Below are 72089 nucleotides of genomic sequence, written 5' to 3'. Positions count from 1 at the left end.
TGTTCAGATGGATCGATTATGTGGGTGACATTTAAAGAAAACAAGGCTCTTTGAAAAATGTCCATCTAAAATAGCCAGTAAAAGGGATCACAACTGAAACAGTGACTTTTCCATGGGAAGTAGCAGACAGCCCTGAGTTTGAATCCCGGTTTCCTCACTTACTCTGTGAACCTATGCTGGGTCCCAGGCTCATGGGAAGTCCCAGCTCTCTCAGTAGCTCATTTGCTTTTCTCCCCAGTGCCACCTTTGGAGGGAAAACTGAGTAAAGCCCTAAACACTGGGAATTCCAGCTTTTTTTTTTTTTTAATTGTGACAGGGTCTCACTTTGTCACCCAGGCTTGAGTGCAGTGATATGATCATAGTTCACTGCAGCCTTAAACTCCTGAGTTCAAGTGGTCCTCCTACCTCAGCCTCCTGAGTATCTGGCACTGCAGGCACATACCACTGTGCCTGGCTAGTTTTTAAAAAATTTTTGTAGAGATGTCATCTCACTATATTGCCCAGGCTGGTTTCAAACTCCTGGCCTCAAGTGATCCTCCCACCTCAGCCTCCCAAAGTGCTGGGATTACAGGTGTGAGCCACCATACCCAGCCTAGAGCCCACATTTAATAACTACTTATCTTAGAAGCACTACAACTAAATACTTTTGTGGCTTACATCTGCTAAGAAGCTCATTTTTTTTTCTCAATTATGCACAGCAAATAATGTATCTTAAGCCCATGCATTTTTACAACCTAAATTCAAATACATCCAATATGATGTAATTGAATTTCCTAGAATGGTTTTCAAGGAAACAAAACGAGGGCAAGATAACTTGGCACAAGAAAGTGTCCAGGCTGGTGTGGCTCAGTGTAAATTCCACTTGGATGTGAATTGCCAAATGCTATGGATTGTATTACATCTCACCCCCAAAAACGATATATTGAAGTCCTAACCCCCAGTACTTCAGAATGTGACATTATTTAGAAATGGGGTCATTTCAGATGTAACTAGTTAAGATGAGAGCATACTGGAGTTGGGTGGAGCCCTAGCCCAGTATGACTGGGGTCCTTATAGGAAGACAGCCATGTGAAGACACAGACACACAGAAAGAACACTATGTGATGATGAAGACAAAGTCTGGAGTTACGCAGCTGCAAAACAAGAAGCACCAAAGATGGACAGCAAACTACCAACATGTAGGAAGAGGCAAGGAAGGACTCCCTTACTGGTTTCAGAGTGAGCAGGGCTCTGCCAACACCTTGATTTTGGACATCTAGCCTCAGAAATATGAGATAATAAACTCTGTTGTTTTCAGCTACCCAGTTTGTAGTGCTCTGTTACAGAAGCCCCAGGAAACTGATATACCCAGGAAGGCAGAAGTGAATCAGAAGGTGATACAAACATGGCGTGACTGACGAGTAGGAGGGCCTGAATAGCACCTTGGCAGACACTACCCAGCCATTTGCTGCAAGTGTTTTTGCTGCTGAAGAATTAACTCCAGAACAACACTGCAATGGTACCTACACATTATCTGTGTTCTGGATATGTGTATAACTATGTATAAATGATTAGACCTCTAAAAAAATGTTCATTCATAATGTAAGTTCATGGATTCTCAATGCAGTCTTTGGTATAGGTACTATTATTATCCCTATTTTACCAGTGAGAAAACTGAGACACTGAGAAATTAAGTAAATTTGCATGGCTAGTAAGTAGCAGAGCCAGGAGTCAAGCTCCAGAATTCACATTCCTAATCACAGCTGTTTTTCAACATTAGCTAAAAGGGCAGCTTTGAAAGGGGAGAAGAAATCACCCAAGTTGCTTGTCTGTGGAGTTGGGCAGGGGCAGTCCATCTTGCTCCTCCTAGTAGTGGGAGGCAAAGACAGCACACTCAAGGAAGACATTGCCTTGTACATGTTTCCAATGACATGGACTCTATCAGTTCTCCACCAGCTGTGAGAGATTCAGATTAAACAGGAAATAGAAATAAACACAGTTCCCAGTGATAACCACCATTGGGTTTTTGAAAAATTTGCTCTATTGAGAAAATAAAAAGATAACTCAGACTTTCTTTTTAGCATAGTTGATTGAACTTTATTTTTTATCATTAATAGTCAAATGTATAACATGGAACTCGGTTTATTCACTTACTGTTTATAGTACTGCTATAGATTGAGTTCCACACACATAGGAATTCAGGTGAATTCTATATGTGTAATCCCTATAAAAATGTATGGCACATTTATAATTGTACATAATGTATTATTGTGACAAACAAAACTTCTATTTTTGACTTAATGTCTATGAGAACTGAATCCTTCGCTTATACATTTACATGTCTGGTGATGAGAAGACTCTTTCACAGAGTAGCTTCTAACTTTGTACATTTCAAGCCCTTTTTCTCCTCTGCTCCCCATATCTTCTGAAAGTAGGACACTTTCATATTGTGATACAACCTCTAGCCCTGTTTTATCATGTCATAGAAGAGATAAGTTGGCACAGAGGGTGGTAGAAGCATTCCTGAAGGCCATTCCTACAATAGCATGACTATGAATGAAAGGGATTGCAAACCACATAAGTATATTCCACTAAACCTAAACTAAATGTATTTCCAACTTAATTTCCCTTTAGGCCAATATTTCTCAGCCCATTTTTCATTACTTCCTCTCTCCAAGGAATATTCTTAGACTTTTTTTCCTCTAATTGGTCCCCATGAAATTTTATGTAGCACAGATATATTGTCTATTTGTTTATGTAATATATATATCTGTGCTTTATACATAAAAAGAATAATATTTTTTGCCACTGTTGGGAGCAGTACCATCCCCACTGAGAAAACATGTCTTAGCCAAATGCCCCCCAAATATTGATGCCTCTCCAAGGCCACTTAGCCCACAGGGAAATGTGATGGAGGGTAAGTTGGAAGGGAGAGATACATATGACCATGAGAACACATTGATAAGTGTCCTCTCAGTACCTTGGAAGGGATGAGTTTAAGGGAGGAGCCCTGAGCTTAACCTTTTTCTTACTGATAAATCCACCTCCGCCAACATGGCATAGTAAGGAAATCACAAGGAAAAGTCGGAACATGCTCTCCCATCAGAAAACCAGGCAAATGTCCTAATATCATTCTTAGCCCTCAGTAACAGGACTTTTGCTCATTCCAGATCTGAAAAAGCAAAGAAATAGACTAATAAAAGTTCCCAGAAAAGATTGTGAGAAACTATAGACAAACTAGTCTCTCCTATATATCAAAAGTGTGTGACTTCTCAGGCATAGTGACAATTGATTTTTTTTTTTTTTTTTTGAGACAGAGTCTCGCTTTGTTGCCTGGGCTAAAGTGAGTGCCGTGGCATCAGCCTAGCTCACAGCAACCTCAAACTCCTGGACTTAAGCAATCCTACTGCCTCAGCCTCCTGAGTAGCTGGGACTACAGGCACGCGCCACCATGCCCGGCTAATTTTTTCTATATATTTTTAGTTGGCCAGATAATTTCTTTCTATTTTTAGTAGAGACGGGGTCTCACTCTTGCTCAGGCTGGTCTCGAACTCCTGACCTTGAGCGATCCACCCGCCTCGGCCTCCCAGAGTGCTAGGATTACAGGCGTGAGCCATCGCGCCCGGCCAACAATTGATTTTATAATATAATTGTGCATTTTTTAAAGACAAAGTTTTGCTAATGTGTTAGTTGCATTTAAAGTGAAAACATTTAAAATAATTGAAATACTTTTATAGCTGTTAATATATTATCCTAATTGTTAGTTTTTAAAAACAATCTTAAATGAATTTAAAAATGTTTTAAGTTTTGACAGGTAATAAGAAGGTAATCAAAATATAACCAGTATATGTAAATATTGGATATTTGATATAATGGTACAGTACTACAAATAGAATTTACTGGTTTTCACATATCTTCATGCTTTGAAGGGAATGTGAATTTGAAGGATGTATACATTTGACATGACTGTGTTTATAAAACGTGGTGTTTTCAGATCAATAAGGTCTTATGTAACTAGTTATTTAATCTCTCCTGGGTGGGGAAGTGTGGGTTGATACAGCTGTTGTTTGCTAATTGTGGGTCCTGAGAATATTGACTGCAAAGTAAAGGATCATTGAACATGTTTTTACAGACTTAAAATAGAAAGACAGGTTTTACTTCTTTTTCCCCATGTAGGAGAGAGTGGAACATTTCAAAATTGAGAAACTTGAAAAGAATTCCAAGATAAAAGAAAGTGAGACTTGAAGTTTCTAAGTAGTTCTGGGTGTCTTTTAGTCACAGTCCCCAAGTCATTTCTCATAAAGTGCTTTTATCTTTGGTACATTGTGCCCCTGCTTATATAAGAAGAAACCTTATTTACAATATTTATGAATGCAAGGGCTTAATTTAGAAAATTGGCAATAATTATCAAATAGCATTCAGTACTGAATATGCTCATAATGAACACAGCACCACGTGCTGTTGTCATTAAGATGCGAAAGTGTCTATCAGAGTAACTGAGCTTTCCTAAGCCACAGTTTCCTCTTCTGTGAAGGGTTACATATGGTATTTTTTCAAAAAGGTTGTTTTATGGATTAAAGGAAATAATATATGTTTCAAGAGTTAGAACTTGTCATGTGCTTTGCAGGTATGAATAATTGTTGGCATTATATTGTTATGAGAATGTCTTACCAAAGCTCTTCTGATTACTGTGTGGTGGTCTGTTTGCCATCATCCTTATTTTTTAAATATAGGGATTCTCAGAATTTGTTTTACAGTACACAGTTGTCTACTAAGTGTATTATGATTATATTCTATTTGAAATTTACCATTTACTTGTCTGTATCCACTACTAGACTATAAGCTAGAATTACAGCTTGTCTATCTTGTTCATTCATACTCTACCCCAATGTCTAGCATATGTGACTTAGCAACCAGTAGGTGCTCAATTATGTGTTGAATGAAGGCAAGAATAAGTGGATGATGATGCCTTGACAGGTAGTTATATACGTTGATTTCCTTAGGTAAAATGTTTTTCCCATGTGGTTTTAAAACCTGCCTCAATTGTGACCTGAGGCCTCCATGACTCATTCAGCCTCCCATCCAAAAACACCAGGATTGCTAATTACCGTAAAAAGGCAATGTCTTCAGAAAAAAAAAAGTTGTCTATCTACAGTAACTAAACACCCACCTACCAACTAATTTCATGTTGGCCCACCTACCATCTAATTTCGTGTTGACCCATGAACCACCAAAGAGCAGGAATTTTCCATTCCCATCTAAGAAGATTGCCATTTAACAAGTGGCATAAATCACTCTGGAAGGTGTTTGGATGAGAGAGAAGAAAGTGATACGCTGTACACTCATTAAGGCTTTCTTGAGCTCCTCATGATGTGAACCACGTTGTGCTAGGTTCCTTGGGGGTTATAAAGGAAATGGAAACCCCCTGCCCTAGCCCTCCAAGAACTTGCTACCACTTCGAGGAGATAAGTCCGTACTAGAGAAGAGAGGGTTGACTCAAAAGTGGCTCAGGAAAGACAGGGTTTCTCCCAGAGGAAAACCAAAAACCTATGTTGATTAAAAAAAAAAATTTAGTCGTAGAATTTAATTAACTCTTAATTTTATTTGTATATATAGACAGAACATAAAAAGATTGGGGTGGTTTCAGAAGAAAGAGCCTAGTAAAATTCTCATACTCTGCTTTCTACACATTTTTGCTGCTGAAAGAGCATTTGTCCCACAGTCCTTCCTTTTTTCTGTGGATGGATCAGTTAAATGTAATGCTGGCTTCAGGAAGCTGATGAAAGACTTCATTCTGGTCAGAACTTGAGGTATAGGAAATGGACCCAGGTCCTCTCGTGTTCTCTAGTCCTTTGTTCTCCCCATTATGTTACCTCCGTCCTGTCCGAGCAGGACAGGGTGAGGCAGGTGGGAGCAGCAGAGAGCAGCATGGCCAGGCTAGAACAGGTGGAAAAGGAGGACTGAGAGCATCTGAACACTGGAAGGTTAAAGGCCTGAATCAAGGTAGATTCTGGGAACAGTGAGACAGTGATGGGGACAGTAAGGATAGGTAAAGATAGAGTGATAAGTGGTTCAAATTCAAGGCAGGTTAAAAACAAGGTGTTGACAATAGTACTGTACTACAGCAATTGGATTGGAGCTAGACTTGAGCATTTCCTTGAGCTGGCCATCTTTTCATAAAGGAAACATTGAGGTGAAGCAGAAGCTTGGGCCCTCCTGCACAGCCTGGACTGGCCCAAGCTGAACAGGACCCAGCCCTGTTGGGATTTGCATTGCCTCTGTATCGGTTAGGGCTACATTCTTCCTTTTGTCACTTTGTGGTTATAGGATGGTCACTGCAGCTTTGGACATCACATCCATGTTCATTCAAGAAGAAGGGCAGGAAGAAAGAAGTTAGTGTCAACAAATTTTCTCTAATGTCTGTTGCCAGAATGGTATCCCTTGGTCATGCCTGGGTATTCTAACAAGGATGACTGGGAAATAAACTATTTAGCTTTTGCATCCTCTCAAATAGAGACAGTCAGTAGGGAATTGAAATTGGGTTTGAGGGAGCCAAGATACAATGTCTGTCACCAGCTCTGACTTGCTCCCTTCCCACCCCACCCCTATTACCATTCTTTTAAAAAGCAGAGAACCCTCAAGGATGTTTCTAGTGGACATAGTCATCAAACTCATTCAAGTCTTCATCTTGCACCCAACCAATCTGCTCAGGTGCCCAGGGAGCCTGTTTCTTTGGTTTTATCACCACTCATTCTTATAGCAGATATGTTTTCCCTCAGCTTACCTCTGATTTCAACTGCAGCCATTAATCTTCCACCTCAGGCACCCATCATAAACCTCCCCACTTTTCTGTCCAGAAGTTTTCATTAAAGCCAAAAGAATTCATTGGCCCACGTATATGAGCAGCCCAGAAGTGCAGGAAGGTTTATTTTCCTGGAGCTAACCCTCCTCCAATGGTACATGGGAGTCCGTTGATAAGTGCTCCAATCTTCTGCACTTGAACAATCTGTTTGTTTGTTTTTTTTTTTTTAAAAGAGTCTCACTCTGTTGCCCAGGCTAGAGTGTCGTGGCATCAGCCTAGCTCACAGCAACCTCAAACTCCTGGGCTCAAGCAATCCTACTGCCTCAGCCTCCCAAGTAGCTGGGACTACATGCATGTGCCACCATGCCTGGATAATTTTTTCTATATATTTTTAGTTGTCCAGCTAATTTATTTCTATTTTTTTTTAGTAGAGACAGGGTCTCACTCTTGCTCAGGCTGGTCTCGAACTCCTGAGTTCAAACGATCCTCCCATCTCAGCCTCCCAGACTGCTAGGATTACAGGCGTGAGCCACCACACCCAGCCTGCACTTGAACAATCTTGAGGTGCATTCTGGATACTCCCTTAGAAGGTGGTCCCCATTGGGATTGGGTCCCAGTTGCCCACAATGGAAACCATCCCAATAAATCCCTCTTTCCTTGCTTTTCCTTCTGTAACTCTACCTTCTCCCTTACCCCTGCTCCCTGGGACTACCATATAAATTTATAGAGAACTGCTACCTATGTCTTTGTCTCAGGCTCTGCTTTGGGGGGAACCCAAATTAAAGCAAATCACTCTTCATTGAAACTCTCCAGGATCCTTCTCTTCACATACTCCCTTTTGAAGGCAAAATGGGCTTGATTTGTCTATAAAAACTAAAAATCTAGTTGTGAGAACTGTAATCCAACTGTTATTTTGATAGGAGAAACAAATATATCAGAGGCTGTTCTTCACCCAGAATCCCTTACTGGACCCAGATACTGAGTGATACTTGTAAATGTGTATGTGTCCAGGAGAATTAGCAACATTATGGAAACATTTGCAAAGTAGCTAGTGCACCAAGTACCAGGTACAGCAGTATAAACTTAGGATCCATAATTGAATAGACACAGTTTCTGCTTTCCAATTGCTCGTAGAGTGGAATTGGAGCACAGGGAAGGTCAGGTCAACAGTGATCTTTGCAGTATGTGCTGTAAGAATCCACAGATCTTGGTGACTGATGAAGTGAGGAATGGGAACAAAAAAGATACAGGAATCTGAGATGACTGCAAGCTTTTCATCCTGGTATCTAGATAGATGGAATGTCATTAACCAAGACAAAAAATGCAAGGGCAATAACAGATCTGAAAAGAAAGACAATGTGTTGGGTTTAATATGTCTATAAAGTTGTCCAGATGGAGATATCTAGTAGACAGAAATATGGGTCTAGAGATAAGGAGAGAAATCAGGACTGAAATGTAGATTTGGAAGTCATTGGTGCATAAAGTTAAAATTATGGGAATAAATTAAATTAACAGGAAAAGAAAAGAGGAGAAAAGTAAGTGAAGGATAAACCAAAGGAAACAGCAGGACTAATAAAAGGAATAAGAAACAGGAAGCAGCAATGAGTCTGAGGAGGACTGACCAGAGAGGTGGAAGAAGAATCAGATGGGAGTGTTTCTTAAGTCTTAAAAGCCAAGAGAGGAGCTTACAGAGAAGGTGCACTTAGTGCCTGATGCTATGGAGAGGTCAGGTGGGATGGATAAAAACAAAGGCTTGCAGCATTAATGACTTCAGAGATCCTAATTTCGGTAGAGGAGTAGACAAAGGACGTCTGGTACATTGTTTTACTCCCCTCAACCTACGTCTCCTTAGCAGCTCTCAAAGTAGGGCATCGACCTTCTAGAGCTTCTATCGTATCAGCTTCTTCTGACAACCAGAAGCAGATTCTTCACTTTCCCTTTTTATTTTTCCCTTCTCCTCCCTAAACATATTGAGATTTATTTTCTTCCTATGTGAAATATATTATTGTTCTTTCCATTTCTGTTTGCCATATAGGAGATGCTGCTATTCCTTGGCTTATTTGTACAGCAAGTTCTGGTAAAAAGTAACTCCCTGCTCTTATCTGAACATAAGCTCTCTGAGCCGGTAGATAGCTTCTAATCCATATTAAAGAAACTTTGCAAATAGCACTCCCGTTGGACCTTTGCTTCACCCACAAGGCCATGGTGGTACATGCCAGATGATCTCATAAAAATTTTTTTGATTGAAAAGACAAAAGGAACTAGTTGCAAAACCATATTTTCAATTACTTGTTTTGCATCATTTCAGGCAGTAAAATCAGTGATACTTATTTTACTTTTATAGTAGTAAATCATACAAAGAGGCTAGTCCTGCCTGTTGAAAATGAATTGAAAAAAAATTTTTACAAAATTATTATGGGAATCACATAAGATCAGAAGCAAATTGTGATGTGAAGCATGATATAGGTCATAGTAAGCAGGTTACTCCTAAGCAAATACTGAGAGGAATTGGAAAACTGCTTTTTGTGGCATGATAATAGCTGGTTATGTGCATGTAGGCCTTAAGATTCAGAGAACTGTGGAACTTAGTTTGAGGGTTTCGTAAGTAGATTGTAAGTTTAGTCTAGATATGTTGAATTTAAGATTCTAATCTACCTAAAAAACATATGGATGGAAAAGTTGGCCAAGAGTTTGTAAATGGGAAAGGGAAGGCTGAAGAGAGATTGAAGCTGGAAGAGATTTGAGAGGCCATACATGAAATTATGGGATTGGTTAAGATTAGCAATGTAGAGTACACAGTGAGATAAAATAAGGTTTGCAGAGACTGCCTGGTACCTACCCAATATCAATGTCCCCATCTTCCTTAGTAACAGAATACTAACTTTAGCTAAGCACACGACCTCCTGAAATAAAAGACCGCATTTCTCAGCCTACCATGCAGCTCTTGGCCACACAACTAAGTTCTGGCCAATTATTTATAAGCAGAAGTGTTGTATGGGACTTCTGAAAAAGAGCAAGCCCTCTTTCTCCATCTCTCCTTCCTGTGGATTGGAATGCAAGATAATGGCTGACTCTAGCAGTCACGTTGGCCCTGGGGTAGCCTTGAGGAGGCCACATTTGGTGGATCAAACAGTAGAAGGAAATGGATTCCGTTGACTTTGTGGGCTGTTGTATACCAGCTGTGGGCATTCCGTGACCAGATTTCTTTTACTGGAGAGAATAAATTCTTTTTTTGTGTAAGCCACTGTAGTTGGCTCTTTGTTACTTTTAGCTGAACATAATCTAATTAATACAAACGCAGGGTGAAAAAAGGAAGAGGTGCTAAAGAAAAAGACAAAGAAGGCATAATCACAAAGGTAAGAGGAGGACTAGGACAGTGTGTATCAGGGAACCAATGGGGAGAAAAAAAGGAAGAAGGATCGACTTAAGAGAGAATAATTATATTTCTTTCTAAGCACATTACACTTTTGATAAGGAAAACAAGTCTATTTATTAATCTGAATGGATTATCTATCATTTATTTGATATTGCAAAAAACCTAGAGCTTATAATTTTCTATTATTCTAAAAGATTTTGTAATACATCTCTTAATTCTCTTTCAACTGAGGCTAATCTGAGCCACAAAACTTCATAACTTGTATTTCATGTTTAAGTTGGACAATAATGACTATATAATAGAATAGATAGTAGCAAAGATGCTACTAGTACAAAAATGATGTAAATGTAAAAAAATGGAATTCATAAGTCTCTAAGGAAATTAATGGTAGTGATTTCTCGTAGATTCTGAGTTAAATGATCATATTTGATTTTTTTGTCTGTTGAGTTTTCAGTGTCTTTGTTTTAAGACAGGAAATTTATATCCATCTTATTGACAGTATTCATCTCTTAAAATGAGAATACCAACTAGAACAGAATTTTATTAAAATAGAGTTTTCTCTTTCTTCTTTCTTTCTTCAGGGTCTTGGCATTATCTTAAATCTGACTTCCCATATAGTTGTAAGGTGTGTGTGAGAAACACCCAACACTTATATCCTCATTTATGCCCACTAGACATCTTTTTCACTAACTCTTAAGAATGAGAAAGGAAAATTCTTTCTCAGAAGCTCCCAGAAAATTCTCTAAATAGTTCAGTCAGCCCAAACTAGGTCATGTGCTCACTGCTGCACCAATCGCCCTGTCTGGGAGAATGGGGTCTACTAATTGGCTTCAGCCTGGGCCTCCTCTAGAACTGAGGTTTGGGGTCATTTCTACCCAAAACATGACTGGAAATTTAGGGAGCTTTTAGGAAGTAGTAAGTAAACTTAAGGGGAAAAAGGAGAATTTATTATCAGGATACGGAGGTAGCTATAGATCCTAAAGATAGGAATGTTCTGGGCTGCAGGAAGGAATGGAGCCGAGTGAGTGAGTCCGTTGGCAATCCTTGGTATACTTTTCCACTGATTCTTATTTCTCCTTCTTGTTAAGCCTCTACTTTTCTTTCTTGTTAGAAAGAAAATGTGTAGGCCACATGATAGGCAGAAACAGCTTCTCATGGGTTTCAAGTTCACGTGTTAAAATTGCAGACACAGAGAATTTAACACTTGCTTTGGCTCCAGATTCCACATTAAATGGGAAGGACCCCTGATCAGCCTAGCTATAGTCAGCTGCCCACCCTCTATGCAATCAACTCTTCCCAGGGATGGGACATTATAAACAAACTCAGCTTCTAGAATTCTCCTCCTGTGTATCAGGGAGGAGTTGGAGAGACCACAAAGTGCTAGGCAGCCTTCACGCAATGTGTCTACCACAGGCAGTAACTGCACATTGCCGCAATCTGTCAGCAACAAGAGAAAGAAAAAGAATTTACAAATCAGGTACGAAAATCAAAGGAGTACAGCAGAGCATCAGGACAAACCATTCCATGTGCTCCAATGATCCATATTCATGACAATAATTGTGGGTCATTTGATGTTACGCTAGCTTCACACTATTGTAGCTAAATTGAAATTTTACTCTTGCAAAATAATGTATGGCCATTATTATACTAGTTTGTATAACCTCAGCTACCCTAATTCTGTCTTCTGTCATTTCCTTAACATCTATACATTGTTGTTATTTATTGTTAAGATTTCCTTCATTGTGCATATCTACAGTTATTTCTGATACCAGTTCTGAATCACTGAGCTCATTTCTTAACATGAATTCTTTCAACAAACATTTCAGTATCACTAAATAGTATACTTGCCTTATCCAATGATGTATGCAGTTTTATTTACATAATTTTAACTGCTCTAATGGAGGCAGATATTATTTATCCTAGTTCCCAGATGTGAGTTGCCATTAAACTGGTTATAGATTTTTTTTGTTCCCAAGTTTTTGTGGCAAAACTAAATATATCTACCGAATGATTTCTCTCCACCGAAGTCAGATTGACTTGAGAAGTAATGTCATGGTTGTGCTGAAGCCTCAGCACACAGTCCTAGAATGAAGAAATAGAGATTTATTATCAGAGAGACTAAATAAATTATACTCATCTATCAGTGGCAGGAATGCTGTGAAGCTGGCCCCAGAACTGCCTCCATGGAGCTTGCCCTGCTTTTCCTTAATTTGCTCTAGATTTACAGACCCTTTGGGAGAGGGGGAGCATCCTAGTTAAGAACACAGTCCCTAGAGTCAGGAGGGCATGGCAGCAATTAGGAACATGGGCTGAACTGGAATCCTACCTTTTCCACTGGGGAAGCTTGAGAACATTACTTACCTTCCCTGGCTCAGTTTCCTTCTTTATGCAAGAATAATAATACCTACCTCATAGAGTTTTTCTGCAAATCTGAGTTAATAGCTTAGTAAAGTGCCCGTATTCAGTACACCCCCTTCCGTCATTTCCCCTTCCCTCCTTGTCCTTTCCTAACCTGTTTGCCTTGCTCTGCTCTTGATCACCTCGCAGTTTGATCCGTTTGTCAGTCTTACTGAATCTTTGTATACCAGTGTAAGATACCTAGAAAATCTCACCATACTGAATATCAAATTCATTTTTGTTTTCTTTTTCAAATATTTCCTGATGCCCTTCTGGAAACCCCCTACGTTGGTGAAATCCTAAGTCTTCAGGTCCCCTTCTAAGGAATAAAAACCAAATTCCTTAGTGGTGATTAGTGCTTTCTTCTGATGTAAAGATGAGATTGCAACCCCATGTCTTATCTCTTTTTTCTATAAACGTCCTAGTAACCCTCTGGTACTGATTAAGGTTTAATAGTCACAGTTTGCATTAATGACTGAGCAATGGCCATGTGTGTCATAATATGAATATTTACCCCCCCCTTTTGCCAGTACCATTATGTATAGTGACAAACCTTCTCAAAGCAAAGCAAAACAATGCAAATACTGTATCCACATTGTAAGAACAGACAGGTGGGGGTCATGGAGCAAAGCAGCTGCCCCTCAGGCAGGGTCTCATAGAGTCACCGTGTCCACATGGCAGCTGGAGCCTGTCATAGCATGCGCAGGCATGCCAGCTTGGGGGGTCTGACTCACACTAACAAAATTTACAATATGCTGATCTCCAGGGGCTTTATTTATAACAAGGAGGGAAATTACTCAACAAGCTGGATATTTATAGGTAAGTAATTTTTACCCACAGGAGAGAGTAGCTTCCTTTAAAAAGTTCAGAGAACCCCCTTTACTCTGCAGTCCTCTCAATACTGTCTGAAGGGGTTAGTTCTAAAAAATACCTCATCATCATAACTTTGTGGTTTGTGCACTAAAGAGGCCCTAGGCCAATGTAATCTCCTCCGGGTCTCTATTTTGATATACATGTCACAGTACCAGGCATGAAATGATATCTTGTTATAAAGAGGACTGAAAGAATCCAAGACAACCTATTAGTATTTATAGAAACATTGATATGAATATAAATTTGCAAGTGTGCATATTACCAGAATATGAGTTTAAAAGTCGAATGAAAAAAAACCATGCAGAAAGACAAGTTTCTGAAGCACAATGTACAGAATGATTTTACAACTAAAATGTAGCCCAGAGAGGCAAGCCTGCTGATCCAGTTTCTTTGTCTGTACTGCCTCCTGGTGGTAAGATGGCATTAGTCCTTCGGCAGAAAGGGGACTGGGAGTAAAGGACACAAGTGAGAGTGGTGGGAACAAGAAAGAGGCACAGGTCAGAGAAGAAATAAAATAGAAAAGAAGGAAGTTTTTCATATCCTGGCACAGTATCCTGGAACAGTAATCAGAAGATCCTGGAGTGGGAATGTTAGGAGAGACCCTAGCACTTATAGGAGCTGCTTTTGCTGCCCATCGATGTTGGCCAGCTCTTGAATTTCTTAGAACTGAAAAGATTTTGCAGCCCTGTGTAGGGTGAGTGTTGTGATACTGAGTCACATTGCTTAGCCACCACGGTACCCTGCACTCTCTGTCGTCTCAGAGAAATGTAGCATGTAAATTGGATGACACTTAGTCCACAGCATATGTTTAGCAGAGATGTTGGCAGAATAGTTCAGTGGCCCCAGGGAAGCCCCTGTGTGTGGCATTGTACCCTTTTTAAGCTACACAGAGAACTCACAGAGGAGGACCTTGGTGCTTATTTACAGTTCTTGGCATTATATTTTAAGAGGAATTTATACCAGTAATCCTAGACCCACAAATAAATACTGCATTGAAAGGTATCCAAACGTATAGTCTCAGTTCTCTTCCATGTGAGCTTGCAGACCTGTTGCTATACCTGAGTATAATACAAGATGTGATGTGTTGTTCCCATTATCAGTGGTTCCCGACAGCTGGTGAGACCTCTAGTGGCCAGTGGAGTTATTGCAAAGAGTCTGAGAATCTATAGTTTAGATGCGTCATTTAAGGAGTGGAAAAAAATGTTTTGTGCAAATGTACCAATATTTTTCAAAAATATGAGGATGACCAGAACTAGTAAAATATAAGTTTATGTGAAATAACTACTGAATTCACACTAGTTTTTGGTTATTATATATTTTCTTAATTAGATTCTACTACCAATGTAATTATTAAAATTTTTATATTACAAGTAGGTCCTTGTGCTTGGAAAGGTTGTGAGCCATCACTGATGCGGACTATCTAGATGGTGCTACTGATTTAGGCAGGGAAGACAGACTCCCTCCACCCCTACCCAGTCATAGTCTCAATAACTGTTTTTCACGTCTGAGATGAGCTCCAAGGAAGGCAGTGGTGGGCTCAGATGCTCTGGGGCTTTGCTCAGTAGTCAGCTTTGCGGTTTCAGGAGGCCCAAGAGAACTTCAGGGCTTTCCACCCTGAGCACTTTGTTCAGGAAGCTTAAGAGACTTGTTGTGGTTTCAGATATGACATGCTTGAAGTTCTGGAGTTGGCACAAATTACTGCTCGTGCTCAAACAGATAGTAGGAAGAAAGACAACCTTAAGGGCTGGTGGCCTGAAAACCGAAGCTGTGGTTGTCTCTACAGACAACTGCTCTTCAGCAAGCGTGCAATTGCTCCACAGAGGCAAACATACTTCTTTCATGTGGGAAAAGAAAGAACTTTATCAGACAAAAAGTCTCTATTCTCTTGAAACATTGGGGTGAGAGGGGAGGAAGTTGGGCAGTAAATTGGGGCAGAATTTACAACAGTGAAAATCACGTTTTGTTGAGTTCTCCCTTATCACATGGGCAACTCCATGCTGTTGCAGATGCTTCATAGATGCTTGTGTTACTATCAACTGCCAGCTGAAGCTCTAACGAGGCCCCCAGAGAAGGGAGAGCAGAGCTCCCTTGAGCATGCCTTAAGTTAAGCCACTATGTCCTGAATCAACCAGCTCATCTTGGCGTTTTGAGGACAGAGGCTGATGGCAACAAGATTCCAAAGCTTAAATGGGGATATGCAAAGCCTCATGAGAAGCAAAGTATTTCGGCCTCACCTGTTACAGTAGTTCCATTAAACAAGCCACCCAATCACTATCCCAAAGACAGACTGGCATATTTGTTAAGTACTAAGGTTACAGACAGTTTGGTTTTAGTTATAACTACTTATAGGCATATATAAATTTGAATGTCTAAGCAAAAATGTCTCTCCCACTGTCTATCATGGAAGTTTTACTATTGGAAATTCATTTCTTTGAGTTAAGAGTCTTTTCCGTCTCTCTCACAATGCAGACATTGTGGTGGATGTATCTGGTAGAAATGGGAGAAATGACAGGTGTCTGAAGATGGAGAAATGACAGGTATCTGAAGATGGAGCAGGATGCCAGGAAGGATAATAGAATGATAAAAGAGAATAAAAGGTAAGACAGATAATACTTACAGCTTAGAATGTTTGAAAGAGAATTTGGAATCTATGGTCAGAAAAAAGGTGGCCAAAGGCAAAAATCACAACTGGGCAGGATCTGTCTGGCTTGTGGCCCAAATTCTCAGCTCCCCTCTCCTTCCCTGCCAGGCCCTCCTCCCCTCTGGCTGACTTGACATCAAACTTTAGACTCTTGTTTGCCCTCTTTGCTTTAGCAAACCTGTCACATAAAGAGCATGGAACCAAGGAAAGGCACGTTCACATCGTGATTGTTTGGGTGAGGTATTCCATTTCTTTCTGTTTTTCTCATAAAATGGGGCTAGTGTCCATCACAGTTTCTTAATGCTAAAAATATATTTTTTTCCTTGCATCTTAACATTACTGAAATCTGGAAACATTTTAAAATGTGTACATTTGACATGGTAGTGTCTCTTTTTTAACCTAAAAAATCTGTTGCTAAATAAATGGCGTGTCTCCTAATTAATGGCCTCATAGAATTCAAAAAACAGAATATTTTTTTGTCCTCCCTCACAGGTTAATGTGAAGGCTGAATGTGATAATTCTTATGAAAAGTTGGCAATGTTTAGCAGCAGACAAATAAAATGCTGCGGGGTTTTCCCTATAGGGCCTGCTTCTGTTGGATGATGGTTCGAATGTCCCGTAATGACATTTCAATATGCTCCTGCACAATGGGCACGTGAGGCCCTCTTTCCTAAGGCACAATGTTATAGTGTCAGATTGTTATTGGAAAACCATTTTGTATTATAAAAATACAGCGATCATTAAGATAAAAACAAGAGAGGAAATGCAAATATTTGTTCTTGTACACATTAAAATTAAATGTGAACATAAGTTGTATATATTACATATAAATTATATATAGTTGGCCCTCCATAGCCACTTGTTCTGCCTCTGAAGATTCAACCAACAGTAGATCAAAAATATTTTAAAAAATTAAAATAAAAAATAACAGTACAACAAAAAATAAAAATAAAAAACAAAATAGTATAACAACTATTTACATAGCATTTATGTTGTATTAAGTATTATAAATAATCTAGAGATTATTTACAATATACAGGAGGATGTGTGTAGATTGTATGCAAATACTACTCCATTTTATACAAAGGACTTGAACATACTAAGATTTTGGTATCCATGAGAGTCCTGGAACAAATCCCCCTGCAGATACCAATGGATGACTGTATGTTTAAAGGAAGCATTATAAATGTTCCTTTTTAGGGATTTTTCTGGATGATCTAGTTTGACCAAGGCTTCTTAAAAATGAATCCAATGAGATTTTGATAGAAAACATCTTTTTCTTTTCCTAAATATCACATAGAAAACATAGGAGATCTTGGTTGCTCCAAGACTTGTAAAGTGTAAAGGCTGCTAGAAGATGAATGTTGGACTTCCGGTACACGAAGAAAGAAGGTTTGGTGGCAGGCCAGCCATGTGGCACTTCTCAATCATAGCAGATAAATGCTCCTCACTTTCCTTCCAAGTCTATTCTTCAATAGATTTTTATAACATAGCAGCTATTCTCTCTAAAGTATTAGGCTGAGGGAATGCATGGTATCAGGCTTACTAGGAGTCTGACTGTGGTTAGCATTTTTAGATTCCTATATGATTTTCCCAAAGTTAGACAGTAAGTTCTTGGCAGAGTCAGGATTCAAACTTAGAATCCCTGGCCCCGTGTCCTATGGAGATAAACATACCTTTGCAGCCAGTGAGTGGAGATGGAACAAATATTTATTGAATGGCTGCTATGTGCTAGCTAGCAGCTAGGCTGCTATGTGCCAGCCATCAGATATGCAAAGATTAATACATGCTCTTACAAATTGATAGGAAAATGTGCTAAGAACATGAACTAGAAATTCACAAAAGAAAATCTCACATGATCAATAAACATTTAAATATGTGTAATTCACTAGCAATTAGAGAAATATAAGTTAAAATGAGAAGCTTTTTTTTTTTTTTGCTCTGTTTGACAAAGTTTCAAAACAATGACTATACTCAGTGTTAGAGAGCATGTGGGGTCACTTTCCTATACTGTTGATAGAATAACACCTCGCTAGAAGAGTTTGGCAACATGTATCAAAATAAAAATGCCTATCTTTAACCTGGCAATTCCCATTAAGGAAATTTAAACAAAGGAAATAATAGAAAAAGGGCTCAAATATTTCACTAAAGTATTGCTTATAATAATTGTTTCATGTAAATGTCACATGCAGTATTGTTAACTAATTTATGGTACATCCTTTCAATAAAATGCTGTGCAGTTGATAATGTATACGTATGTTAGCATAGTTTTCCACAATATGTCACCAAGTGAAAGCAACAGAATGTTACATATGTTGTAATTCTATTACTATTTTTGTTATTTAAAATGTACACACATATGCACACACACACGCACACACATATATATATAAATATATATATGTGTGTGTGTGTATATATATACATAGAAAGAAATTAAGAAAAATCCTCCAAGGTTTTAAACATGGAGTAATCTTTCATTTTTTTATACTTCTTATTTCTTTAATTTTTTGCAATAAGCTTTAGTTACTTTTATTATCTGAAAGAATATTAAAATATAAATATCAAACCCTCTATTCTCAAGGATGTCACGTTTGTATACATGGGCATATTTTTCCAAGCTGAGATGTGAGTTGCCTACCAATTCTAGAATTTACAGAAATGGTAGAGCTAAGAAAGCTGTGATTCTGCCCCTCCTTTTAAAAACCTAAGCCCAGTGTGAAGAAGAGGGCAAGGAATCCAGATAAATCTTGCCTATGGTCCTTTTTTCAACAATTTTTTCCTGAAAATAAATCAGATCCAGGTGATGTAATCATTTCTCTTAAGCAGGGAAAGAACTAAAGTTTATTGGGAGGTTCTTAATTTCCAGGCACTCTCAGGATACTTGTATGTCCTCCACAGGTTGAGTGAGTATCAGTAGACAATATAACTGGCCCCGAATTGCACAGGTAGAAGTTGGCAAAGCCATGATTCAAATCTAGTCCTGATTCCAAAACCTTTGCTGTTTCTATGGTTTCCCTACTGTCTGCTTTTGTGTGTTTGTGTATTCACCAAGATTTAGATCCCTACTTTACTGTGAAGTAATTTGTGCCTTAAAATTTGTACTTAATTGGGTCTTCCTTAAAAGAAACCTATAGTGGACACATTTCTCTCACGCCATAGCCTTCTTTAGCTGGCTAGAGACCTGTGTATTCATCCATCTATCCATCCTTACATATATCATCTTCATTCATCCCTCCTTCTGTCTAGAATTTGTTAAGAGCAATATAGTTTAGAGTATAAGAGCATGGTCCATAGAACCAAACTAGCTTGATTCAAATTGTGGCTCTACTGCTTACTAGATATGAGATAATGGAGAAGGAACTTAAAAACTTTGTGCCTTCTTTTCCTGTAAAATAGGAATAATAATAGTACCAACCTCATAATGTTATTGTAAACACTAAATGAATTAATAAATGTAAAGTCCCTAGAGCAGAGCCTGACATGTAATAAGCACATCATTTCCATCATTATTATTAACACCAGGCACCATGTACTGGACTTCCCAGAATAAGGGGGTTGGGCTGGTTTTATTGTTACAGGGTAATGAGGCGTGATCTGACAGGATCTTGTGATGAGATGATTCCAGGAAACACAGTGTGACTGGACCATGCTATGGGTGATGCCAGGGCTTGATCCTGGATCCTGCTATGTGATGTCCTCTTCTTAATTCAGTCCCTACTCCTCAGTCCAAGCTCTTAGGTTCTGCCCATAGCTACAGGCTTAGTTCATCTGGGCTTGCTCAGGTTATAGGACCTTCAACGTGGGGGTCCTTAGCAACTGAAAAACAGTTCCCAACTTTGTTATATAAAACTTAAGCCAGATTGATCAGGTGCATTTACAAGGGTGTTACCAAAAGCACTTTTCTCCAAGGCCACATCAGAAGAAGAAGGACAAGAGACTTGAGGAGAGGGAAAGGGAAGTTTACTAATTTGCCAGTCATTGAGGAGGATGGAGACTGGCATCTTAAAGTACTATTGTCCTAACTATAGGCAGAAATAAAGAGCTTTTAAAGGGGGAGTTTCAGCTTCAGGCTATTGCTGTTCAACTATAGTTGATGGTCCTGATCAACCCCATCTCCAGCAAAGGTGACCCCGTGACCTCTATCTGGACAATTCCGTTGAGCCATCTCCTGTGGTACAAAGAACAAAGGACACTCCCCTGCCACTCTGATTACTGGTCTTGGGCAGGGATGCAGGTTTTAATTCCCCATAAGGATGGGGGGTGGAGGGTTTTAAAGAGACTACTCATAAGACATTTTACCCTTTTTCAGGCTGTCCCCTCTGTTACAAGGAGAGAAGTTGTCTAATCTGAAGTGAACCAGGTAAAGGCAGGAAAGGTGAGAACAAAGTCCTGGAAGCAAGGGTATGTGGCAAGCTTGAGGCACCAAGTGGTTCAGAATGACTGCAGTGCAGAGTGCCAGAGGGGTGAGTACAAGAAAGATGGAACCGGAGACGGGGGAAGTTTGTTGGCCCTTATTCTTTGGCAACTTTTATAAAAGTCCCCTAGATCTAGTGCAGCTGGCCACACTCCTTCTCCTTTCCTTGCTTCTAAACCTTTCTCCCTATTGGCCCTTAATTAATAACAGCACCTCAGACTCAAAAGATAAGGTTGGGGTCATGGGTAAAAATTCTCTCTTCGTTACATTTTCATTTTCTGGTGTAGAACAACTGAGCGGTCCAGCTATGCCTACGTCTGGAAACTTCAGTCTATTTAGAGTCTCAGACTGTGGAAGTGGGATCCAAAGTGTGACCAACTTTGGGGAAAACTGACTCTCCCAGCCATCTGGGTGTGGCAGGCTTTTCTAGACCAGCTGCCTCCCAGAACACAGAGCAAAAGCATATGCTGGGGGCCACACCCCTGCCTTCAGCAGACATCACAGGATGCCTGTGGGGCAAGCTGACCACCAGCTCAGGTGGGCAGAGATTTTTACAATTCTTGTAGTTCTTTTGTATTGTCCTTCTCAAAAATAATTATGTACCAAGGACAGAATATAAATGATACAAATCCACTGGATCTGAGTTTTTCTGTCTTGATTATTTTCAAGGACTGCTCTCCCTCTATTTCTTTGTTTCCCTTTAAAGTATCAAGTAGTAAAGTGTTTTCTGATTATTCAGATTTTACTAATGCCTCATTCTTCACAAAAATCATATATTCCTAATTTTGGTCTTCAATCAGTACATTCCATAGGTTCTCTCCGTGTGAAATATGTCTTTAGACCTGAAGATTCTCATTCTATTTTGAGATTCCTTTCGAAAGTAAATGAAAGGTGCACACTGAACTGGTTGCCATTTTCCAGAGGTGGTTCAAACACTTACCTATATTTATCTTCAAAAGGGTTTTTGTAGGTTTTTCATAACACTCTTGTTGTTTGTCTGTTGGCTTCAGCTTGCTTTCTGTTTTTTGGTGTAACATCCTCCATAAGATATTTTTGGCAACAGAGCTTGTCTGAATCTGTCTCCTTTTCATTTCTGAGGCAAACCAGTGATTCATCTTCAGCATGGGTGCCACCTTCACAAACATGGCTGTGACTGTTTTCTATCATTAGGGTTTGAGTTAAGGAGACAGAGCAAGAACATCTCCCTTAAGGGGATTCAAGTTTCCAATTTGTTCTTCACTGTTGCTGCTGTCTACACCAGAAAGAATATGAGTGCAGGTTAAGTCCCTTTGGCCTACCTTTGACACCACCCCTGCTTGTGGGGGTTGAGAGGTGAGATGTATGGAGAAAGACAGGCTGTAACAGAGAGGATGGCCTGAAAAAGAGAAAAAAAGTATATTTTCTGTCTCTCACTAAAACCAGCTTCCTTGCCTGAGGCCAGCGGCTGGCAGGCCAGGGGCCAGGGAAGTGTTTTCTTTGTTTTTTGCACTGCAGGAGATACGAGGGACCAGGAGGCAGTCCTGGGAGATCCTGGGGTTCTGTCCTGGCTCCAGACTGGTGGAGGGTCCCAACACTCCGGAGATGAAAGGATCAGAATCATCAGCTATAGTTGAAAACAATACCCTGAACCTGAGAACCGTCCCCTTAAAAGCTCTGTATTTTCCCTTATGGAGGAGGAACATTGGATTTTGGGACGATAGTCTGCCTTTTGCCTCCTTTGCCGGCAAAGTAATAATCTCCTTCCTTCTCTTCAACTATTTGTTCTCATTCTTCTGATTTGGCCTCATGGACAAGTGACAAACTTTTGGTAACAAGGCTAAAAGTTGCATTAAAAAGTAGTAAAATCAGGCTGGGTACAGTGGCTCACACCTGTAATCCTAGCACTCTGGGAGGCCAAGGCGGGTGGATAACTTGAGTTCAGGAGTTCAAGACCTGCCTGAGCAAGAGCGAGACCACATCTCTACTAAATGTAGAAAAATTAGCTGGGTGTGGTGGTGCACACCTGTAGTCCCAGCTACTCGGGAGGCTGAGGCAGGAGGATTGCCTCAACACTCACTCAGGCAACAGAGGGAGACTCCTAAAAAAAAAAAAAAATGGTAGCAAAATCACATGCCTCTTGATGTGCTATACTGAGAAGAGCATAGCATCACCTATACCTTATTCCTGCCAAAAATGTTTAATCTGAATCTCATGGCAAGGAAACAATTAGGCACATTCAAATTGAGAGATATTTTGCAAAACAGCTGGCTTGGGCCCTTTAAAAATGTCAATGTTATGAAAAACAACAACAAAAAGGTTGGGGAATTGTTCTAGATTAGTTCTCAAAATGTGGGCTCCAGACCAACAGCACAGGCATCACATAGGAACTTACAGGAAAAGCAGAATCTCAAGCCCCACTGCAGACCTACAGAATTAGAATCTACACTTTGACAAGATCGCCAGGTGATTTGTGTGTGCATTCAATTTTAACAAGCTCCCATCTAATGTGCAATTCATATTCAAATTTCTACAATTGTCCCAGTGATATCTTTTTTGGCTGTTCCCTGTCCCACCCCCTCCCCAGTTCTGAATCTAGTCAAGTATCCCACATTGCATTTAATTGTCAAGTCTCTTTAGTCTCTTTTAATCTAGAACTTTGGCTCTAAAACTTTAGCATGCATCAGAATCACTTGGAGGGTTTGTTAAAACACAGATTGCCACCCCCTTTACTTTAGTTCCTAGAGGTGATGTTGATTGCTGCTGACCCTGGGACCATTTGTTTGTAGTGTCAGAAATATTTGACCCTTGTCATTGGTGTTCATTCAGCAACTATCCCTGGCGATATATAGCAGGACACACTTTAATCACTGGGAGGGGTAATTTAAAGTATAACAGAGTAGTCGTAACAAAAGTACCAGAATACTTTGAACTAAAGAATTTTGCCAGCAAGCTGTAATGTTTATGCTGACCATTACCCCGTTCCTAGAAGTCCAGATACTTTCTTAACAGCATGTCCTGCCACAATGGACTGTCCTACCAGCCCACTGCCAAGCCTGCAGGCTCTTTCCCCATCATAGGACACAATGGCAATGCTAGCTAACATTTCTTGGGTTAAGCATCTGCTGCTGCTACACACGCGCGCGCGCGCGCACACACACACACACACACACACACACACACACACACACACAGAGTTACTGGGTAATTACTAGCCAAGGCACAAATTTTAAACTGCTCCTTTGAAAAATGTAAATAGACATCACATTCCCTATTGTTTCAGGTTTAGTCCAACAGCTAGTCCCAGTTTTGCTTCTCTAGGCACTAGGAAATAAACCTGAAACATGTTGGTGACCCACAGTCTCAGATGCTACAACAGAGAAGAGCTTGATATTATTTTTCTTTTCTTTCTTTTTTTTTTTTTTTGAGACAGAGTCTCACTTTGTTGCCCGAGCTAGAGTGAGTGCCGTGGCATCAGCCTAGATCACAGCAACCTCAAACTCCTGGGCTCAAGCGATCCTTCTGCCTCAGTCTCCCGAGTAGCTGGGACTACAGGCATGCGCCACCATGCCCGGCTAATTTTTTTTCTATATGTATTTTTATCTGTCCACATAATTTCTTTCTATTTTTAGTAGAGACGGGGTCTCGCTCTTGCTCAGGCTGGTCTCGAACTCCTGAGCTCCAAGGATCCGCCCACCTCGGCCTCCCAGAGTGCTAGGATTACAGGCGTGAGCCACCACGCCCGGCCCGGCACCCACACTCTTAAACGGACTATCAAAGGTAGATATCAATCTGTTGTTGGAGTCGTTGGATCCTGCCTTCACTACTGCAAACTATGTGATCTTGTGCAATTTAAGTTCCTGATCTAAAAAATGGAACCATGTTATATTGACCTCCTAGGGATAGTGCTAGAATTCATTAAGATAATGCATAAAATAGTGCTTTGGCAATTAGTCTCAGATTATGGATTAACATGGTAATCAGAAAATAATGACACAGTATTCCTTTTTTTTTTTTAATAAGAATAAACTTCTGACTTAAAATAGCAAATGTGGTGGCCATGGAGAGAATAGGGAGAAAGTATATTCAGTAAAGCCCAGATAGATTTATTTCCCTGCTTTATGTCTTTAAGTAGAAGTGGATTCCAGATCAGAAAAAATGGAAAGCGTGGCCCCAGATTCTATATGTTCTGATATGGTGCCAATCAATGCTTGACAAAGTGAGGTTTCCTAATTGTCAAAGAAAATATAAATAATACAAATAATTGTGGGATCTCAGAGGCTTTTCTTGAATGTAACTCTTCTACATGCTTATGGACTTTTCCACCATTTCTATGGTGATGTAGCGTTACTACAAGGCATTTGTTCAGGGGTGAACTCTACATCTGGCTCTGTAACCTGCAAGTGGCCATACTATTGCCAAAAGATTGTTTTGTAAAGGTAGGCGAAAAGGATTCTACATTCTTGTTTTCTACAGATGGTTAGCCAGAGAGAGTACTGCAAGAAGGAGTTTTGCACCTTAATTTCATTTAACTATGATTTGTTAAGGATCTAGATACTATCATTCTTTTATAAAAGTTGTATTTAAACAATTTAAAGTACTGGGATTGAGGAGTCTATTAATTCAGGTCTCTTCAGTAATAAGTGAGAGAAATACATACAATTGGAACTAGCTTAAAGATAAAAGGGGATTTATTGGCCCACATAATTAAGTTTAGTAGTGAACCTTCAGTACATTCTGTCTCCCTGTCTCTTACTCTACTTTTTTCTGTGCTTGGAAAGCACTCCCCAAAGAGTGGCAAAGATGGCCAGTGGTGCTCCAGCTTAAATCTTAGCTTAGCAACCCCAGTAGGAAGAGAATATCTCCCTCTAAACAATAACGACAAATGTCACAGATAGGCTTTTCGTTGCTCTAGCTTGTGTTATGCCCCCACCCCTGGAGCTGGAGTTGGGGTGCTACCAACTGCAACTGAGCATGTGGACTGAGGAATTGGGCAAGGAGGGATTCCCAAAGGAAAAAGCAGTAGTAATATCAGACAAAGGAGGATAGATGTTAGGCAGACAAAAATGAAGGGTTTTTTTGTTGTTGTTGATTTGTTAATTGCTCCTCAACAGGGAAAAAGAAGTTGCAGCATTACAAGTATTAATAGAAGCAACAGAGGCTAGACTGTCTGAGCCATCACTAGGCTAGACTAGACAAAGTGAGCAGAAGCAAGAGATGAGAGATGCTAAAGGATATATCATTAAAACACAGACTATTTTAAGGAAGCCTATATCATGCAGAAAATAATGATGCAGAAAATAATTTGTCATAGACTTCTGGAAGAGACATGGTCATCAGAGGCAACTATCAAAGAGGATTTAACATGTTGCAATCTCACATTTTTCTTTTAACAAACATTTTTCCTAGCAAACACTTAGGAACATTTTTTTAATGACTTCTTTATTTATTAGGAAACTATGTATTAAAATACAATTAAGTGAGGCCAAGATGGTAAAAAAGAGGCTTCTCATGTGAGCTATTTTTCATGAGAGAAATTCCCAAAGCAGGATGAGTGAGAATTCAGTACAAGCCATTGTCACTAGAGGTAAAATAGTCTGACAACAAGCTTCTACATTGTCAAATGTGTAAACATTTTACAAGGCACTTTCCCACACCTTATTTCATTTTATCTTTGTGAGCATCCTATGATCTTAGAAAAGCTTGAATCATTACGACTATTTGACAGACAAGGACATCTGCTGTATGTTTCTGCCTTCATCCCAAATGAAGGATAAATGATAACAATTTCCTTATTGAAGGATCGCTGAAGAGGACCCCACCTAAATTAAGGTCACTTTACCAGAAGCCAGTGGCCATTCTGCCTGTTTCAGGATCCTGTAAGCTCTCTTCTCAGCTCCTCCTATGTGAGCAAGACAGCCCTAAAGGTGTATCAGAGCAGGCTTAAAACACTCCTGTTCTCCTTCATCACACCGAGTTCTATGGGTCCAAGAGGAAACAGTTTTCCTGGCCCTGAAGCCCCCGTTTTAAAACTGATCTTGGTAGTAAAAATCTTTGTAAAGTCCAGGACTGGGAAAGCTGGACTTTGTAATACAAAGTCCAGAAAATTTTTTAGAATTTATATTGCTTGCTTTTCACTAGGTATGGGGTGACAAGGTCTTGATGCCTTTAGAACTTGGTTGTCCATATGTATTTGCATTGTTTCAATAGGTGGCAGCATGTCCTCTCCCTTAAAAGACATCTTTTTACTTTCACATTGGGTATTAGGTTCAAATAAATAAATAGACCTCTTGTTAACATGGCATATTCAGTAAAAAGCTTCTGTTGGGACATGAAAAAGTGACCATAAAGGCACATGGTAAATTTTCTGTGACACATCATCAATATATTGTTCATGGTCACAACTTAAGTCATTTAACAGGTTTTGATGCATCAGGAATAACATTAGAAAATAAGTTGTCTCATGACACTTCCACTTCAGACTATAATGCTGTTTACTTCTCTCCTCACTGGGGACTCAGCATATGGGGAAAGCTTAGGGAAAACAATGCTGAGCCCTTTCCCACTCACCGTTTTGTCCACGATTCTGTTTCTGTCCTGGCCACACCCTTTCCTCCTCTATCTTCTTCTTTGTGACCAGCTCCCATCTCTTCTCTCTCTCAGGATGGATTTATCTATCAATTGATGTAAATATTTTAATTCCATTCACAATGGAGTTTTTGCCAAGGTGCCCTCCGAGGAATAGTTGGTTCCTGCTGAATCACAGAAGAAAGGGAGAGGCTTACTAGAAGCTTGGAAACCATCATCTGCCTTCATTCCAAGAAGATGAATACCCTTATCAGGGAAAACCTATTCTGTTTGTGAGAGGGGAGTGATGGCTGCCTGGGATAGGGTGGGTTAGTAAGCAGAGAGTCCTCTTGACACGCAGGACTTAGGGTGCACATCAGTAGTGTCATAGTCTCTCACTTGAGCCCTCACTCTCTGTGCTGTCAGTATTATATATTTATCTCCAAAAATTGAGCTCTTTTAGGGTAAGTGGGCTTAAAGACAATTAAATTGTGACTTAAAAGAGGAAATAACCTATATAAAATATGTATAATAAATATATATAATTATACATAATTTCATATGAACAAATATATCCTATTAATAACTTTCCTGAAGCTGCCTCTATTATAGCAATAAAAATAATCTTATCCCTAAGCCTTCCTCTTATTTTAAAAATAAACTTTTTAAAAGAGAAAAAATTCTTCTGCCTGCCCAGATCTCCTTGGATCCTTTTTATCAGCTCTGTGTGTCCATCCCCCAGTCTTATCTGTGCTTCTATGACAGCTTGTGTTTTGGACACTCAGAGGATTGTCCTTGGACACTGGAGCAGCCTCACGAGTGATCCTGAAGTTCGGCAGACAAGACTGGCTAGTGTGGGAGTACGAGAAGCCCAGCCGCTTTGCCTTCAAGCATAACTAACAACTCTGCGAGGTCGCATATGCACCAGGGCTCCCTGCAGGATCAGGCTGAACCTGGGGCTTCACCTGAAATCACACCCTTGCTTGGCTTTCCCCCTTGCTAATTCTGCTTTCCCACTCCCTTACTAATTTCTCTGGGGGCATTTCCTTAGTAAATCACATGCACCTGAATTCTTGACTCAGGATGTACTTTTGAGGAACTCAACCCAGGACATTTACTGTTTTCTTTCTCTCTCCACCCACCCTCAGTATTTTTTTTTTCTTTCCTAAATTACATTTGGATAATTGCTTGAATTAAGATTATAGGGTGAAAATGTTAGGTAGATAGCTAGGATCTCCAGCTCTTCTAGGGACGAAGGTGCCCTGCTTCGGTGCTGCCTCAAGTAATTGCCCCACCTAGGAAGGTTAGGGGTGGGTACTCCATTTTTGTGTTGCCCCACCCTTAATCTTAACCCAAACAACTACTACACCTTTGAAAGAAGGGAATGACTTACCAATCTGGGAAGTCTCCAGCCTAGGGGGGAGCTACAGTAACCTAAGGCTAATTATTATGTCATTAGCTTAAGTCTACATTGTGGTTCATCCCCCCACCACCCAGGGCTTTCAGAGAAGAAGCTTGAATATGCTGATACAACCTTGAGAACACTTGTTAATCATTTGGTAATACCCCACACCTTCCAAAAGCCCTTCCCCAGAACAAGCCAATAAAAGGAAACAACTCGAGAATTCCCAGAGAGAGTGAGTCAGTGAGTCTGTCTGTGTCTCCCTACTCGCAGACACAGACCTGTTTCATTTCATAATAAAAAGCTACTCTTGTGTGGAACTGCTTCCTTCTTGTGGTCACTCTGTCGCTGGCCCTGCTTGTGATTTTTTTTCCAAGTAAGGAGCCAAAGAACTAGGATAACAGCCCACCAAGAGGCTGGACCTGACGCGTTGGTGTGTCTGATCCTTCTTCAGCCAAGAGCACACCAAGAACCAAGATCAGACTGCCACCCTGACAAAAACACACAACAACAACAACAAGAAAACTTTCTTCCCCAAATCAAGCATCTCTCAGCCATCTTTTACCAGGAAGAGTCTCATCATAGAGCTTTGGGGATTGGACTAAATCAAGGATCCATAACTAGTAGGTTTAGGTTTATTTTTATTCCTGGAGTTTGGTAACAGTCATAAAGTTTGTTATAGGCATGACTAAAGGGTCAGTATGGTCATGAATTGAAAATGATTTGGGGTGACAAATCCAGCAATCGGTTGAATTTCCCCAAGAGGCCAGAGATTGGGAAATTTTAACCATGGAGTTATCTTTTAATGTGAGTGTAAGAGTCAAAGAAGCAATGATACAGACTGAAATTGTGTTAGTCGGTTCCAAGAGGGCCAATTAGAAAGACATAGAAATAGCATATATATGTCTAATTTTATCTAAGCTTATGAATTGAAATTCTCATTTATCTTTGTCAGTAAAATAAGGATATCTAAGGTGTTGAATGATTATGATAAGCTAGTTAACAAATAAAACATAATCTGAATAAGTTTGAAATGAATAATAAGTTTGATTTTTAATTACACATTTGCAGGCGAAGTGGTTGAAAGATTTGGGCAGCATGCATAGGGAGCTAAGCAAATAGGAAATTAAGAATATACCCCCAGCATACACAATATGTAACTATGTAGGGACAGGAATCAGTTATTACTTACCTGTAGATTTTTTAAACATAATTTTTCATTTAAGGCCTGGTCCTGCCTCACAGGTATAGCTGGCATTAGCAGGAGTGGAGTCTTCAAGGGTTGGCATAGTTGGGTCAGGAATCGGCTTAAACAGAGAATGATGGATCCACAGCTTAACTCTTTTTAATTTAACAGAAGAGTGTGTTACTAACAAAATCTGACAGAGCCCCACCCACCAGGGTTTAAGTTGGTCTTTGGGATAGGCATCTCTCCAAAGTTTTAAGGAGCACCCAGTTTCCTGGCCTTACTCTATGGAAAGGGACATCAGTAGGATGTATCATCCTGTTAGAGGCAAATTCGTGGATGGCATTTAAAGTTAGCCCCAGAAATTGTATATGCCTGACAGTGTCCAACTCTTTGACTTTTAAATCATTTACTTGCTGGCCTAATGGCTCAGAATGTAGGGAGGGTCTCCCGTACAAGATTTTATAGAAGCTTAATTTAAGCCTGTTTCTAGGGGCCACTCTAATTTTGATATCTTGTCCCATGTCAGATTTGTTTCCAGACAGATTTTTGCAATAGATTTTTCAGGTGTGGTTCATCTGTTTAGTCTTCCCCAGTGGACTGGGGTCTCTAAGAGTCAGGTGATTTTCATTTAATTCCCAGCTGCTTGGATACCTCCTGGGTTACCTTGGCAATAAAGGCACTCCTGTTACCAGTCTGGATGGTGAATGGCAATCTAAATCTGGGGATAGTTTTTTTTTTTTTTTTAGCAAGGCTGTTATTACCTCTGAAACTTTCTCTGTACACTAGGGAAAGACTTTCATCCATCTAGTGTGTACTATTACTAACAAATATTTAATTTTTTTTTAACTCTTGGCATTACAATGAAATTTATTTGCCAGTCTTCGCCCAGTCCATCACCTCTTGCTTGGATCCCCTTTGGTGCTGGTGGACCTGATTTTGAATTGTTCTTGGCACAGATTATACATTTTTATATAACCTTTTCTGTAGTCCTTTGAAGATTAAGACTATGATATAATTCTGGATTCACCTGGGCATGGCATCTCTTTCATAGTAGGTGCTCTGATGAATTGAATTATTTTTTTTTTTATTAAAACTTCAGGGATCAGGATTGTTCCTTGCTGGCTATAAGCCAAGAGTTCGGTTTTAGGGCTGCTACATTGAAATCCCACTCTTGTGCGAATCTTCAGTCTTCTGGAGAATACGTTGGACAAAATATGGCCACGTCTATATGTGGGATTAGGGCCATAACAGTGGGAGTTTTGGTCTGGGTAGCTAATTTAATGGCCTGGTATGCTTTATTATTTTCATGAAATATTAAACAGTCCTATTTTTGTTGGCTTGGGCAATGTATGATTGCCACTTCTTTAGATCCAAACACCGTCTCTAGTAATTTTAAGATTTTCTGTGCATGTCTGATTTTCTTTCTCCCCAATATCAATAGCCCTCTCTCTCTTTTTTTTTTTATAGCCCTATGTGTATGCATCACAGAGAAGGCATACTTTGAATCAGTGTAAATGCTTATCTTTTTACCTTTTTCTCAGCGAAGGGCATAGATGAGGGCTATTCGTTCTGCCTTCCAGCTCATGTACCTGGTGGCAGCGCTTCAGTGTTTATGATGTCTTGCAAAGTTACCACTGCATACTCAGCTTTCTGGTTTCCCTGGTCTATGAAACTGTTTTCATCTGTGAATAACTCTAGACCTGGTTCTTCTAGGGGCACATCTGTTAAGTCAGGGTGGCTAGAATAGACTTGTTTAATAATCTGCAAATAGTTATGCCTAGGTTCCTCTAATGGGTTAGGGAGCAGGGTAGCAGGTTTTAAGGTGGACACTATGTTTACCATCCCATTTGGATTATCCAAGAGAATATCTTCCCAGCTGGCCTGAAGTAAGCCAATAACCACCATTTTGCTCTAACAGTGGTAACACACAATGTGGGGTATGCACGATTGTGGGCTGCCCCAAGGTGAATTTTTCAGCGTCTTGCAGTAAGTCACAGGTGGCAGGCACTGGCCCTAAGGCACACTGGCCATCCCCAGGTTATGATCTCTAAAGTCTTTGAAAAGTATACCACAGAACGTTTAGCATCCCCTGGATTTTGAGTAAGTACTCCCAACCCTATTCCTTGTCTTTTGTGTACAAGCAGATCGAATGGCTTTCTTATATCTTACAGTCCTAAAGCCTGAGTTGTTAACAATTTCTCTTTAACCATTTGAAAGACTTTTTGGCATTTGCCAGTCCATGTTAAAGGCTCATGCTCAGTTTCTCTCTATATAAGAGTTTTGCCATCTACCTGAAATTAGGAATCCATATGTGGCACAATCCAGCCATTCTTAAAAACCCTTCTATTGTCTTTTGACAGTTGAGACCTTGCTACCTTGTTACCGTCTCCTGGGCTTGGGGAGTAAATTACTCTGTCCTGTTAATTTAAATCCTGGATATTATACTGGGAGCTGAGAAATTTGTGCTTTCTTTTGGGACATCTTGTAGCCTCTCTCAGCCAGGAAATTTAAGATGATTACAGTATTTTTATCTGAACATTTTTTAGTTTTATTTGCTATCAATATGTCATCTACATATTAAACGAGAGTCCCCTCTTGTAGCTGCAGTTTGCTTAAGTCTCCTGCCAGCACTTCCCTGAAAAAGGTGGGGAAGTTTTTGAACCCATGTGGAAACACAGTTGAGTAATACTGGTGTTTACTCTTTGTTTCTGGACCTTCCCATTCAAAACTTAGGAATTCTTGAGATTTGAGACTTAAGGGGATGCGGAAACATGCATCTTTTAGGTCTAATACTGTGAACTAATGGACGTCTCCCAACAAAATAGCAGTGTTGTGGGGGTTTGGAACAAGCAAGTGAGTGGCCTCCACTATTTGATTTATGGCCCTTAAGTTCTGAACAAACTGATACTCTTTGGTACTGGATTTTTTAACAGGTAAGATGGGAGTGTTGTGCAGGGATCTATGTGGCCTAATGAGCTGGAATCCTAGCAAGGCGGCAGTTAAAGGCTGAATCTCTTTTTTCGCCTGGTCCTTCAGAGGATATTTTTAAGTTTGGGGATTTTGCCTCCAGTTTTAGCTTAACCCGTACTGGCAGAGCAGACTTAGCTTTTCCCAGCCTCCATTAGCCCAAGAGTCTTGGCTTACCTGTCTTAAGAAGATCTTGGGAATATTGACAGTGGGTTTTTCTGCTCCTTGGTCAAGGAGGGCAGCTTGGAATGAACGAGCTTGTCCTAGCGGCACTTCTATGTAACCTTTTCCCGGAGTGAAGGTTACTGTGGCATCTAACTTACTTAACAAGTCTCATCCCAACAAAGACATTGGGCATTTTGTCATAGATGGGCTTTGTCATAGTCGTTCCGAACACCACCTTGACAATCATATTATTGAGAGACATTATTGTTATTTTGGTATTTAGGACAGGATAAGTGGCTCTAGTATCAATGAAGAAATCAATTTGTCATTTTCTCACTGAAGGTTACCCGGGTTTCTAGGTGGGAGATAAGAAATGTGCCTGATTCCCTACTGGACTCCCGGAGCCCACCATTCCTGATCACTCTCGGCTACCTCTGGCGTGAGTAAAGCCTTTTCTTCTGACTCCTGGGCTTGCCTTTTTAAACATGGACAGTCCTTTTCCCAGTGGCCCTCTTGACTACAATAAGCACATTGTTGGGTCCCACCTTCCGATGCCTTTCCAGGGGCCTACCTTTCTGGTGGGCTTCTTCACCTCTGGCATTCCAGACAGAGCAACAGCCAGCAGAGATGCCTGCTTTTCCACTTTCTATTGCTCTTTACGATCCAATGTCTGACCCCAGTTGTTGAACACCCTAAAAGCAATCTCTATGAGTTGAGAAATAGACATTCCAAGGTCACCTTCCAATTGTGGCAATTTTTTCTGAATGTCAGGAGCACTTTGACTAATGAAAGTCACGTTAACTAATTTGCGGTTCTTGGGGGCCTCAGGATCTACGTATTGCCAGTAGGCTTTAAAAATTCTCTCCAAAAACTTAGATAGGTTTTTGTTTGACCTCTGTCATAATTCCTGAACTTTATTAAAGCTACGCTGCTTTCGGACCCCTTTTCTGAGTCTGCTAAAATACAATCTCTGTGCTGCTCTAAGCAGGTTTGACCGTCATGACTTAGATCCCACCCCAGGTCTGTGCTTGAGACAGACTCACAGCCACTACTCAGACCAGATACCCAGGAGTCTCGGCATGTGGCTGGTCAGCTTCTTCCCCAACCTTTCCTAGGACTATTCTCTGCTTTTCAGAGGTAAGCAGCATATTTAGTAAATTTTGCACATCTACCCAATTAGTATTATAGGTAGCAAAAACAGAGGAGAACAAATGTTCTATCTTTCTTGGATCATCCCGATAGGTAGGCATATTATTTTCCCAGTTGTATAAGTCAGAGGTTGAGAACGGGGTGTGCTGACCCTGGGCATTGATTCTGCCAATAGGTATTTGCCTTAATGGGAAATGCCCTGCCTGAACCAGAGTTGCTCCCTGACTGAATAAGTGTCCTGTTGGGTGTGTGTAGGAGAGAACATTCCTCCTTCTGGCCTGTTGATATCACTGTTATTCCCTGGTCCAGCAGCAGTAATAGGGATTCCCATTTCTGCTGAGTTGGAGGGGCCACTGCCCCGGCTCCCCTACCCTGACCCCCTTAAAGTGGAGGGGGAACATTGGGCACATTAACTTGTTGAAGCATTAAGTCATCTTCCAATTCTTGAGAATCAGTAAAACCTTCTTTACTTCTTCTATCTTAGAGGCATCTCTTTGAGCCATGATTTTAAGCAAATTATATTTTCTTCGAATTGCCTCACTTTGGTATAAAAGCATAAAGGCTTGGACATACAGAATTTCATCCCATTTACCTTCCTGTTTGTAAAACAATTCCAACTGAAATATTGTAGCATACTTTAAAAATCCACGTACTGGCCACCTTTCCCAGGGCCCTAGGGAACACTGTGGCCAAGGAGTATTTCTTTTTGATGGGCTTAAAGCTGAAAATGGCATAATTCTGCAGCAGACCCCAAAGAGCTACAAGAAGAAATCGAATTAGTATTTCTCATATCAGCTGAGATAAAATTATACTACACAGGTAGCAAAGACAAACACCAGTTACTGTGCTCAGTATCTGAGTTTTAACTTGGCAAAACAAACAAAGTGGTTACCCTTGAGGCAGGCCCACTGAGCTTTTGATAGTGATTATTTTGGGGTTCCCCACATAGATGTGACAAGGCAAAGACAGACACGAGGCTTCTCAATTCAGAATTTTAAAATCAAAAGCAAAGTTTCAAGCAAATTGAGTGCAGTTTCTCAAAGTCACAGTCCCTTTAGCTCTTTAAGGGGTGTCCCCCATGAAACCAGGTGCTCGGACAAAGCAGAGCCAAGGGTCCAAAAGGAGAATACCTTGGTGTCATTTCACATGCATCTGCCACTTACCTAAGACATCTTATAAGCCTAGTGCCTTCTCTGGTGCTGCAAAATAAAGGCACCGCAGGCCAGCTGTGCCTGGTCAGCAGCCAAACACATGGGATCGTCACAGAGCAAAAGGGCTCAGCAGCTGCAGGAAGAGGTCCATAGGTGGCTGTGGCCAGGGGCTGATGTGCCATGGGCAAGACACCCACTTGGACTTGCATCCCATCTACAGGTGCCAATAAATTGTTACTGAACCAAACTGGGGTCCGCTCGCCTGGCACAGCAAAGCCAAACACTGAAGCAGAGAGTTGTGGCAGGAGGAAAAGGCTTTATTGCAGGGCATCAAGCAAGGAGCGTGGGCAGGTAATGCTCAAGACCTGGACTCCCAGGGTTTTTAAAGGCAGAGATATGTTTCAAGCAGGCAAAACTGCAAATTAATACATGGAGGTTATACTTTGGCCTGGCCCAAAAGGCAGGATATCCTCAAACGGAGAGAGGCATAGGTAGATACAGAGATTCTTGGATTAGTGCCATTATATGATTTTCCACAATATTCATTTTAAAGGAAAGTAGGAAAAGACTTCTATAGAGACTCCTAAGTGGATGTATAGATGCTTTGAATTTTCTATTTTTATAAGGGGGAAGGGGATAGTGTATGGAAGAGTGTGGTTGTATGATTAGAAAATATCAAGGGTTTCATTTACCAACAAAAGAACTCTAGATAATAAAAACCCAGAAGTTTTCTTTAGAAAAATATTTTTGCTAAAATTTTAATGATAAGTGGGAGAATGTTTCAATTTTTATCTTTCAAATTTCAGACCACTAAAGGCCAATTTCAAAAATAAAGAACAAGTGTGGTTACATCTGATAAGAGAATGGGGGAAAATTTGCAGAAGATACAAGATACTCAGAGATTATGGTGGAGCTATAAAGGAAAAAATCAATAGCACACAAATCGTATGATAAAGAGGAGGCAAATTATGCCTTGGGAATTAAAGCCCCATGGGGAAAGTCCAAAGCCAGCCATTGCAGAACCCACCAATTCTTTCTGCAAATATTTAATGAGTTTGTTTTATGTTCAAGGCATTGTTCTAAATGCCAGATATATAGCAGTGAGCACAAAATAAAATAATCGCTGCCCACGTGGAACTTACATTCTAGTGGAGGACAGAGACAATAAATACATAAATGGTTAAAATGTAATGGTGGTACGTGCTATGAAGGCAAATAAAGCAGAGGTGTTTGGAGTGGTGGTGCTGCAATTTAAAACAGGGAGGTAGTCAAAGAGGACCTAGTGGAGAAGATGACAGTTGGATGATGTCGTGAAGGTGAGGGAATGGATGCGTGGACACTTGGCAGGAGAGCATTCCAGACAGAGGGGACAAAAAGTGCACATGCCTAGGTGGCAGTGTTTCTGGAGTATTGGAGAAAGGAAAGAATGCCTATGTGGCTGGAGCTGTGTAAGAAGAATGAAAAGGAGGTTAGAGAGGTGGTGGACAGAAGAGACAAAGTAGCCCTTGTTGTAGGACTCAGGCTTTATGCTGAATGATGTGGGTGCCATTGGAAGGTTTTGAGCTGAGGGGTGATATACCCTGATTGGTTTTTAAAGGGAATCCTTCAGGTTGCTTTGTTGAAAATATGTTTTGGTAAGGAGCAAGGACAAAAGCAGAAAAGCTATTTGAGAAGGTATTACAATCTTCTGAGGGAGAGATTGTGGTGGCCTCCAACATTGTGAAAGCTGAATGTAGAAGTGATTGGACTCTAGAGGTATTTTGAAAACAGAGTTGACTGGCTTTGGTGAGAATTGGATTCAGCATGTAAGAGAGAGATGTCAAGGAGGACGAGAATGACTAAATCATGTGTTGTGTGTTTAGTTCAATTCAATTTTGCCAGCATTTGTTTTCTATGTGTTATTTACCATATATGAGGCACTGTGTTAGCAAGATGCAGTTTCTTCTCCAAAGAGGCTTATATTCTGGAAAGGAAAACAAATATATAAATCAGTAAATTTGCATTCATCATATTAAGTCTAATAATCCAAGTATGCATAAATTCTGAAAGGGGAAATGGGTTAACATCATCATAGAGATAGAGTAAGGTGGTGATGGAAACACTTCTAGAGGACATGATTTCTAAGTTGAATATTGTTGGACACATGCGGCTTTTCTGAGCATTAGGAGGGGATGGAGGAGTAATATTCTAGGGATAGGTCATTGCCAGTGCAAAGGCACAGAGGAATGAGACAACGTGGTATGTCTAGGGAACTAGAAGGAGATTGGATTGGCTGGAATGTGAAGTACAAAGTGAAGAAAAGCTGGGAGCTTAGTGGAGCAGATGATAAAGGCTCTTACATGCCCTGATTCTGGCCAGGGCTTTGTTCTAAAGGAACAACTAAAGGAAAAATGTAATCAGACTTGAGTTTTATAAAATGTCACTTCAGTGGCCATGCAGAGGTTGATTGGAGAAAGTAGAAGAGGAGAGGCTAGAAACCCAATTGAAAGTTATTTCAACCATTGCAACAAGAGCTGAGCCCCTGAATTAAGGTGATGGCAGAGAGAGTAGAGAAGAAAGAATGGATTTAAAATATAGAAATAAGAAGGTGCAGTGACCAACTGTTTATGGTGAGTGAGGGATAAGGTAGAGTCTGGGAAGCTGGGAGGATGTGATTCCATCAATTAAGATTAGGGAACTCTTGAAAAAGATTAGGGAAGTAGGGGAAAGTGAAGAGATCAATTTTGGCATGTGAAGGTAAGAGATAAAGATGGAAATCTCCCAGGAGAAGTTGGATATGTGATCCTGAGAATTAGCAGAGAGTTCTAGCCATTAGCTATAGATTTAGGGTCAACAACATATAAGGGATATTTAAGACAACAGGAACACATTTGACTGGTGAGGAGGAAAGATTAAAGTAGAAAGATGGCCAGGACCAGAATCCTCAGGAATGCCAACTTCTAAGGAGAAGATACAGGAAAGGGGACCAACAACTGACACTGAGAATGTACGGTAAGAGAGGTAAGACAGCAGATAGACAAAGAAGACCTTCCAAAGTCAAAGAAGAAAAAGGTAGAGGGTGGTTAAGGGTAGCAAAAGCCATGATAAGATCGAATAAGATAAGGATTTAGACACATTTTTGAGTTGGTAATTAGGAGAGGTCATTGTTGACCAGAGACATGGCAATTTTAATGATGTAGTGATATGGTGTGGGATGGATAGAAATCAGATTATAGTGGTTTGATGAGTAGACAGAAAGTGAGAGACATATTAGACTATTCTTTCAAAAGGCTTGGCTGGAATATCCAAATCCCTCTCCTCCTCACAAGGAGAGGCCATGCCCAGGCTGACTGGGGACTGGAATATATGGAGGGACTGTCTTACCCAAAGCTGTGGCAAATATTGAAAGCAGGTGAGTGTTCAGAGCTGAGAGTGAAGTGGGAAAGTGACATCAGTAAGCCATATAGGGAAGTTTGAAAGGGTCCTCAAAGGTGAGGAGCCAGAGCTGATGTCTAAAGCTGGATTAGGGGACCCAGGATAAGACAGCCAGGTAGGCAGGTACTCAAGAAGAATGAGCAAGGGAGGAGATGGTGTGTGCTGCTGGGTCTGCAGTTCAAGGGACTGATCTGGGGCCCCCGCTCCGTGAGGGAGGGAGGAAACTAATAAACTGAGAGAATGGGGAAAGGTGAAGGCCCACCTTCAGGGTCTGAGGATAGGTGCAGTGGAAGTAGAGCAGTTTGAAAGCTAAAAGACTAGTAGGTGGTGGTTTTATATATGTAAAGATTTCAGAGAGAGTGGTGTCCTGGGTGAAAAGTCTGGGGCATGGCCATCAGAGGACCATGAGATGGGGCAAAAAGATTCTGGTGCTTGGACTGAGGAGGTCAAGGCCTGGGAAGCTGCAATGTCGGTGCCGTCCTCCCTGTGGGCACTGATGTCACCCAGGATGATGGCAGAAGTCGGATTTGAGGGAAAGAACATGCCTCAGTCCTCAATGAACATGGGAGAGTGGCCAGGAGATTATGATCATTAATAAATAAGAAGAGGACAGAAGACTAGATGGGATAAACTTGAGTGCGGGAGGGAGTTCTGCATGAGAGTGCACATGTCATGGTTGCAGTGGGCATCGGGAAGGATAGCTTTAACCCCTCCTGAACATGCTGGAGGTAGGGATGGAAAGTGGACAGTTCCATTTCAGTGAAAGCAGGTAAGAAGAGAAGGTCATCTTTACCATATACAGGTGAAAAAAATGCTATACGCTCTCAAAAACCAAGGATCATCTTTTATTTTCTGCTGGGACTATTGAATGAACGATTTCCAGGGAATCACAAAAGACAATTGTACTTACTGGATAGTATTTAATAAATCAGGTCTTAAATAAGAAGCCATAAACATGAACATTTAAAACCAAATATATAATAAATAATTATTAAATTATAAAGTACAAAGTTCATATTAAGACTAAATTCTCAGATGCAAATGTAAATACAAACAGCATAATAATATAGAATAATAATGCTACAATTTTATACAAGTGTCCAAAGATGACGCTTTCAGCTAAAATAAAATTCATGATTAATTTTCCCTGAACTCCCACGACCTACATCAGTGTCTATCTTCCTTCCTCTCTTTCCTTTTTCTTTCCTTTTTTCCTTTCTTCCTTCCTTCCTTTCTTCCTTCCTTCTTTTTTCTTGGAACATTTCCCTTGTTCCTGCAGTGAGTATTGCTACAAATGCTATTGAAATAATGTTGAGCAACGGAACCTCAGACTCAATAGAAAGTTTTACTCAGAAGTATGATCAGATGTTGCTGTAAGAGTACCCAGAACTTTAGACTCGTAGACATTTAAAGCTCTAAAAGAGGTAGAATAGACCTTGGAGATAAAGTCTAGCACCCTCATTCTACAGGTAAGGAAATGGAAACACAAAAAGTTTAAGCAAGTGACCACAGTTTCAGAGCCAACAATATTTTAGGTCTCTGTATTGTCATTCATAGGTGAAGAGTGATGTTTATGGGTATTCTTATATCCCTTTTAAGAACTGGCTGAGTTTTGAACACAGAGCAGTGCAGATGGAGCTGTTCAAGTCTCACTTCTTCATCTTGTTTATTCCAATGCCTTGCTTTTCCTAGGGTGCTGGTGAGATCTATACTTGAGTTTTAAATTCTGTTTAGTGAAGGCTCTTAGCCAACACCCCATTAAATTATTTTTACGTTTAAGGTAGAGACCGTGGTCAAAAAGATTGAAACAGATTTTTAACAATAAACATGCCAAAATAAATACATTATTTTAAATATAAAAGCACAACATCAAAGAAGTCAACAGTTACAAAGCCAGAAACATGAAATACAAACTCCATATTTCCCAAGTTATCTTTGTGCCTGCTTTCAACTTTTATCCCAAAAACCTGGGCTGGCACCATTTGATACTTAGGCAGAGTTTAGACGCATATTGTCATCATTAGGCATGTAATTCCTTTGTAATAACGTATTTTAAAATTTTAAAACACAGTACCTGGTTTATGACAAAACATTTCGTTGAGATTTGATTACATAAGTGATTCTTAACATATCTTTTGGAACTATAAATTAGGTCTGTATTTGTTTTTAAAACACCTTTAAGTAGATAACTTTTCTTCTCAGTCATAGAACATTTTCCATCCCACATCCTCTTGCACACTCACAGCCATTTTAACAATAAGAGATTCTCAAATAGCTTATACCATTCTAGCAAACATTTTATTTTTCTAGAGTTTTTAACTTGATATTTAGACAAACTCTGCTGGATTTGATATGAAATGACAGAGTAGCTTGCTTGTTTTTACTACCCAAGGGTGAAAGATTAGAATACTTATGCAAAAGTCTATTTTCAAATCGGACATGTCTCATTTGATTTTGAAATTATATAGGTGACTAAATTTGTCTTATTCAAAGTATGCAAACACAAAGTGTCTAAAATGCTAAACATGTTTTGAAATTTCATCATACCAGAAGATTCATTTTAAAAAGAAAGAAGAAGAAAGAAGACAGACATTTCAAGTTCTTAGCTCACTCATAATACAATCTCTACAACAGCTGGAAAAGAGAGCTACAAGACTTTTTAAACTCTATTTGGCTCCAGAAGACTACCTGATGTATGTCCCTCTATAGCTTTTAACTGCCATTTCCACAAGCTTAAAATGTTAGCTTATAAGGGGACTGGGGGTTGGAGAAAGGTAATAGTAAACCCACTTCTTGATACTCTATTACCACTTTAAAAAATAAAAAAGACTAAGAGTCTATTCCATAAATACATTCATATCTAGAGTATTTAAATGTTTTGATAAACCCCAATAAAGAAGTAAGTCTTTTTTGGTAGCCATCTAGTATTCATCTGGTACATAAATAAATTACACGTTTATATGTTAGACATTCTGAGATAAAAAGTAAAGTCTTCTGACATAAATTTTTAAACACTCAGTTTTCATTTCCTTAAAAGAATAAAGACTTCAACTTTTCATTTTGATCCTACACTTCCATATTTTCAGCTTGAGTGAAAGTATACACTTTTTAAGTTGTGATCATAATAGACCTTGTTCTTGTGGTGATCAAGATCAAGGTTAATAGAAGATGAATAAACTTCCAAACTATTTTTGGTTAAAAATTTTAACTGTCTTCTCCAACCAAGAAATGTCAAAGTTGGCCAGTAAGATAAAGTAAAAACTTCATAAGTCACAGAAATTAATAACATAGGAAATCAGACCCTAATTGAGTAGAAAGTTTTTCCAAGTTGACCAAACACAGAGCATGTGGATTGAACTGAAGAGTTGCATAGTCATTTGGAGGAAATAATCCTGACTTGCACAGTTATCTGAGGTTTTTTTCCCCTCACTAATATACTATGCTTCTCTACTTGGAAAACTAAGAAGTGAGTTTCACTGGTGTAGTAGAGTATGTAATATAGTGTCCAGCTTTGAGTTAGATCTTCAGTAATTTTCATATCCCTTGTGTTCTAGGAGAGAGATGCTGGTGAATCATCTGTGGAAAGAGTATACCATGAGTACATAAGAAGCAGTCTGAATAGATAAAGATGAACTAGAAAAGCAAATGTAATCTAAGGTAGATACCTTTTGGAGAAGTGATTTCAGTCTTTCTAGGAATTCCTTGGGTGGTTTTTTCTCATAAGAATCACATGAAGGGCATGTCTAGAAAACAATGAAAAAGTAGCATCCTTCTTTAAAACTTTTTCCCTACTTAATAAAATGATAACTTAAAACTGATTTTTCCCATTAGTGACAAAAGTCACGTTCACTGAAAAACATTTGAGAAGTACAGAAAATTGTTCAGAAAGTAGCAATGGAAAAAAATCGCTTGTAATCCCATCCCCAGAGATAACCACTGCAATCCTTTGATGTATATCTTCCCAGTGTGTGTGTGTGTGTGTGTGTGTTTACTTTGCATTTATGTTATTTACGCTAGTTGGTAATTGCTTTTTTTTACATTAACATATCACGAGCGTTTCCTAAGTATTAACAACTATTCTTCAAAAATATGATAGATAGTGGTATTCCAACATAGGATGGAACTATTACTATTTTTGGACACATAGGTTGCTTCTAGCTTTTAACTTTTGTGTATAATACTGCAAAGACTATCTCTGTAAATAATTTTTCACATATGTTTGTTTATTTCATAAATTCCTAGAATTAGAATTACTAAATTAAAAGGATAAAAATTTTTAAGGCTTTTAATGTTCATTGCAAAAAAAATTTTACCTCTTTTCACCTAGAACATTCTTACCATTATTGAGTATTGTTGAAAATTTTATTTGAAAAAAAATTGGATTTCCTTGTTTTAATTTGTTTTTATTTGATTACTAGGGAGATTGAATGATTTTTCATATATGTATTGCCTGCTTCCTTTTTTTATATTTGTTGTTTTATGATTTTTGTCCTTATTCCTGTTGAGATACCAAACACCAAACACTTGGTAATTAGCATCTCAATGCCAGTTTGGTACTGTACTGAGAGCATTTCACTAAAAAGAAGTAGGTATAAGTTCTAATTCTCATTCTGACACTTACTAGTTGTGTAACTTGGGGTAAGTCACTTAACCTCCTTGGTAGGTCTCACTTTCTTTATCTATAAAACAAAGGTGCTTAACTGGATAGCTCTACATTCAGTACCAAAGTTACCATTCTGCAAGTCTTTGATATTAGGTTTTGGAAACATTCTCAGCTCCCTTCTGCCTGAGGAAAGTTTTAGAGGGGTATTTTTCATATGGTAACCTGGCCAACCAATCAAAGGAAATAAGAATCATTTTGCTAACAAAATTAAGATTTCATTTGAATCACATATAGAATTTCTTGGAGGAGGGAGAACTGATAAAAAAAATTGAGAGTAATTTATTTTATGTGTTTTCCCACTGGTTTCGATTAATGCTTGAATTACCATATTCTTGAGTACAGCATTGCTTATGAGTTGGCATAAGAAGACATATACAAGAGGGTCTCAGGGCCCCCAAAAACGATGGACTATTAAAATTCCCCAGCCAAGTAATTAGAGCTACCTATTTTAATTCAATATTGACTCTGCTATTATACAGGGTGGTAATATTCTTTAAGAGAGGAAAGGAAAGTTTGAGATTTATGCTAATCTCTTGTAGACTATCTCTTTTCTTGTCAGAAAACTACTGTCTAGCTCCTGGTAATAAGAATACAAGTTATATGTGACCATGTAAGGATAGGAAAATATTTCCTAATTCCCAAATCTCAACTGGATTCTTTGGCTAATGACTTCCTCACCTTAGGAAGTTATGTTAACATCTTCCAGCTACGAGGGACTATTAGCAAATTCTAATTGAATTTCTGGGCACTTTCAGGTCTGTGGACTTCAAAGAGTGACCCTACTTCTCAAAATGCACCATGTAGGTGTAATTGTAAGGAAGGTGCCAGAGGCTCTGGCTACGAGTGTGTGTGTGTTTGTAACATGATAGACATAGGTAATAAGTACAAATGAGATAGATAACAAATGACAATCTTACTAGTTTGTGTTTCTGTCTTCTCACTGCGTTTGTGAGAGGTAGTTTCCTCTTCAGCTGTTTGATTAATACACTGATAATCTTTTCATTGTCTCCTGTATTTGCTGACTTTAGTCGGGCCTTCTGAAAACATGAAAAAGCTGACCATTCACAGTGTCTCTGAAAGAGAAGTAATTTGTATATATGTTAATGAAAGTTATTCAGAAAGTAAAAAATGGCTTTCCCAATCCTGTTTCTACCTCTACCACATGTCTTGGATCACATTCCTTTCAGCAGACAAGTGAGGTATGATTTCACCTCCTGCTTAATCTTTGGGATGAAGAGATGGTGGTACCTGCATGTAAATTTCCTTGTCTTAGGGAAGAAGGAACATTTCCCAGTCTCATAGACAAGAGAGAAGGGAGCCTCACTTCTTCACAGGTCTTTATTCCTAATGCTATACTGAGGGACATTTTGAGGTCTGGGCAGTGGGCAGGACCTTTATGTTTTGAAAGAGAGAATTAGTTTGGTTTAGAAACACATTTGCTGAATTTTGAGGCTCTAAAAGTTACACTGTGACTGGTGGCAGTTTTAGGTAAATTACGCTATAGTCTGATTATGAATATTTTTCATTTGTTTGCTGCTTTTCTCTATAATGTACACAGGAATATCTATCAATGACATGTCTTAGCAGAATTTTATTTTATAGAGCACCAAGCATAGTGTCTTGTTGCTAGTGAATTTTTTATATATATGTATATATTTGTGTAGTCAACAGATGAGGTAAATGGGTTAAAGCCCCTCCTGGGGAAAGGGAGTGGGTTCCTACCTCTGATGGCATATTCCACATCTAAGATTCAATACACTTGCCATAGAGCACACAGGACTTTTCTAAAATCCTATTCACACTCTCAGGTCTGTTAGGGTAAGATTGTGCCTGAACCAAGCAGTCGAGGAACAGAGTTTGAGACTTGCTCTACCAATGGGAAGGAAGACCATTTCTTAGAAGGTAAGAGTAGTGTCTCAGAGAATGGAGAAGTGAACAGAACATGCATCAAAAACTTGCCTCTTGGTTTGGCGAAATAACTAGTGACTAGTGGCTAAGCCAAAATCTTGGCAATTGAACTGGAAAGGAAACAGCAGTTACTAGAAGAATAAAATTTATACTGACTTGTTGAACACATTTTAATGCTGATCTAAGAGGTTGTATTCAGGTTACTTGTAACCAATTTACTTTCTTCTTTCAGCAAATGTGTGTATATGATGGTATTTTTCCCCTGAAGTTGCTATGTCTTCATTTCATTAATGGATATAGAAGCCACTACCTTATAACCAAAAACCTCAACCCCTCCCAGTCCCTACAAGGCAGGCCTATGCATAATCGTATTACCTGAATCTTCTCATGGACACTCAGCTGAAAATGACATCTGGCTTGCTTTGCATTTTCCAACCCATATGCTTACCCGATATAAATGTTGATTAATAACGTGCATCTTTAAGACACAAACCCATCAGGTTTGCTTTGCATATATAGCCACAAGCCGAGAACCAGCTTATCTGGTTTCCTTATATCAGGGCAGCTTGCCTCTCATAAGGGCAAGGTGGTGTCCTTTCCATATGTTTGCCAAAATGCTTATTTAATAGAAACTATTTATAAATGTTAATTATAGCACTTTTTGTTCCTTGAAAACCACATGTTCATGTTTGTTGAAGTTTTTTCTTTTCTCTTCTTTTTGACCACAACCGGCTTAACTTACTGGAAAAAAATAATATTCATATTTAAAGAGGTAAATTTTCCAGCTGAAACTGAAAACACTAACTGCTTCATCCGTGATGATCTGAGAAACCAGCATTTCTCACAGAGGCCCGTTTTGCTGAGTTAACATTTACATGTGTATGTTGAAAGAAAATTAGGTTCCAAAGAAGTAGAGGGGCCCTACCAAACAAATTCCCTTAAGACAATATTGCAGGAATGGTCAAGACCAGTGATCAAAGCTTTTACACCTGAAAAAGCCTTTCTGAAAGTCTTTAAATCAAAGTCATCTGAGCACTGACACCCATACTGATGCAGCTGTGCTATCTCTTCCACCCTTCCTTATTTACCTGTGTTAATAGACAATGGTGTTGTGTTGTGTTGTGTTGTGTTGTTGTGCAAGCAGCAGAGCTCTCTCTGGCAGTGTGGTCCAAGACAAATAACTACTGGATTTGGCTTTAGATGCACATCAAAGGCAGCCTCAGAAAGGAAAAGGAGTGGAGGAGCTATTCCTGCTAGCTGCCTTAAGGCTGTGTTGAGAAAGGGAGCAGAGAGATTAACCTTGATTTAGGCAGCCTCGGGCATACTGTCTCTCAGGAGTTTACGGGGTGGCTCAAGTCCATGTTTAGCACCATCTGAGAGCATAACCACTGCTTTCCTTTGCTGTGCTTTGGTAACAGCAGATTCCAAGGGCAAAGCTTTGTTTCCCTCATGCATTAACACATGAAAACATGAAGAGTTTTCTTCTCCTACATTAGTTTTGCAGACTAGAGGGAGCAGTAATGAAGTCAAAAACAAGAGTAACAAACCACTGCTCTCTTTAGCCAGAGAACAAGTCAAGGGCTGCTTTTGCAAGGAAGCAGACTTGGCTTTGTTGTTTTGCAAGTGAATATCTGACAATACTTTTTTCCTTAAAGCCTATTTAACCTACTTTTTTTTCTTTTTTCTTTTTCTTTCTTTCTTTCCTTCTTTCCTTCCTTTTTTTCCCTCCCCCTTCTTTTTCCTGGCCATTCTCACTAAGAAGTCTTGCTAACCAGGCAAGATTACCTTTGTCTTACCACAAACTGGATTTATATCAAGGTTTCTCAACAGTGGCACCACTGACACTTTGGTCTGGATAGTTCTTTGTTGCCAGGGATGTCTTGTGCATTCTAGAATGTTTAGTAGCATCCCTGGCCTCTACCTACTAGATACCAGTAGCACCCTCATCTCCACCCCACTTGTGACAACCAAAAATTTCTCCAGAAAATGACAAATGTTTTCTGAGGGGCAAAAATCACCACCAGCTGAGAACCATTGGTTATATGATTAGACAGAATGAAATAGAAAGATGCGTAGAGAGGCCAATTAGAGATCCTAGCTAATTACTATATAAATGCAACCTATAAATGGTTTTATTTTTATTAAGCTTTTTAACATTTTTAAGTCTCTTACAGACCCTGCTTTGATGCTAGCCCTGAAAAGGTTGATATAATGCTAACGTGGCCTTGAACTATTTTCTTTCTTCCTGAGTTTACCTGCTAATGTAGTTTAAAGATCTCAGACACACCATTACTCACTTGTATCATAGACAGCATTGCTTAATCAGATTATCAGATAGATACAGTATCACTGAGACAAAATCTTCTCATTATGATGTAAGATAAAATATATCTTTCATTAACAAAACACATGAAGGAAACACCCATAGTATCAACTCAAGTTAGAAACTGGGATCTCTTTCTTATTTTGCAACTTATAGACTGTAGCTAGGAACTCTGGAAAGGACTCTAACCACAGCAGTTAAACAAGGTCTGTGAGATGCTGAAAATGTATGTTTTGATAACATTTGATTAAGAAATATTCTCACTTATTAGAAAAGTCTTTCCAATAACCTGAATGTGCTACTTTCATTTTAGATGCAGCTTATTAGAAAAGGACCTAGTAAATGAGAGTGGTTAGGTTCAGAGATGGAGAGTGAATTTTAGAGAAAAGCAATAGTTGTGACTCATTCACTTTCTAAACTTGTACACAGTCATTTACGATAATTGTTTTCTTTGCAATATATTTTCATAAGTCTTCCCCTTTGTAGTGTCTTAATTACTGGTAACACTATTATAGTTATTCTAATTTATGCAATTAAAGGTCTGTGACAATGAAAACATTTCCCCAGTTGCATTTATACTCTCAGGGTACCAAACCAGAAGACCAGACTGAAGAATTTACTGGAGAAAAAGAAGCACTCTTGAACTATATGCCAGGCCTCTTTTTCCTGGGACTCCAATGGATTCAAATGACTTAAGAGACAAGATGAGTTGTTGAAAATGGTTCTTTCCAAAGACCTCACCGAAGACCAAAGACAAGACTCACTGAGGTCAAGGTATATGAGAACTATATTCTAAAGAAGGGCTTTGATTTCCACATCACTATTCCTCCATACTGTCTCTGTAATCTAATTCTTTCTTTCTTTCTTTCTTTTTTTAGCTTGTTATTAGAGGTGAATTCTGCTTTTTCTGGTATGTATCTATATTTCCTAATTAGGATTACAAAGAGGGCTCAAGAGCCTTCATACCCAAGAGCTCTTAAAATATAACTTAGCTGGTCATTGTTCAGAAACTGATCATAGTATAGGACTCCTTTGTAGTTTTGTTATTCTATCTCCACAATACTACTTAGGAGTAGTATTGAAGATGATCATACTTCAAGATTGTCATATTTTATAAGCAATGTAATATATCATTTTTTGATTGGTTTGTTGGTAAATCAATGAATACTTGACCAAAATAGAAATAAATATTTTACCAATTATCAAACCCTAAATTAATTGAAATTCAGCACATTCAGCACATTTCTCAATAAATATGCTAATGCCTTTCTTATCATATTTAATAGCTTATGTCAAATGTATTTTCAGAAATAAACTCAACTGGTCTTACCTTTACATCTTCTGGAGCTGGCAGAAATTCAGTGTCCTAGAACAAAAGAAAATTTGTTCTGAGTTATTTTTATAAGTCAAAGCCTCCTTTAATAATAATTGAAAAATAATATTTAAATTTTGTTCTGACAAGTATGGTCTTACCAAGACATTCACATAATTTTTCAGCTGGTCAACAATATCTATAAGTTGACGCATTCTAATCATGAGGCGATCTTGATCTTGGGAGCTGGATTTATGGACCAGCGTCCCCAAGAAGATGACCATTAGACAGATGACTATCCTCTCCATGTTGCCAGGACTGGATTTCATAAGTCCAACAGTAGAGTAAGACCTTGATCTTGTTTTCACTTCAGCCTGACTGAGAACAGGTTGTCAGTAAGCTACCTATTTATTCATCCTTCAGGGAGAGGTAAAGCCCTCCCATTGCAGCCTGGAAATCTTTGTAGAATGGATGAATGTGAGTAACTCTTTTTTCTTTTCCACTGGCTAGGTATACGTGTGCATGTGCTAATGTGTGGGGGCAGGGATTGATGGAGTCAAAGAAATGTGCCCCATCTGCATCTTTGACAGGAAAAGAAAGAAATGGGTGAATTCCAATTTTCAGCATGAATCAAGAAGTATGTATAATAAACAGTAGGTACTACAAGACTTCAAACAAGTAAACAAAAACACTTTGATTTCTTTTTCTCGAACTCCCGTGGCATCTTACCTGTTCTTTCTGACAGTCATAACGGCACTTTGAGAATGAGTAAAGTGGCAACATGTGCTTTCATGCAGGACTTTTTCTTATGGTAATAATTATGTCTTTTGACTGAAATCATCCAGTATTCCATTATAAAGGTAAGAGGAGAGGCTGCCTTTTAGGAAATTTAAATAAATGGGGTATTTTCCAAATCAGCACGAATATTTCAGGTTCCTATCATGTTTTAAGGGTTAGAATTTCCTTCCAACTCCTCACCAAAGCATCTTTAACTTACTCTAATATTGACTTTTGACATTTATTTAACAAGCTGATTTATAAAGATCATAAATGATTCTAAGGAACTCTAAAGAAAATTCATTTCTGCCAATCAAGATCTCACTCTACCATCTTTACAAAAAAACCCCAAAATTCTCTAATGTCCATGTCTTCTATATTATATATCAATTAAATGAATGAAAATTACTAATATTCATTCTTGTCCAAACCAAAAAATATTTCCAAACAGCAAAATCAAAAATACTCATAAGTGATTCTTTTTCTCTTAGGATAGTGTTACTTAACTGTGTTAGATACTATTTCCTCTAGGTGTGGGCAACACGTTTCTAACTGCATCTATGACTACGTAGAGGTTAATAAAAGACTCAAAATCCAGAAATTATTTTATCATTGTTCTCTCTTCTGCTTCTCTTGTCACTATGACTCTTTAACCATTTGAGAAAGTTGAATATAGTGTTACAGCCAGAAAGAGTCTTGTACCATAGGCAGTTAGGTCTTACAGATCAAACTCTAGACTACAGATTTTATTTTTATTCATTTATTTATTTATGTTATTACATACTTTACTAGAATACCATACTTCATTCTAGAATGTCATATAGCCAATATAAAGTGGATTTTTGGTTTTATTTGCTCTGAAGATTGACTGTAATCTTTTTATCATAGAATATCTTATTCAAGAGTCTACAGGTTTGGCCTCACACAATAGAAAACAATTCTTCTAATATGATCAAGAATTCTTCCCTATAATCATTAAATTCTATAGGGGAGGGTTCTGTGTAAACTTATGAATTCATGTGGACTGAGGGTTGCCACTTGGCACCTCCACATTGCCTGCATGGTCTTTGTACCTGCTTTCCGTATCTACCTAAATAGATGTGCATCTCCTTGAAGACACTAACCACAACAGCTAAGAGTTCAATTTCTAAAGCAAAGTGCTTAAGTCAAACTCAGGCCCTAACAAGTAATAGCACATATGACCCTGAGTATGTTATTGCAAAACAAAGATAAGTAGACTCTAATCATAGGGTTGTGATGAGGCTTCAATGAGACATTCTAAGTAACAGGGCTACTAAGGACTGCACTTGATAAAATCCCAGGAGCTTTGTGTGCTGACCATAAATGAGGTTGGTGAGGAGAACTTAAAGAAGCCTAGGGAGGCTAAACTGATCCATGGAAAGAAGAGAATGGACAAGTTGGTGTTCAGCCAAAATACATGGGTGTGGCTGTGCTGGTGGTAAAGAAAAAAAGTTGAAAGCCTTTCGTACTGTTTAGAGAGAACTGCTGCTTCTAGCGCTGGAGAGCCTCGACCCCCTAGTACCTCCCTGAGACCTCCCATCCCTTGGGGGCTCCAGAGTCCTGCTCCAGCATTATGACCTATGACCTTTCTGAAAGTCAAAATTCCTGCCTTAAGTGGAGTATCAGTTGTTAAGCATTTTGAATATCACCCCTGATGTGGTAGACTGACGAATGATGTTCAGGTCCTAATCCCTGGAACCTGTGAATGTGCTACCTGATATGAAAAAAGAGACTTTGCAGGTGTGATTAAGTTAAGGATCTTGAGATGGAGAGATTATCCTGGATTATCCAGTGGACTCAGTGTAATCACAGGAGCAGGAGGGTCAAAGTCAAAGAAGGGGCCACGATGACAGGAGCAGAGGTTGGAGTGATGTGGGGCTAGAAACCAAGGAATGCAGGAGCCTCCAGAAGCTGGGAAAGGCAGGGAGCAGTCTCCCCTCGAGCCTCCAGAAGGAATGTAGCCCTCCCCATGCCTTGATTTTAGCTCCATAAAGCTCAGTTGGGACTTCTGACCTTCAGAACTGTAAGATAATGAATTTATGTCATTTTAAGCCACTGAGTTTGTGGCAATTTGTTACAGCAGCAATAGGAAAGTAATATACCTGGGTATGGAATTTTTTAACCCAAAATTGAAAAAGTGGGACAGAGAGGAAGGAGTGATAAGAGTAGAGAAATAGCAAGACTGGAATTTTGTTGGCTTTTGGGAGGTGCAGGTAGAGAGGACAAGGAAGTGTGAAGAGAAAGGGAAGTAAGACTAGTATAACTGCCACATGGTCTGGGACTTTAGGGATAATGTATAATGAAGACTTTCCAAGAAGTCTGTGTGTGTCATAACAACTTCTTCCTAGCCCCGAGAAGACTTCACTCAGGACTGACAGTATGTTTTGAAGTAATGGATCTCAGTGTGCATTTCATTTGAATTTATTACTATGCGGAGATGGACCTTAGGGTGGGAGCAAAGAGGCCCAGAATTATTTGAGTCACGTAGACAAAGTAGACTATTCACTGATTGGAAATATTTGCCTTCTTGCTACCTTTACAGCATCATTTCATTGGGGCCTTAAGGGCTTTTTACTCTTTAAGTTATAATTATTTTTATAATCTGGATATAATCCTGCTATAACACTTACTTTAAAAATGAGAATTTATTCTAATGAGATTAACATGCCAGGGAACAATTTGAGTATAACAAAAATTTTGTATTTGCTTATGTGCAATTTCGTCAGCAAGAAATGCTAAGTGAATGCAGAAAACTGCATCCAGCTGAACTGAGCCATACAGGAACCCCCAAAATGCACTCACACCCCAAACATCCACCAGCTGCCCCAGTTCACATGTGTGTGATGAGCCACACCCATCCACATCTGGTGTCACAAACTGCAGCACTTCCAACATTCACCTCCATGAGCAAACTTCAGGTCTTTTTCTAGATAAAGTGCCATATTGATTGTAGTATTTATGTATTTCTTAACCATTTAACATGTCTAAAACAGCTGTCTTTTTGGTTACATTCTTTTCTTCTTGTTTAGTGTCACTGATGAAGTTTTGGAGTGTTGTGCCTCTAACCTCATTTTCCCTATGAGCCTATGTTTTTTAATTGTGCAATTTTGTGCAGTGCTGTGATTTTTAGAGACATGTATGTCACTTAATAGCAGAACTGACTGTATTTTGTCTGGAAGTGTCACACTTAAGCCTCAACAGTGACTAGTTATATCCAGGCAAAAAGGAAGACTAGGATACATGATTTATTCTTAAGGAGGGAGATAAAAGGGAAGAAAAGAGGAAGGAAAAAGAAGAGAGAATAAGCAACAAACTATTTATTTCTCATTTTTTTGCATGGCCCATCTGAGCCCAGGAATTTAAAAACTCTGGTGTCCACTCCTCCCTTGGTCCTTTCCCATTAGCACAGAGGAGTTTATCTTGGCATCTGTGGACTTCCAGGACTCTATAAATGTGTTTCATAGGTCCATGAGCCTCCTGAAATTATTTGTAAAATTTTGTGTTTATATTTATGGGAAGACGAAAACCTTAAATTTCATCAGCTTCTCAAAGGAAATGTCATGCAACTGCTGTTTTTATTTTCTAGGCTTTAGAGACTTCTGTGGAAGGCAATGGGAACCATTGTTCTTCAGCCCGTGAATGCTATTGTGCATGAGTACGGCAGCTCCAGAATTTTTATACAGCAGAAGGTGAGAGGCAACAGATTGGCTGAAAGCCACACTTGTGTAGCAAACAAACTGCTGTTACTTAGCTTCCATGTTTATCTGGTACCTTGGAATAAGGTGATGAGTTTTACTAGATGTGTTCGTACACCAAGGTTGTTACCATGAAAGCAAGAAGCTTTAGTCATCTATCCAAAGGAATTTATGGACATATGTCAAGAATTTTCTCTAATGGACTGTGTTTATGGAATACCTGGTCTGGGCAGAAATAAGGTCAGGGAACTGAAGGAATGCTTCCAGCCAGGGAGGAGCAGGGTGGGGGTGAGAGGAATAAACAGGAGGAGTTGAAATCTGAAAATGAACGGTTTTGCATGGGGAATGCTATGCCCGGTCTAAAACTCTGCTGGACACTATTTGTACCCAACTCCCTTGCCCTATCTTCATAGCTCTCCCTTGTGACCACTGCATGTCAAATATTCCTTTTCTGCTTTCACTTGCTTTGGCCCCTCACAGGTAGAATCAGATGTTCTGCATGCAAACTCTGGAGGCCTCCAGTGTTTAGAGTGATACTAAGTTATCATAATATGTACCATTACTATATACTAGAGGTATTCAGACAGGTGGCTTGTCTCTGGGCTGGTATGAACCTTACACAGGAGGGCTCTAACTGGAGGAAAATTTTCACTAAAATAATTCAAGACAGTTTTTGTACTTTCCAGCAATGTTCAGGTAACAGCTGAGAATATTGTAACTTGTTTAACTTGAGGAAGAAAAATCAAGGAAGAGAGTCCTCAAGGACTTGCCCAAGTCTTCTCTGTAAAACCTGCCTTGATGCTCCTCTTCTCTCTTCTCTCCTTCCTCTGAACTCATTGCATATATTGATATCACTGGCTTGATTTTTTTTCTAAAACACATATGAAAGTAATATGTGTGTATGTGTGTGTGTGTGTGTGTGTGTGTGTGTGTGTGTGTGTATAAAAGCCATTATCACATAACAAGGGCAGTTCCTTCTAATATTCAAATATAATGAATCTAATTCACTATTGTGCATTTCAGGAAGGCCAAGGCCTTAAGGTAGACCAAAGGGTCAGTCCTGGTCACTCACTGTTGTCTTGAGAGAGAAAAACAAAAGCCTTCTCAGGCCACTGTGTTCCCTACCTCTTGTTGCTGGCGGCCCCATGGTCTGGTGGTGAGTGAACACACTGTGCAGTGGAGGGGCACTCACTGGTGCTGCTCATCCTCAGCGGCTTTTCTGGGAACAGGGCCTCTATGCTGGTGGTAGACTCAGGTGGGTCACTCTATGATACTCTAAGCCTGGGCTCTTTGGAGACAGATCTCTTAGCTCACATTCACACAGACTCATTTTTTGGAAGCACAGTCCTGCTGCTAATGTGCTGGGTCCAGAGAAGCTCAGGCAGCCACACAGGCCCTCTCCTCACAACTTGGCTTGAATGTGTCTAGTCTCTTGTGATCCCCATCAGTGAAGCTAGAGATCAGATGTCCTTCAGTCCTTGACCACCAGGCATAGAGCAGGGAGAAAAAGAACCGGAAGATGTGCACTGTTCAGCTTGATTTCCCTCCAGCTCCACACCCTGAGATGAGACAAGGTTCCCCAGGCTCTCCTAGCCTCCAGTCTAGCACCTGTGGGCAGGGAAATCCTCTGCTCTCCGGACTCAAGGCCTGCCCCTGTTTCCATCCCCAGGGTGGTGGATGGCTATACCACCTTCTGTCTTGGCCCTGCAGCCGCCAACACACAGTAATAAAAATAAAGTAGTTCAATAGTAGCCTTTGCTATGTCCTCTTCCTGAGATGTCTGCTGAGCCCTCGTTAATAGGACTACTTATAGGAACCTGAATAGGAACCTCCTCCCCATGCTTTCCCAAGTGGCAGCAGCAGGATCTTACAGAGAGGAGTCTGCAGGCAGAATGGGATCCACATTCTGGACCAGTTATTTCTGTTTCCAGGAATAAGGATTATTTTTGGAAAACTGCTACTTTTCATCTTTTTATTTACAAAAGTAATACATATGTGTTATAAAACAAAGAATTAAAAAACATATAATTATATACATTAAAAAGCAAAATATAAAATTACTCCCCTTTCTTCTCTAATTTTCACTCCGTAGGGGTACTCTTAAGAGTTTTCTATGTATCATGCTAAGAGACTCTTTTCCTATGTACACAGAACAATAAAGGGATAGAGAGGTATATAGAGACTGAAGGAAAAAGAATTATATATGAAGATGGAAACAAAGAAATAAATGGCGTAAAGATACATAGAAAAATGTGGGGATTTTTTACATAAAAATTTAATTTATCATACATAGTCTATAACTTTTTTTCACTCAACCTATGTCAAGGGACAGCAAACCATACAGTATTCATATACAGGGCCGTCTCATTTAAATAACTGGATTAATATTCCACTGTTTGGCAGAAATAATTTATTCATAACTACTGGTAAACATTTAGATTGTTTTCATTTTTTACCTACTACAAACAATGCTGCAATGAATATTCTTAGACATCTATATCTCTAAGCATATGCAAAATATATTCCTTTAGGATTATATTTAGGATATATAGCCTGAATTTCACTTCCTGTGTGGAAAGATTTAAAATTTTAAAATTTTAATAGAAACGGCCAAATTTCCCTCTGACATGGTCACACCAGTTTACACTCCTACCAACAACACAGTTTTCTTTCCTCCCCACTTTCATCAATACTTTATTATGAATATTTTAAACATTTGCCAACATGCTAGGGCAAAAAATAGTATCCTGTCATTGGTTTGTTTTTATTTGATCAACAGTTAGATCTGGCATATTTTCATCAGTGTGTTTAATTTTCTGTAAACAGCCTTGTTTGTACTCTGCCCATCTATTCAGTTGTTTCTTATTTATATGCAAGGGCTCTTTTTCTATTAAAGGTACATTAAACATGGTGAAATTATTTTCTCTGTGATATCTTTTGCCATACAAAGGTTTTAAGTTTTCATATTATTGTATTTGAGAATCTTACATTTTATGGCATGGACCTCAGTTTAATAGAAAAGAAAGTCTCACCTTCTAAAACAATAAATGGTAGAAATTGGTTTAGTGTTCCTCTTGATTGAGGAATTCTAATGCCAAGGGGTCATAATGAATTCAGGAGTGCTCTTAAATGAATTTGTATTTAATTCAAGATAAGACTAGTCAAATTCTTTTTTGGAATATAATAATACGTTTATGGTTGACCATGATTGAATCAATTTATAGACAATGTCCTGTGCAGCAATGGATTCATGAGCCCACTGGACATCATTATGTTTAGAACAAAGTTTGTATATAACATATAATTATGATCCATATATAGATCCAATCTTATATCACACTAGGGGGACAAGGCACCACAAAATCCTGAACTGACATCTGAGCCATTTTTTAAAAGTCGATTGTGTTCACTATAGTTATAGTGTTGAATGTTTTATTTTACTTGAATTCTTCAAATATGAATTCTCTGTGTACAGGGTGCATGGTAGCTTTATAAGCAAGAGTGACTGTTTAACAAAGTAGAAGACAGGAGAACACAGATTCTGTAAGATTTGCCCAATGAGCGCCAAGACTGCCCTGAAATCAGCCTATAAACTGAGAAATAGTTACACCTCATATACTCTTCTGCTGCTAATAAAGAGGATGGATGGCTCCTTCTGAGAAAAGACTTTGGACCAATCAAAAAGATATTAATAATTAGTCTAGCAAATACTTATGTAGCTAAGTGCTTTACAGATAATATCTCATTTAAAGCAACAACATGAGAAGTAGGTACTATGATTATCCCTCTTTACAGATGAGAAACCAAAGTATTAATACAAAGAAGTTAAGTAAAACACATTGGAGTGATTGAGAGAATTGCCTTCATAGCCTTGACCTCTTCTCTCTACAACAGGAAACTACCTCCATTGCCAATGTCATCAGGTTATAACCGAACAGCATGTGCAGTGCATGAGACCCTGTAAAGGGACTGGACCTCAGTGAAGATGTTTCTGACACACAGGTTTGGGGTAAGGAAGAGAGTCCTTTTCAAAATTACTTTTGGTAGTATCTAGAATTTAAATGTATATCTGGGTTAATTAAATAATCAGCTTCCAATCTGGGTTGGAATACTCAATTGCCTCTCTTTCATTTACTTCACCCATTAACAACCTGGTTCCTTGTAAGACTTGATAATAATTTTCCGGAGTTTTATATCCATAAGAGAAGAGGGAAAGAAATGAACAAACTTCTGCAATCATTTGGCTCTTGAGTAGCATAGACAAAATCAATCAGGAAATCAAGGAAATCAGCTATCTTGACAACCTAAAGGCCATGCATGTTATTTACATTTATTTAATCAATTGTGGTTCACTTTCCATATTTTTTCAAGCCTTCTCATGCTGATGAGAACATCAGAACATTCATCTTTTGTTCCAGGTGCCTCCCAGAACTTCAAAATGCACGCCAACGAGGAAATGAGTGCAGAGGAAGAAAAAAAATGAGGAAGACAAAAGAAGCATGCTTATAAGGAGAACCAACTAAAAGTAAATATGAACTTAAGAGATGGGTGGTTTAGTGTTTTTGGATATCCACAGTTGTCATCACAGGTCATGTCAGCATATTTAGCAAAAGATGCCCTGTTACTTCTATCATCAGTATATACATTAACTGGAAGCTTTAATGACATGATAGGGATGGGGGACTCCCTGGCCCTTGACTTGATTTATCCAGCTCTTGGAACCACTATGTTGTTGCTGTGTTCAGGGAATAATTTTTAATGGAGTTGGTGTTCAACAACATCTAGAAATGTTTACATTTAGGCCTTAGAAATGTCAGGATTAAGGTGGCTGAAGAAGGTTACCTGTAGTCATTGAGAGTGAGGACTGTCAGCAGGCCACAGCCCAAACCAGCCACAGAACCTAGCAGAGTCCGAGTGTCTACCTTCCTCTCCCTTGGTCTCCTTTTTGCTTCCTCTCTGGATCTCTCTATTCATCCTTCCTCTTTTGTTGCTCATCCATCCCAGATTTCTTCTCTTCTTTCCCTTGCTTCATTTTCTTCTATCACAGCTTGTTTGTTGTTCAAATCTTCATACCATAAAACTAAAATTTTAAATATTAATAATATTATCAAATATGATTTTATTTATTATTATATTAATATTAGTATTAAATATTCAATTGTTTTATTAAATAAAGCTTTTTAGTCTCCAAATGTTTGTTTAAAGCAAAAATGAATTGAACACTAGAATCTCTCTAAGGAGCAGAGAGAGGCTCTTTTAAACGACGTTTGGTATTTGATCTTTGTTTTTTCCCCTTCCTTGAATCAGTAATCGTTTTACAGAAAAGCACTGTTTGACTTCTGATTTATTGACAAGAAAAAGATAGGATTACAGGGCAAGAGCAAGGTACAGGTTTACAGAGCATGGTACATACGCCACTGATGACAGCTGGACCCACCTCTGCAGCAAAGTGAGAGCCCAAGGAAGGGCACAGAGAGACTATGGCAATGGTAAGCCATGAAATAACTGTAAAAAGGTAAAAAGACAATATCTGCTTAGTATCTGAGGGGAAGATAATTTGGAAATATTCTGTGTTTACTTTCTGAATCTCTAAAGAGCAGTTTTATTTTAGAAAGCATTCTCCTACCTTTTGTTAATTGTTCTCTGTGTTTAAAGCTCTCTCTCTTGTGTTCAAAGTTCTTTGAGTTGCCACAGCTATAGACCCCTGTGGGAACTGCCGTGCAGTTAGCTCCCACACCGCATATAACACACACCAAACCTGAGTCATTGACGCATACGCAGATCCAGCAGGCACCGCCAGGGAAGAAACACTTTTGACAATGTTGTGTCGGACACCGAACAGAGTATTTCTGTTTTCATTTATCTGCTAAGTTTTACATGGATAATCCAGGAAAAGAAGGTTAGATGATAGGTGTATGTTTCCTATAAGCTCATAATCGAGATATAAAAACAGTTAAGTTGAATTTATTATTGAGAGGAGGCTTCCTGAGACAGAGCTCAAGGAGAGTTTCAAGAAAAAGACATTAGAATAAAAAATCCTTGATAACAGAAAGCTTTATGTGAAATAAAAGTTCAACATCCTTCATGTTGTGTCCTCTGAGAGCATTAAACTAAATCTGGGGCAGGTCATAAGGTGACTGGTTGAGATGAAAGCATTGTCTCAGGTACATGAGACAGATTGGAAGGAGTTTAGAGACCAAAGTGGAGGGAAGTGAGAAAAGTACAATTGAAAGTGTTCTGTACAATGCACAAATTGGGTTGGGTATTGAATGATTCCACACAATAAGGTAAAATATGACAAGGTTTAGAGTAATTAATTAACAAACACCTGCAGGAATTTTAGGAGATTCATTATCTTACTGTGACAACAAGGTGATATTACTGCCCTGGAAGGACTCCTCGGAGGGGCTTCCCTGCAGGTAAAGGGGAGGAGAGCTGGACAGAGCTTTGTGCCCCCCCCACCCCCCACCCCTGCTCTAACCAGAGAAAATCCTCTTTTATCTGTTTTACACATTGGGTCCTGTGTAAGATTTAGTTTGGAAAAAATATTTACCTGCTAATAATAATAATAAAAGTTTTGAGATGATTAGTCTAATCCCCTGTTTACGGAGGCCCAGGGTGGTGGAGTCACTTGCCTGTGTTAACACAAGGATGGGCTCCAGGTGTGCTGCCTCAGCTGGGGAAGCCATACGTGTCATGGCACACAGGAGGCTTGGCGAGCCCACTCTTACACCGGGGTCCATGGGTTGCTAATAGATAATCGCAGTTAACATTTATTGGGCACATACTATGTGCCAGGCATTATTCTTAGCTTTGTACTTACGTATCTTTTAGTTATTCCATATTTCATCAATTCTTGGAAACTAGGTTCATCTATTAGTATCTCTGAAAAACGACTGCCTCCTGCAATCAATGGCAACCTGGAGTCAATGACATACAATAAGCCTAATCCTCGAATTTGTGAGATAACTACTATTGTCATTTATTTTGGAGCTGAGAATCCTGAGGCACAGAGAGTTTAAGAAACTTGCCCAATGTCACACTTATAAGTGGTGATGTGATAGTTACTGCTAAGACACCAAGATTGCTACTAACAGGGTGATAATAAGGTGGCTGAGGACGATTTCTGTTAGTGTTAGGAAGAGACATGATTTACTATTTTCAGGAATTAAAAAAAAACTTTCTTGCAGATCAGACTTTAAAAATCTGATAGTGGTGGCTGTCACTTCTGATGTTAAATTTATTTGCTAAACAGAATGTAAGCTTTGGGGAATATTGTGGTTAGAAGTTTGACAAGCCCAGGCGACTTCTAAACAGATTTATAATAGGTAAAACAATTTTCCTGGCTACACAAGAGATAAGAAAAGTGTTTTGGCAAAGGAGCATTATCTATAATTGCTCACTGGAATACTATGGTGGAAAGGTGAAGAGAATTTAACTTAATAGCTAAGGTCAGGTGCAGAATGTCTTGACTGTTAGGAACATGAATAAGAACAAGACCAACAGCGGAACTTAGTATACTTCCGCTTTGTGTGTGTTTGAGGTGGGGGAAAATACATGGTTTCCCTGTCACCTAATGAGAGCAAATGGGCAAATGACGTGCACTTAGCATACGTCACCTAAGAGGTCTGTGGCATAGGAACATGCTGAGTCAATTTGTTACTTGAGAATTTACATAACCGTGGTGGACTTCCCCAAAAATGGAATTCTAAGCAACCTCATATCCCTACCTGAGGAGGGCTGAGATTTCCTTTTTCCTCTGTCTTGGACAGTCCAAATCACGAGGTGGATGCACACCAGACCTCATTCTCTCCACCCACATTTTCCTTTACATAACAACAAAAGAAGAGATTTTTCCTACAGCTTAGTCACTGGCAGATTAAATAGCATTCTGAAAATTAGGAGGTAAAGAGAAAAAACTGCTTTCAAGGAATTTTTTTAAGTCTAAGTTGAGGATTCTTTAATTCATTATTCAGCATTTACCATAAAAATGTGCCAATCTGAAAGATAAAATGACTTGCCATTTAAAACAATAAATAGGAAGCATTATGTCATCAGAAAACATTTATTGAGCCTGAGTGTGTATTTGGTATTTCTCTAGATACTATCAGGTCACTGCTCTGTGAAGACATGAGCCAAACCATAATTACACATGTGCTTGAGAAAATGAAAGCATGCTGGCCTTTATGTGTGAAAATGACAGTAAATCATGATCAGACCGATATCATTTGAGATTATTTTTCAGACATACTGAGTTTCCTTCCATCATTTCTGTAGCATACTTGCTGCTGGTGACCTATGAACATGTCACAATTTTTATATGGTAAGCGAGAGGTAGAGGTATACTCTTTGTTCATGCAATGATTTTTGTCTTTGAGATCTCAATAGTAATTCAGATCATGAGCAAGCACTTAGCATCATGCTGTGACTGAAGCTTCAGTAAAACTAATCTAGACTTACACGAATTTGGAGAAAGGCTTGTAAAACACCCATTAGTGTAAAACACTAGCAAGATAGGAAAGTCATGACAATATTAGTTACTTTTGCATTCACCTATCTAAGAGTATTAATTGGAGGAATTATTATGGAACAAGAACTTCAGCCATTTAACATGCTGTTAGCATTCTTTTATTAGGCTTTGCCTCAGAATTCATCTTGATAATATTGAGTTAAATTCCTTGGTCATTTTTTTCACTGGATTTTAGGCAAGAGAACCTCAGGTAACTGCCTCCTGTCACAGTGTAATGTAAGGACCCCGTGTGACTGTTTTGCTCACTGCTGTCTTTCCGTGGCCTGGCACAATGCCTGACACAGAAAGGCACTTAATAAATATTTGTTGCATGAATGATTGAGTGAATGCATGAGGTAACTGATTATTAGCACATATAGGAAATATAAGTAGATACAGGAGGAAAACAATCACCAGTTTAATCCTGATTCCTGCCCAAAAGAATAAGATTTAGCATGCATCAAAATGGGAGAAGACCATCCACGGTCTATTAACCTAGGTGTCATGAAAATAGATAGCACAAGTTCTAGAAAACGATGATGGTGACTTCCCTGCAGTTACATCTGCCCCCAACAAAGCCTGCAAGTGTACCTAGATAAGATGACTGTTTCCATTCATGAAGCAGATGCATTTGTTAATAAAGAAGCGGTCACTTGAGCAGGGCTAGGCACACGCCTTGAGCGGTTAAAAAAATTTCCTGCAGAAAAGCATTTCTTTTGATGATAACTTTAAAAAATAATTTGAGTAGTTTCTTTTTCAGTAGCCGTGCTTGATCTGTATCGTGCAGCATTACTAGCATTTGTTAACAACAGAGGTGGTAAGGAAATTACTCACCATAATTGTTACACCGGGTTATTAGAGGCAGAAAGGGAAGAGTGGCCTTTATGAGTACTCAGTTCAGATCGCTGCAGTCAGCATAGGTGTGGGCCACGGTGGGGAAGGATGTGAGAATAGAGGAAGCCATTGGCTTGCCTCGGTTTCTTGTGAAACATTAAAATTTGTAATGCAAGCCACTTAGCTTGGCAAGGACAATCAGTTTCATCTGTTCTAGAAGACACACAGGTTGCTGGGGAATAAATTCAGATGGGAAATAATACAGCCCTATAGTTTCTTTGAGTTTGAATTTCATGAAATAGAAATATAGAAGTAAGAAATATAATATTTATATAAAAATATAGAAATTATAGAAATAAGGTGATGTCTCAGGAAAGCAGTGTATATAATTTTTTTATTTTTTAAAAAATGTGCAGAAATTAGATTGTGTGATTTATTTCCTGTGGATTATTTGGTGCCATAGATTTGGGCTCTGGTTACAAATTTGTGTGTCGCATGTGCTTTGGTCCCTATGTGTCTGTGCATAATGAGGACATCTTTGTTCATTTCAAATTCATTCATTCAACAAGTATTTACTAGGCACCAACTATTCGTACTTTCTCCTATATTTTTTTTTATGTGTGAAAAAACGGGAAGCTGTTTAGCTGTGTTTCACTGGGCACAACTTGCAAGTGTTTTAGCAGGGACTTCTTGGTACATATGGTGCTTTTGTGGAAAATAACACACACACACAACAAAATAGCTCTCTCTGTGTGTAAAATAATTATTTTCAAAAGTGCCTCTTCCTCTACAAGGAGGAAGACCCATGCCAGGGCACAAGGCTTGGTGTGAGGGGGGTGCACTCCAGATTTTAGCCCCTACCCAACCTTCACCTCGGCACCATTTTACAGTACACGAAAGGCATACTTATAGTGGAGGCTGGCCTTAGATAGAGCCTCACAAAAACAGTTTGAGTTTTGTTCAGCTTTTGGTGGTTTGGACCAAGAGTGAGGAGAGTTCCTTTAATCCTTATTAGCCAAAGAATCTCTGTACCAGAGACTTTTTTTTGGCTCTAAATCGTCCATCTACTAAAAGAGAAGTTTAGACTACATTCCTTTTTTTTTTTCTCTGAAATAATAAGTACAGGGTGTCCCAAAAGTGGCCAAAGGACTTTGTAGTCTCCAAAGGAAAAAACTTGTAATGAATATTCTGTAAATAAAGGTACATTTAGCTACAGTTTCCCATTTTCCCTATGTATAGTGACTTTTGGGACACCCTGTATTTTGTTTATATAGTAGGCAGGTCAAAAGCATCGGCTTTTGAATAACACTGCATTTGATCCTGGCTCTGTGTCTTAAGGACAGAGAACTTGAGGAAGTTCTCTGAGCCTCAGTTTCTTTACTTGTTTGTTCGGCCGGAGGGGGCGGGGAGGGCGGGGCAGAGGGGGAGTTTTGTCATTGTTGTTTTGTTTTTGTTTTGATTTTTTTTTTGTTTGTTCATTTTGAGACAGGGTCTTGCTCTGTTGCCTGGACTAGAGTGCAGTGGCATAATCATAGCTCACAGCAACCTCAGATGCCTGGGCTCAAGTGATCCTCCTGCCTCAGCCTCTTGAATAGCTGGGACTACAGGTGTGCACCACTACACCTAGCTAATTGTTTTATTTTTTGTAGAGATGGGGTCTTGCTCTCATACAGGCTGGTCTCAAACTCCTGACCTCAAGTAATCCTCCTGCCTCAGCCTCTTGAGTAGCTGGGACTACAGATGTGTGCCACCAGGCCCAGCTAATTTTTTAATTTTTTGTGGAGATGGGGGTCTCACTGTGTTCCCTAGGCTGATCTTGGAACTCCTGGCCTCAAATGATCCACCCACCTCAACCTCCCAAAGTGCTAGGATTACAGGCATGAGCCACCGCACCCAGCATTTCTTTACTTGTAAAACAGAGCTAGTGGTAGTAACTAGTAGCTAGTTCATAGAGTTATTAAGAGAAATGAGAGAATTCATGTAAGCATGTAGTACAATGACCGAAATATAGTGAGTGCTCAATAATCATGAGCCATCATCATCATCACCATCATCATCATCATCATCATCATCATCACGTAGTCACTGTGATTCTATATCTCTGGAAAACCAGGGCAGCCAATCCCCATCTTCTATCTACCAGAGTTGTATCATCACTCATCTCACTACCACTCAGTTTATCCACATTTGCCACTCACCCAATTACAACACCCTGGGGTCACTTGCCTATAGTAAATGAAAGCATTCATCTGTAAGCCGCAACAAAGTTGTTCCCTCTATCTCCTAACACTGTTGTGGTAATATTAATAATACCCCTGCAGACACTCGCTGCCTTTCTAGGGGAGAGTCAAGTGGCAGACAGTTTTACCTGAATTAAAGGATTGTTGTCTGTACTGACACCACAACATGCTCCCCCAAATGGCCTCTAGAGATTCATAAAAAATAATTACTCAAGTAGATGAAATCCTAATGCACCTAAGCAGAAGATAGGGTATCAGCTAGCCAAAATTGTGTAAGCAACAACTCCAAAACTTAGTGGTCAAAAACAACCACCCCTTATAATTTCTCATGAGTCTGCAGGATGGCTTCATAGCTCTGCTGATCTGGAGTAGGCTTAACTGACCTTGGCTGGGCTTGCTCGTGTATCTGCCGTCTGTGGCAGGTTGGCCTTGGCCAGGACAACTCAGCTGTCCTTAATACTGCTCTCTCATGCCTCCAGCAGGCTAGCAGGCACGCTCTGGCAGTGTTGGCAGGGATCCAGGAGAGGAAGTGGAAACGAGCAAATCCTTTTCCAAGCCTTTGCTTGAACCAAGTTTACTACTGTCTTGTTAGCCGAAGCAAATCACATGGCCGGGCCCAGAGTCTGCATGGAAGGCTACCACCAAAAGGGAAGGCTACCACCAAAAGGGAAGGCTACAGGGAAGCATGAAAACTGAGGCCATTACTGCAATCCACCACATATGGAAAACACTATTTTAAAGATTTCTAGCTTATAAACTCATCTAGTAGTTAACTTCATTGTTTCAAAAGTCACTCACTGTTATAGTTTTTATATATATACACCAGTTTTAGTCACAGGACATGTGTTAAAAAGCAGTGCAAAACTGAGAAATAAGTTATTTTCTAATTAAATGGTAAAATCATGCATGAAGAGCTGTTTTGTTTTTGACTTCCCTGCACTGCTCAGTCAGGGTCTCCAGAGTGGTGGTCTCACAAAGATGCAATTGCCAACTGCCAGAGCAGCTAAACCACCTCTCTGTGCCCTCCACCATGTTTCACGGAGGTTTCAGTCTGGGGAGCCATAGCTTGCTCCTAAGATCTTGTGGGCTCTGAACATGAATGCTGTAGACACAGAACAGAAAGCAAGTAAGCAGGCATTTAAGGAGTGTTAAAGATTGAGTGAAATCTTAATTAAATTCTCTTCATGAACTTCTAATTTGTACTTTTGGAATTCATTTAGCAAAGTCCTTCTAAGGTAGATTGATGAGAAGTGCATTTATCCCTATCGAGGTAAGACTGAAACACTGAATTATACAGTTAAATCACCTACTAGGGAATGCCACTGAAGACAGTGTGGCAGACGAGTTCCCTTTTATACAACTGTCTGTCAGAACCAACTAAGAGGGGCAGAGGGCACCCATCAAAGAGCTGGTTCCAACTGGTTTGCAAAACCACAGTTATTGTGACCTACAAATTCTCCAAAGTGTAAGTTGTCTATAGAATTCTCATTTGGACCTTAGCTCTAGGAGCTGCAAAAGAAAAATATTCTCAAAATTGATGAATCTACCTTGTAATTTATTTTATATCTCTAAATTCTGCCACAGCAACACAATTGCTCACATCCTTACTTAAAACACCCCATATTTAAAGACACCATGTAGTCTGTTCTTTAACTTTTTAACCAAACTGGCTTAATGTTTTCTTATAGGATCTAGTTTCCAAAAATACCATCATTTTTTTCCCTAGACCTTGCAGTTCTTCGCCACACCTGCTCTTAAATGTGGTGACGCTGCTGCATTGGGTATGGCAAATTGGGACAGTTCCCAGGCCCTACACCCCCCCCACCCCACCCCCGGCACACACACACATTGTATGACAGTTGGCTAGGAAATGACTCAAGAGGTGGAGTGTGCAGGAACAAGATGAGGCTTCCAGAAGCTAGTGTGGAAAAAAACTTGAGAGTTTCATATATGTATACTCAGTTAATAAACTCATCCTTCCTCACCAAGGCAATGATAGTAGCAGAGTTCTTTCCTCTTTCCACAAGCTTTTCAGGATGGATTTGTCTAATTAAGATTCCTATTAATATTTCCTTCCAAGTTTATCCTTCATATTCACTGTAACAAGAGATTGGTTATAAACTAAACGTCAGCACCCAGTGATGTGATTTGCTGTCACCTATCTCATTGCACCAACCTTGGTGACCCCAAGTGGTAATCTAAATTTATTAAGACTCATAATGGCAAGATGAACAAATAAAAAATTCCAGCTTTCATAAGTCATTCTTATAACACTGCAACCTGACAGGTGTGTCTTTTGGTCCAAAGCCCACTCTATTCAGCTTTGGTCTACTTCTACTCCCAGGTCTTCTTTTTTTTTTTCTTACCTACTCAAATCTTAGTATTTTCTCACAAAAGTAGCTCTAGTGGGTTGATTTAGTGTGTGTAGAGGAGGGTTATCCCTACAGTTTCTGCTTTACATATTTGCCTCTGATTTATTCTATTCTGTCTATTTTAGAGTTTCTAAAAATATATTTCAAATAACTAGTATGGCGTTGTGAATAAAAGTTTTCTCTGATTAACTATGCGTGGGAAAAGAATCAAACCAGGCTCCTTTATTGCAAGGTGTTCCTGACTGTTTAATATGCCGTTACATCTGTGACTTTCCAAGACTGTGCATGTGGCCACGGAGACCGTTCCTCGTGGAGCATCAGGGGGACAAGGATCCTACAGGATCCACTCTGGGAACTCTAGCCAACTTGTCACCGGCACACCTCCAGCCCAGATGTGGAGTATTCCTCCCAAGCGACGCTTTTAAAATAACAAGCTTCCCCTGACCAGATTTCCATCCAGTCCCTGGGGCTCAAGGGGCTGATTTTCAGCTGCCACTCCTCAGGCAAATGGGGAGAGTCTATAAAATGCCTTTAAATTTCTCTTTGTTAGTGATCTAGCATGCACGTAGGGACACTTCCTATGTTTCCATTTATTTTCAGAATCTAGAGTTTTAGATCATCCATTTATACAGTAAATATTCATGAAATATATACTTTGTGCCAGGCAAATACACTAAGAATCTCAGCTCTCATGGAGCTTATATTCTGGTGGTTAGAGACACATAATGAATGGATAATAACATAAAATGTAAAATATATCAGACACTGATAATTGCTTAGGAGAAGAAAAGCAATGGAGGTTAGGGAATGTGGGAGTTGGAAGTAGATGCTATTTTCCACAGTGTGCATAGGGAAGGCCTAATAGATGAAGTGAGGAAGTCAGTCATGAATATCTGCTGGACTGACATCCTAGGCAGAGAGATAGCTAGTAGAGATGCAAGGAAGCAGTTAGAGGTACAAGTCTGGAGTTTGGGGAGGGTGGAGAGATAAATCTGGGAGTGACCTGCATGTATCTTGTATTTAAAGCACAGAAACCAGGTGAGATCACCAATGGGGTTAGTGTAGATTGTGAAAAGAGGGGGTATGAAAATTAAGCCTCAAAGTTTAAACACTTCAAAGTTTAAATATTGGGGTGATGAGGAGCAATCAGCAAAGGAAACTGAGAAGAAACGCACACTGACAAGGGAATAAAACCAAAGGAGTGGAAGCCAAGTGAAGAAAGTGACTGACCCAATGAAATGCTGGTAGATGACGAAAGATGTAGTCTGCCAAGTGACACAGACATAGCAATGGGGAAGTCATTGGTGAACTTGAAAGGGGCTATTTCAATTAATTAGTGAGGACAAACAGTTAAAAGTGGGTTTAACAGAGAATGAAAGGAAAGAAAATAGAGACGCCAGGAAGAGATAATTATTTCAAAGAGCTTTGCTGTAAACAGGAGCAGAGAAATGAAATAACAGAGAGGATTGGGTGGTCAAAACTATTTTAAGATAGGCAATAGCCTGTTTTTATGATAATGGAAATGACCATTAGAAACGGGGAAATTGAAGATAACAGGAATGGGGAGAGAACTGCCACAGTGATGTCTTTGAGTAAGTGAAGATGGCAGCTAGAGCACAAGTGGAGGGCTCACACTCAAGTAGGAGCACAAGGTGTTCCTCCCATGTAACAGAAGGAGAGCTGAATATGTGGATGCAGATACAGCTAGGTGGGTAGATATGGTTGTGGGAGCATGAAGTTCTCTTCTGGTTACTTCTATTTTCTCAAAGAAAATGGAAGCAAGGTCATTAGCTGAGAGTAAGGATGGGGAAAGAAGTATTGGAAGAGAGGATATGAAATAATATGGGAGTGGGGAGAGTGAATGAACTAGGGAATTTAATGAGATTATCAGGCAGCTCTACAGCCCATTTGAGGTTGATGATCATGCATTTTAAATGAGACCTATTAGCATCAATGCACATTTTTCTCCAGCCAAGCTCAGCCATGTGCATGTGAGCACAGAGTAGGTGTACAGGTGGATTTAACTATGCTTGTACTTTGGCCAAGAGGAGACAACAGAGTGAGAAAGGAGATGATGATAATGATGGATAAAAAGAGAAGTGATGACGTGAGAATGGAGTAAGGCACAATCTATAGATAGTAGGATCAGTGTGTTGTAAGAGATGAAGGGAACGATTTTTGGAGTTGGGGCACTAGAGAGGGTAAGCTGGAAAAATAAGAGGTGGTGGTCAGAGGGATGGATGCTTGAAGTTGAGGTTACAAAGGGGCTTAAAGAATTCATAATGACAAGATCTAGTGAGACGTGACTATGGAAGTGAGTGACAAAGAATGGCATAGACGAGATCTTTGAAATAGATGAAGTCAAGGAACTGACGAGCCAGAATATCAGGACTATGAGAATATTTAAATCACCAAGAATTATCAGGAGCAATGTTGGAGGGCGTGACAGCTGGGAGCTAAAATTTCAAGGACTGAGGATGGTGAGGAGTGTAGAAGGCTGACACAAGGAGAAGTGGTGTGGGCCTTAGGGCACACAATGCAAAGCAAGTGTGGTGTTTTTAGAGCAAAGGAAGCAAGGATAGCCTGGAGTTAGCAATGAGGACAAGGCATTTGCCGTCTTGTTTTCTTTTCTCTTTATCCTTTGTCCCCTCTATAGTCTATCCTTCCAGTCAGGTGCTTTAGGGACATATCCCCTCTTGGTTTTCTTTTCTCCTAAACTTTTTCTTATTGTGTTCAATTACAGGTACTTATTCTCGGCCCTAACATTAATACACGTTAAAATCACCTGAAGAGCTGTACTGATTTAATTGTTCTGAGGGGAAGTCCAGGTATGCACAGTTTTCAAAGTTCTCCGGGTGATTCTAATGATCTGACAAGGTGAGAACCACTGTCCTGGGGAAGAGTTTGAGTAGGTTCGTCTTTATGGGCCTATGAATTTTTATGGAGAATGATCCATACTTTTCATCACATTCTTGAAAATATTTCTGACTCAAGAAGATTAAGACTAAGCCCCTTATTTTGTGAATGAGAAAACTGATTTTTTAAGAGCTTTTTTATTGGGGATGGAGGTGGGAATTGGGAAAGGGGAGTTTGTTAAAATCTGGGAAGTAGAATATCAAATTAAGTAAAATTTGCTGGTGTTTTTTCCATATCATTCAGATTTTGAAACCTCCATGAAATGGAATCCATGGGGCTAAACCACTACTCTGTGCATCTAAGATCCTTTCTGTCCTCCCTTCCCACTCTCTAAAAATGCAAAACGTGCTAGTATAACTGACTCTTGGGTTCTCGGTCACTGCTGGTTTCTGCGTAGGAGTGTTGCACACACCAGGCTCACTTAGCACCTGTGTTTTTATGATGTGAAAACTGCATATCCACCATACGAGCATTACCTCAAATTGTATAATTTTTTTCTCACAAAGTGGAAAAAAGAAGTTTCAGAATATGCATTCAACTTCTTTTGGCCTCCCATAGGAATAAGATGGGTTGAGAATGGGGTCACTGAAGTTGGACAGCCCCGTAGGCAGAGCACCCTCTGAAGTCGTGGTGCAGTGCACCTGCTTGCCTACTGTGTCCACTCTCCTGTTCCTTCACTCCTGTGGCAGGGCTAGACCACCAGTGCACTAGGTTTTGTAAATTGACTTGTTTAATTAGTAAAATACTTGCCAACGTTAATTTGATGGTCCTGATTCCTTCACTGCAGACCTTAGTCGTTTGATAAGGAAGGCAGGAAAGTCTTAGAACCATGCACTTCAATTATAGCCTTTATCTTTATTTAGCCATCCTTTTCCTATTCAATTGGATTTCTGAGATACCCAAATGAAGCCCATGACCTTTCTAAGCAGTTAGCACAAAGACAATAGGGAACAATTTGTAACTTGGTAGGAAAGAAAGATTCTGGTGAAAGCAGTAACCAGAAAAAAATTCCCGAATTTATCTGCCTTAGTCATGCAACTGCCCATCTCTGGCTTAGTGAGCCCTAACGCCTAATCACCCTGCATTTACTGGGGGAAATAAACGTAGGCAGATATCTGCAAGCATGTCTGCAAATGCACTGGGTGAAAGTGCATGTGGCTTCTCCTTTCTCTCTTCCTTCTCTCCCTTTCTTTCTACCATTGGCTGTCATTCTCCTCACTTTTCTCTTTTGCTCATAGTCCTCTCCACCAATCTCACACACACACCTAACCCCCACTCCCACATCTCATCCACTGACTCATGTTTTCAGTCACCCACACAGTTGCTCACTGTGCACTTCTACCGTGTCCGTTGCTGTCCGGGTGCCTGGGTTTTAAGCTCTTACCTGATTCTCGGCAGCAGTGGCCTACAAGTCTGCAGAGCAGCCAAACCAACCACAGAACTGGGTTGACTTGTGACCCTCCTCACCCTTCAACAGTATTTGGACCCACTTTTGGAGGAGCCTGCAATGACATGCAGAAATTCAAGGAAGTTAGGACAATTCTCTCCACAGTGGAATTGCAAACTGGTGGTTCTTAGTTGCCTCTGATCCATGTTCTGTTTAGCCCACACAGTGGCTTAAAAATACTGTTAGGGCCACGTTACCTTTAACAACAATACTGAGTCAACATTTAAAGCTGGGAGATGTCACAATTTGTTTAACTTGATGCTGGGTCTGCATTCCAGCCAGGCAAGCACTGGCTAGGGTTGATTAACTCCTGTTCCCCTTAGCCATGGTAGGTCTCCCCAGTTTGCCCAAGTCCCCACCGCCGCCCACCATCCCAGCTCCCTGCCTCTTCACTCATGTGTGCCGCCTGCCTGGCTCATGGAGGCATTTGTGCTGGGCACCTGAATTAGAACTAGCACAATGGGCCACCAGCCACACCTAACAGGAACCCAGACCTAAACCACCCAGTTGGTGGTTGTGAAAACTGAAAAGGAAGGGCAGCCCAGGGGTCTAGGCTGTTTCAAGCCCTTTTGGTACAATATAAAGAGCATCTGGCTTGGGTCTAAGT

At 39.6% G+C, this 72089-nt stretch overlaps 1 protein-coding gene across 2 annotated transcripts; it reads right to left on the bottom strand.

Moving 5' to 3' along the window:
* Window positions 1-41906: 41906 nt before the first annotated feature.
* On the bottom strand, window positions 41907-49054 carry IL21 (interleukin 21). 2 transcript variants are annotated; one of them, XM_045550693.1, is made up of 5 exons: window positions 48833-49039; window positions 48690-48725; window positions 44046-44201; window positions 42131-42208; window positions 41907-42041 (listed from the first exon to the last, which is right to left on the bottom strand). In XM_045550693.1, the coding sequence occupies exons 1-5, from the start codon at window positions 48998-49000 to the stop codon at window positions 42000-42002; spliced, it is 480 nt and encodes a 159-aa protein (XP_045406649.1). In that variant the 5' UTR covers window positions 49001-49039; the 3' UTR covers window positions 41907-41999. The 2 variants fall into 2 exon arrangements, with proteins under 2 accessions (XP_045406649.1, XP_045406648.1); XM_045550692.1 differs by having other exon boundaries at window positions 41908-42208; window positions 48833-49054.
* Window positions 49055-72089: the final 23035 nt, after the last annotated feature.

Source organism: Lemur catta, chromosome 5, assembly GCF_020740605.2.
Source record: "Lemur catta isolate mLemCat1 chromosome 5, mLemCat1.pri, whole genome shotgun sequence".
NCBI classification, from domain to species: Eukaryota; Metazoa; Chordata; class Mammalia; order Primates; family Lemuridae; genus Lemur; species Lemur catta.
Note: the sequence above shows the minus strand (reverse complement) of the source record. Positions and strands in the feature narration are given on the sequence as shown.

Bases quoted from the DNA above. Each gene is read 5' to 3' on its own strand.
- IL21 (XM_045550692.1), bottom strand. From the start codon at position 49,000: ATGAAATCCAGTCCTGGCAACATGGAGAGGATAGTCATCTGTCTAATG. The intron at 44,202-48,689 runs GTAAGACCAGTT...CTTCTCTTTCAG, and splicing joins CAGCTCCAGAAGATGTAAAG to AGACACTGTGAATGGTCAGC. The intron at 42,209-44,045 runs GTAAGATTGTCA...ATTGTTTTCTAG, and splicing joins GAAGACAGAAACACAAACTA to ACATGCCCTTCATGTGATTC.